The sequence below is a fragment of the Mytilus edulis genome, chromosome 11 (assembly GCF_963676685.1).
Source record: "Mytilus edulis chromosome 11, xbMytEdul2.2, whole genome shotgun sequence".
Classification (NCBI taxonomy): Eukaryota; Metazoa; Mollusca; class Bivalvia; order Mytilida; family Mytilidae; genus Mytilus; species Mytilus edulis.
The window spans coordinates 4023038-4095126 of record NC_092354.1 but is presented as its reverse complement, the minus strand read 5'-3'; the positions used below and the strand labels follow the sequence as shown (position 1 = coordinate 4095126).

The following is a 72089-nucleotide window of genomic DNA, read 5'->3' as shown; positions in this document are numbered from 1 at the left end:
GATAAGATGGTAGTTGTGTTGGTAGTGTATGGTTGGTGTAGGGTGTGTTGGTAGAATGTGATTAGATTGTAGTCTTGCTTATAGTGTATGATTGGTGTAGGGTGAGTTGGTGGATTGTGATTACATGGTAGTTGTGTTGGTAGTGTATGGTTGGTGTAGGGTGTGTTGGTAGAATGTGATTACATGGTAGTTTTGTTAATAGTGTATGATTGGTGTAGGGTGTGTTTGTGGAGTGTGATTACATAGTAGTTGTGTTGGTAGTGTATGGTTGGTGTAGGGTGTGTTGGTAGAATGTGATTAGATGGTACTTGTGTTGGTAGTGTATGATTGGTGTAGGGTGTGTTGGTAGAATGTGATTAGATGTTAGTTGTGTTGGTAGTATATGATTGGTGAAGGGTGTGTTGGTAGAATGTGATTAGATGGTACTTGTGTTGGTGGTGTATGATTGGTGTAGGGTGTGTTGGTGGAATGTGATTAGATGGTAGTTGTGTCAGTAGTGTAGGATTGGTGTAGGGTGTGTTGGTGGAATATGATTAGATGGTAGTTGTGTCAGTAGTGTATGATTGGTGTCATTAGATGGTAGTTTTGATAATAGTGTATGATTGGTGTATGGTGTGTTGGTAGAATGTGATTACATGGTAGTTGTATGGAAAGTGTATGGTTGGTGTAGGGTGTGTTGGTGGAATGTGATTAGATGGTAGTTGTGTCAGTAGTGTAGGATTGGTGTAGGGTGTGTTGGTGGAATGTGATTAGATGGTAGTTGTGTCAGTAGTGTATGATTGGTGTCGAATGTGTTGGTGGAATGTAATTAGATGGTAGTTTTGATAATAGTGTATGATTGGTGTAGGGTGTGTTGGTTGAATGTGATTAGATGGTAGTTGTGGCAGTAGTGTATGATTGGTGTAGGGTGTGTTGGTAGAATGTGATTAGATGGTAGTTATGTTGGTAGTGTAATGTTGGTGAAGGGTGTGTTTGTGGAATGTGATAAGATGATAGTTGTGTTGGTAGTGTATGGTTAGATTATGATGTGTTGGTAGAATGTGATTAGATGGTAGTTTTGTTGGTAGTGTATGATTTGTGTAAGGTGTGTTGATGAAATGTGATTAAATGGTAGTTGTGTCAGTAGTGTATGATTGATGTAGGGTGTGTTGGTAGGATGTGAGAATATGGTAGTTGTGTTGGTAGTGTATGATTGGTGTAGGGTGTGTTGGTGGAATGGGATAAGATGGTAGTTGTGTTGGTAGTGTATGATTTGTGTAGGGTGTGTTGGTGGAATGGGTTAAGATGGTAGTTGTGTTGGTAGTGTATGGTTGGTGTAGGGTGTGTTGGTAGAATGTAATTAGATGGTAGATGTGTTGGTAGTGTATGGTTGGTGTAGGGTGTGTTGGTTGAATGTGATTAGATGGTAGTTGTGGCAGTAGTGTATGATTGGTGTAGGGTGTGTTGGTAGAATGTGATTAAATGGTAGTTATGTTGGTAGTGTATGGTTAGATTATGATGTGTTGGTAGAATGTGATTAGATGGTAGTTGTGTTAGTAGTGTATGAATGTTATAAGGTGTGTTGGTGGAATGTAATTAGATGGAAGTTGTGTCAGTAGTATATGGTTGGTGTAGGGTGTGTTGGTAGAATGTGATTAGATCGTAATTTTGTTGGTAATGTTTAATTGTGTAGAGTGTGTAGGTGGAATGTGTTTAGATGGTAGTTGTGTCAGTAGTGTACGATTGGTGTAGGGTGTGTTGGTAGAATGTGATTAGATGATAGTTGTGTTGGTAGTGTATGGTTGGTGTAGAGTGTGTTTGTGGTATGTGATAAGATGGTAGTTGTGTCAGTAGTGTATGATTGGTGTACGGTGTGTTGGTAGAATGTGATTACATGGTAGTTGTGTTGGTAGTATATGGTTGGTGTAGGGTGTGTTGGTAGTGTATGATTGGTTTAGGTTGTGTTGGTAGAATGTGATAAGATGGTAGTTGTGTTGGTAGTATATGGTTGGTGTAGGGTGTGTTTGTAGAATGTGATTGGATGATAGTTGTGTTGGTAGTATATGATTGGTGTAGGGTGTGTTGGTAGTGTATGATTGGTTTAGGTTGTGTTGGTAGAATGTGATAAGATTGTAGTTGTGTTGGTAGTGTATGATTGGTGTAGGGTGTGTTGGTGGAATGTGATAACATGGTAGTTGTGTTGGTAGTATATGGTTGGTGTAGGGTGTGTTGGTAGTGTATGATTGGTGTAGGGTGTGTTGGTTGAATGTGATTAGATGGTAGTTGTGCCAGTAGTGTATGATTGGTATAATGTGTGTTGGTGGAATGTAATTAGATGTTAGTTGTGTCAGTAGTGTATGATTGGTGTAGGGTGTGTTGGTAGAATGTGATTAGATGGTAGTTGTGTTGGTTGTGTATAATTGGTGTAGGGTTTGTTGGTAGAATGTGATAAGGTGGTAGTTGTGTTGGTAGTGTATGGTTGGTTTTTGATGTGTTGGTAGAATATGATTAGATGGTAATTTTGTTGGTAATGTTTAATTGTATAGAGTGTGTTGGTGGAATGTGATTAGATGGTAGTTGTGTCAGTAGTGTACGATTGGTGTAGGGTGTGTTTGTGATATGTGATAAGATGGTAGTTGTGTCAGTAGTGTATGATTGGTGTACGTTGTGTTGGTAGAATGTGATTACATGGTAGTTGTGTTGGTAGTATATGGTTGATGTAGGGTTTGTTGGTAGAATGTAATTAAATGGATGTTGTTTTGGTAGTGTATGATTGGTGTAAGATGTGGGAGTAGAATGTGATTAGATGGTAATTGTGTCAGAAGTGTATGATTGGTGTAAGGTGTGTTGGTGGAATGTGATAATATGGTAGTTGTGTTGGTAGTGTATGGTTGGTGTAGGGTGTGTTGGTGAAATATGATACGATGGTAATTGTGTTGGTAGTGTAAGGTTGGTGTAGGTTATGTTGGTAGAATGTGATTAGATAGTAGTTGTTTTGGTAGTGTATAATTGGTGTAGGGTGTGTTGGTGGAATGTGATGAGATGGTAGTTGTGTCAGTAGTGTATGATTAGTGTAGGGTGTGTTGGTAGAATGTGATTAGATGGTAGTGGTGTTGGTAGTGTATGCTTGGTGTACGGTGTGTCGGTGGAATGTGATTAGATGGTAGTTGTGTCAGTAGTGTATGATTGGTATAATGTGTGTTAGTGGAATGTGATTAAATGGTAGTTGTGTTGGTAGTGTATGGTTGGTGTAGCGTGTGTTGGTAGAATGTAATTAGATGGTAGTTGTGTTGGTAGTGTATGATTGGTGTAGGGTGTGTTGGTGGAATGTGATTATATGGTTGTTGTGTTAGTAGTGTATGATTGGTGTCAGGTGTGTTGGTTAATGTGATTAGATGGTAGTTGTATCAGGAGTGTATAATTGGTGTAAGGTGTGTTGGTGGAATGTTATAAGATGGTAGTTGTGATAGTAGTGTATGATTGATGTAAGGTGTGTTGGTGGCATGTGATTAGATGGTAGTTGTGTAAGAAGTGTATGATTGGTGTAAGGTGTGTTGGTGGAATGTGATATTAGATGGCAGTTGTGTCAGTAGTGTAGGATTGGTGTAGGGAGCGTTGGTGGAATGTGATTAGATGATAGTTGTGTTAGTAGTGTATGATTGGTGTAGGGTGTGTTGGTGGAATGTGATTAGATGGTAGTTGTGTCAGTAGTGTAGAATTGGTGGAATGTGATTAGATGGTAGTTGTGTTAGTAGTTTCGAATTGGTGTAAGGTGTGTTGGTTGAATGTGATTAGATGGTAGTTTTGTCAGTAGTGTAGGATTGATGTAAGGTGTGTTGGTGGAATGTGATTTGATGGTGGTTGTGTTAGAAGTGTATGATTGGTGTAAGGTGTGTTGGTGGAATTTGATATTAGATGGTAGTTTTGTCAGTAGTGTAGGATTGGTGTAGGGTGTGTTGGTGGAATGTGATTAGATGGTAGTTGTGTTAGTGTATGATTGGTGTAGGGTGAGTTTGTGGAATGTTATTAGATGGGAGTTGTGTCAGTAGTGTAGGATTGGTGTAGGGTGTGTTGATGGAATGTAATTAGATGGTAGTTATGTTTGTATTGTATGATTGGTGTAAGGTGTGTTGGTAGAATGTGATTAGATGGTAGTTGTGTTAGTAGTGTGGTATTGGTATAAGGTGTGTTGGTGGAATGTGATTAGATGGTAGTTCTGTTTGAATTGTATGATTGGTGTAAGGTGTGTTGGTAGAATGTGATTAAATGGTAGTTGTGTTGGTAGTGTATGATTGGTGTAAGGTGTGTGGTGGTAGAATGTGATTAGATGGTAGTTGTGTTAGTAGTGTGGGATTGGTATAAGGTGTGTTGGTGGAATGTGATTAGATGGTAGTTATGTTTGAATTGTATGATTGGTGTAAGGTGTGTTGACGGAATGTGACTAAATGGTAGTTTTGTTGGTAGTGTATGATTGGTGTAAGGTCTGTTGGTGGATTGTGATTAGATGGTAGTTGTGTTAGTAGTGTAGGATTGGTGTAAGGTGTGTTGGTGAAATGTGATTAGATGGTAGTTGTTTCAGTAGTGTATGATTGGTGTAAGGTGTGATGTGATTAGATGGTAGTTGTGTCAGTAGTGCATGATTGGTGTAAGGTGTGTTGGTGGAATGTGATTAGATGTTAGTTGTGTTAGTAGTGTTTCATTGGTGTAAGGTGTGTTGGTGAAATGTGATTAGATGGTAGTTGTGTTAGTAGTGTATGATTGGTGTAAGGTGTGTTGGTGGAATGTGATTAGATGGTAGTTGTGTCAGTAGTGTATGATTGGTATAATGTGTGTTAGTGGAATGTGATTAAATGGTAGTTGTGTTGGTAGTGTATGGTTGGTGTAGCGTGTGTTGGTAGAATGTAATTAGATGGTAGTTGTGTTGGTAGTATATGATTGGTGTAGGGTGTGTTGGTGGAATGTGATTATATGGTTGTTGTGTTAGTAGTGTATGATTGGTGTCAGGTGTGTTGGTTAATGTGATTAGATGGTAGTTGTATCAGGAGTGTATGATTGGTGTAAGGTGTGTTGGTGGAATGTTATAAGATGGTAGTTGTGATAGTAGTGTATGATTGATGTAAGGTGTGTTGGTGGAATGTGATTAGATGGTAGTTGTGTAAGAAGTGTATGATTGGTGTAAGGTGTGTTGGTGGAATGTGATATTAGATGGCAGTTGTGTCAGTAGTGTAGGATTGGTGTAGTGAGCGTTGGTGGAATGTGATTAGATGATAGTTGTGTTAGTAGTGTATGATTGGTGTAGGGTGTGTTGGTGGAATGTGATTAGATGGTAGTTGTGTCAGTAGTGTAGAATTGGTGGAATGTGATTAGATGGTAGTTGTGTTAGTAGTTTAGGATTGGTGTAAGGTGTGTTGGTTGAATGTGATTAGATGGTAGTTTTGTCAGTAGTGTAGGATTGATGTAAGGTGTGTTGGTGGAATGTGATTAGATGGTAGTTGTGTTAGAAGTGTATGATTGGTGTAAGGTGTGTTGGTGGAATTTGATATTAGATGGTAGTTGTGTCAGTAGTGTAGGATTGGTGTAGGGTGTGTTGGTGGAATGTGATTAGATGGTAGTTGTGTTAGTGTATGATTGGTGTAGGGTGAGTTTGTGGAATGTTATTAGATGGGAGTTGTGTCAGTAGTGTAGGATTGGTGTAGGGTGTGTTGATGGAATGTAATTAGATAGTAGTTATGTTTGTATTGTATGATTTGTGTAAGGTGTGTTGGTAGAATGTGATTAGATGGTAGTTGTGTTAGTAGTGTGGTATTGGTATAAGGTGTGTTGGTGGAATGTGATTAGATGGTAGTTCTGTTTGAATTGTATGATTGGTGTAAGGTGTGTTGGTAGAATGTGATTAAATGGTAGTTGTGTTGGTAGTGTATGATTGGTGTAAGGTGTGTGGTGGTAGAATGTGATTAGATGGTAGTTGTGTTAGTAGTGTGGGATTGGTATAAGGTGTGTTGGTGGAATGTGATTAGATGGTAGTTATGTTTGAATTGTATGATTGGTGTAAGGTGTGTTGACGGAATGTGATTAAATGGTAGTTTTGTTGGTAGTGTATGATTGGTGTAAGGTCTGTTGGTGGATTGTGATTAGATGGTAGTTGTGTTAGTAGTGTAGGATTGGTGTAAGGTGTGTTGGTGAAATGTGATTAGATGGTAGTTGTTTCAGTAGTGTATGATTGGTGTAAGGAGTGATGTGATTAGATGGTAGTTGTGTCAGTAGTGCATGATTGGTGTAAGGTGTGTTGGTGGAATGTGATTAGATGTTAGTTGTGTTAGTAGTGTTTCATTGGTGTAAGGTGTGTTAGTGAAATGTGATTAGACGGTAGTTGTGTTAGTAGTGTATGATTGGTGTAAGGTGTGTTGGTGGAATGTGATTAGATGGTAGTTGTGTCAGTAATGTATGATTGGTGTAAGGTGTGTTGGTGGAATGTGATTAGATGGTAGTTGTGTTAGTAGTGTATGATTGGTGTAAGGTGTGTTGGTGGAATCTGATTAGATGGTAGTTGTGTTAGAAGTGTATGATTGATGTAAGGTGTGTTGGTGGAATTTGATATTAGATGGTAGTTGTGTCAGTAGTGTAGGATTGGTGTAGGGTGTGTTGGTGGAATGTGATTAGATGGTAGTTGTGTTAGTAGTGTATGATTGGTGTAGGGTGTGTTGGTGGAATGTGATTACATGGTAGTTGTGTCAGTAGTATATGGTTGGTGTAGGGTGTGTTGGTAGAATGTGATTAGATCGTAATTTTGTTGGTAATGTTTAATTGTGTAGAGTGTGTTGGTGGAATGTGATTAAATTGTAGTTGTGTCAGTAGTGTACGATTGGTGTAGGGTGTGTTGGTAGAATGTGATTAGATGATAGTTGTGTTGGTAGTGTATGGTTGGTGTAGGGTGTGTTTGTAGTATGTGATAAGATGGTAGTTGTGTCAGTAGTGTATGATTGGTGTACGGTGTGTTGGTAGAATGTGATTACATGGTAGTTGTGTTGGTAGTATATGGTTGGTGTAGGGTGTTTTGGTAGTGTATGATTGGTGTAGGGTTTGTTGGTTGAATGTGATTAGATGGTAGTTGTGGCAGTAGTGTATGATTGGTGTACGGTGTGTTGGTGGAATGTAAGTAGATGTTAGTTGTGTCAGTAGTGTATGATTGGTATAAAGTGTGTTGGTGGAATGAAATTAGGTGTTAGTTGTGTCAGTAGTGTACGATTGGTATAAGGTGTGTTGGTGGAATGTGATTAGATGGTAGTTGTGTTAGTAGTGTATGATTGGTGTAAGGTGTGTTGGTAGAATGTGATTGGATGATAGTTGTGTTGGTAGTGTATGATTGGTGTAAGGTGTGTTGGTTGAATGTGATTAGATGGTAGTTGTGGCAGTAGTGTATGATTGGTGTAGGGTGTGTTGGTGGAATGTAATTATATGTTAGTTGTGTCAGTAGTGTATGATTGCTATAAAGTGTGTTGGTGGAATGAAATTAGATGTTAGTTGTGTCAGTAGTGTACGATTGGTATAAGGTGTGTTGGTGGAATTTAATTAGATGTTAGTTGTGTCAGTAGTGTATGATTGGTGTAGGTTGTGTTGGTAGAATGTGATTAGATGGTAGTTGTGTTGGTAGTGTATAATTGATGTAGGGTTTGTTGGTAGAATGTGATAAGGTGGTAGTTGTGTTGGTAGTGTATGCTTGGTGTAGGGTGTGTTGGTAGAATGTGATTAGATGGTAATTTTGTTGGTAATGTTTAATTGTGTAGAGTGTGTTGGTGGAATGTGTTTAGATGGTAGTTGTGTCAGTAGTGCACGATTGGTGTAGGGTGTGTTGGTAGAATGTAATTAGATGATAGTTGTGTTGGTAGTGTATGGTAAGTGTAGGGTATGTTTGTGGTATGTGATAAGATGGTAGTTGTGTCAGTAGTGTATAATTGGTGTACGGTGTGTTGGTAGAATGTGATTACATGGTAGTTGTGTTGGTAGTATATGGTTGCTGTAGGGTTTGTTGGTAGAATGTAATTAGATGGTTGTTGTTTTGGTAGTGTATGATTGGTGTAAGATGTGGGAGTAGAATGTGATTAGATGGTAATTGTGTCAGAAGTGTATGATTGGTGTAAGGTGTGTTGGTGGAATGTGATAATATGGTAGTTGTGTTGGTAGTGTATGATTGGTGTAGGGTGTGTTGGTTGAATGTGATTAGATGGTAGTTGTGTTGGTAGTGTATGGTTGGTGTAGGGTGTGTTGGTGAAATATGATACGATGGTAGTTGTGTTGGTAGTGTAAGGTTGGTGTAGGTTGTGTTGGTAGAATGTGATAAGTTGGTAGTTGTTTTGGTAGTGTATAATTGGTGTAGGGTGTGTTGGTGGAATGTGATTAGATGGTAGTTGTGTCAGTAGTGTATGATTGGTGTAGGGTATGTTGGTAGAATGTGATTAGATGGTAGTGGTGTTGGTAATGTATGCTTGGTGTACGGTGTGTCGGTGGAATGTGATTAGATGGTAGTTGTGTCAGTAGTGTATGATTGGTATAATGTGTGTTAGTGGAATGTGATTAAATGGTAGTTGTGTTGGTAGTGTATGGCTGGTATAGCGTGTGTTGGTAGAATGTTATTAGATGGTAGTTGTGTTGGTAGTGTATGATTGGTGTAGGGTGTGTTGGTGGAATGTGATTAGATGGTTGTTGTGTTAGTAGTGTATGATTGGTGTAAGGTGTGTTGGTTGATTGTGATTAGATGGTAGCTGTGTCAGGAGTGTATGATTGGTGTAAGGTGTGTTGGTGGAATGTGATAAGATGGTAGTTGTGATAGTAGTGTATGATTGATGGAAGGTGTGTTGGTGGAATGTGATTAGATGGTAGTTGTGTAAGAAGTGTATGATTGGTGTAAGGTGTGTTGGTGGAATGTGATATAAGAACGCAGTTGTGTCAGTAGTGTAGGATTGGTGTATGGTGCGTTGGTGGAATGTGATTAGATGGTAGTTGTGTAAGTAGTGTATGATTGGTGTAGGGTGTGTTGGTGGAATGTGATTAGATGGTAGTTGTGTCAGTAGTGTAGGATTGGTGTAGGATGTGTTGATGGAATGTGATTAGATGGTAGTTGTGTTAGTACTGTATGATTGGTGTAAGTTGTGTTGGTGGAATGTGATTAGATGGTAGTTGTGTCAGTAGTGTATGATTGGTGTAAGGTGTGTTGGTGGAATGTGATTAGATGGTAGTTGTGTCAGTAGTGTAGGATGGGTGTAAGGTGTGTTGGTGGAATGTGATTAGATGGTAGTTGTGGTAGTAGTTTAGGATTGGTGTAAGGTGTGTTGGTTGAATGTGATTAGATTGTAGTTTTGTCAGTAGTGTAGGATTGATGTAAGGTGTGTTGTTTGAAAGTGATTAGATGGTAGTTGTGTTACTAGTGCATGATTGGTGTAAGGTGTGTTGGTGGAATGTAATTAGATGTTAGTTGTGTTACTAGTGTAGGATTGGTGTAAGGTGTGTTGGTGGAATGTGATTAGATGGTAGTTTTGTCAGTAGTGTAGGATTGGTGTAATGTGTATTGGTGGAATGTGATTAGATGGTAGTTGTGTTAGTTGTGTATGATTTGTGTAAGGTGTGTTGGTGGAATGTGCTTAGATGGTAGTTGTGTCAGTAGTGTATGATTGGTGTAGGGTGTGTTGGTGGAAAGTGATTAGATGGTAGTTGTGTTAGTAGTGCATGATTGGTGTAAGTTGTGTAGGTGGAATGTGATTAGATAGTAGTTTTGTGAGTAGTGTGTGATTGGTGTAAGGTGTGATGGTTGAATGTGATTAGATGGTAGTTATGTCAGTAGTGTAGGATTGATGTAGAGTGTTTTGGTGGAATTGGATTAGATTGTAGTTGTGTTAGTAGTGTATGATTGGTGTAGGGTGTGTTTGTGGATTGTGATTAGATGGTAGTTGTGTCAGTAGTGTATGATTGGTGTAGGATGTGTTTGTGGAATGTGATTACATGGTAGTTGTGTTAGTAGTGTATGATTGGTGTAGGGTGTGTTGTGGAATGTGATTAGATGGTAGTTTTGTCAGAAATGTATGATTGGTGTAGGGTGGGATGGTGGAATGGGATATTATCGTAGTTTTGTTAATAGTGTATGATTGGTGTAGGGTGTGTTTGTGGAATGGGATTAGATGGTAGTTGTGTCAGTAGTGTATGATTGGTGTTGGGTGTTTTGGTGGAATGTGATTAGATGGTAGTTGTGTTAGTAGTGTATGATTGGTGTAATGTGTGTTGGTGGAATGTGATTAGATGGTAGTTGTGTTAGTTGTGTATGATTTGTGCAAGGTGTGTTGGTGGAATGTGCTTAGATGGTAGTTGTGTCAGAAGTGTATGATTGGTGTAGGGTGTGTTGGTGGAAAGTGATTAGATGGTAGTTGTGTTAGTAGTGCATGATTGGTGTAAGTTGTGTTGGTGGAATGTGATTAGATGGTAGTTTTGTCAGTAGTGTATGATTGGTGTAAGGTGTGATGGTTGAATGTGATTAGATGGTAGTTGTGTCAGTAGTTTATAATTGATGTAGAGTGTTTTGGTTGAATTGGATTAGATTGTAGTTGTGTCAGTAGTGTATGATTGGTGTAGGGTGTGTTTGTGGAATGTGATTAGATGGTAGTTGTGTCAGTAGTGTATGATTGGTGTAGAATGTGTTTGTGGAATGTGATTACATGGTAGTTGTGTTAGTAGTGTATAATTGGTGTAGGGTGTGTTGTGGAATGTGATTAGATGGTAGTTTTGTCAGAAATGTATGATTGGTGTAGGGTGGGTTGGTGGAATGGGATTAGATCGTAGTTTTGTTAATAGTGTATGATTGGTGTAGGGTGTGTTTGTGGAATGGGATTAGATGGTAGTTGTGTCAGTAGTGTATGATTGGTGTTGGGTGTTTTGGTGGAATGTGATTAGATGGTAGTTGTGTCAGAAGTGTATGATTGGTGTAGGGTGTTTTGGTGGAATGTGATTAGATGGTAGTTGTGTCAGAAGTGTATATATACAGAAGGGCAAAATTTATTGAAAGATGGTACACTCCTACATACATGTACATATATTCTTGAATTACTATACAATGTTGTAACTGTTAAAGGATTGAATTAAAAGTAGGAGGTATCGTTTTAATACGACCGCAAAAGTTGAAAATGTTTTGGTCGTATTTTGGTATCACGTTGTCGTCGTCGTCGTTGTCGTCGTCGTCGTCGTCGTCATGCGAATACTTTTAGTTTTCGCACTCTACCTTTAGTAAAAGTCAATAGAAATCTATGAAATTTTAACACAAGGTTCATGACCACAAAAGGAAGGTTGGGATTGATTTTGGGAGTTTTGGTCTCAACATTTTAGAAATTAAGGGGCCAAAAAGGGGCTCAAATAAGCATTATTCTTGGTTTTCACACCATAACTTTAGTATAAGTAAATAGAAATCTATGAAATTTAGACGCAAGGTGTATGACCACAAAAGGAAAGTTTGGATTGATTTTTTGAGTCGAGGTCCCAACAGTTTAGAAATTAGGGGCCAAAAAGGGGCCCAAATAAGCATTATTCTTGGTTTTCACACCAATACTTTAGTATAAGTAAATAGAAATCTATGAAATTTAGACGCAAGGCTTTTGACCATAAAAGGAAGGTTGGAATTGATTTTTGAAGTTTTGGTCCCAACAGTTTAGGAATAAGGGGTTTAAAGGGTCCAAAATTAAACTTAGTTTGATTTTAACAAAAAATGAATCCTTTGGGTTCTTTGATATGCTGAATCTAAAAATTTACTTAGATTTTTTAATGTTGGCCCAGTTTTCAAGTTGGTCCAAATCGGGGTCCAAAATTAAACTTTGTTTGATTTCATCAAAAATTGAATAATTGGGGTTCTTTGATATGCCAAATCTAACTGTGTATGTAGATTCTTAATTTTTGGTCCGTTTTCAAATTGGTCTACATTAAAGTCCAAAGAGTCCAAAATAAAAATAAGTTTGATTTTAACAAAAATTTAATTATTGGGCTTTTTTGATATGCTGAATCTAAACATGTACTTAGATTTTTGATTATGGGCCCAGTTTTCAAGTTGGTTCAAATCAGGATCCAAAATTATTATATTAAGAATTGTGCAATAGCAAGACATTTTCAATTGCACAGTATTCAGCAATAGCAAGAAATCTTAAATTGCACAGTTTTGTGCAATAGCATGAAATTTTCAATTGCACAGTATTGTCCAGAATAGTAGTTGAATCAACTTAAATCATTGTTTTATACAATGTATATTCACTTTTGCTACCAACTGATAAATTAAAACTATCTTTACCATTCAGTGATAACAAGCACTTTATTTTACATTTTAATATTTAATGATGTATTTAAATGAGTAGTTATTGTTGCAAACTACATTAGAAATTTGAATTGTGATCAGTTTTGAAAAAAGGAAAAGGGGGATGTGATAAAAAAAAAGGGGGGGGGGGTAAACTTTATTATCATCAAAAACAATTGTGTGCATTTTAACCAAAAACTGAATAATTCGCGTCAGAAACACAAATTAAAAAAAAGCTATCACATAAAATTGGAATTATGGGTAATATGAGAACACAACAGGTTCCACATGTGGAACAGGATATGCTTACCCTTCCTGAACACTTGAGATCACCCAAGTTTTTGGTGGGGTTTGTGTTGCTCAGTCCTTGTTTCCTATGTTGTGTTCTGTAAACTATTTTATGTCTGTTTATCTATTTCTTTTTTATCCATGGCGATGTTAGTTTATTTTCGATTTGTGGGTTTGAATGTCCCTCTGATATCTGCTATCTTTTGCCCCTCTTTTTAAGCGCAATATTTCCACGATGAATAATTTGGGGTTCTTATGATGTACTGGTTAGTTGTTTGTTTTTGTTCTTTTCTCGAGGGGGGGGTATATATCTTATATGCAGTATAGTGATGTTTGGCAGTAATTACTGAAAAGCTGTATGTTTAGTAAAACGGCGAAGACGGAATCATGTACTTTTCAAGTAAGTTAGTCACGTGCATGCGATAACTTAACAAAGGTTAAGGGACTTTTATTCTGAAAATGATCCTAGTAAGATCAGTTTTACATTTAACGGCGCAGATCTCATCTAAAAATCCGAACTATTAAATCAAGCGATAATTCCCAAAAGTTTATCAAAATTGTTGAGGTTTACGATTGATAAGCAGTGACCATGCAGACATGGACTCACCCGATTAAGTGTTTGCGTTCACATGTACAAGCAATATGAGAATCATTTAAATAAAAAAAATAAAAATTTATATTGACAAGACAACGCTATTTACAATGACACATTTAAAGATTTTAAAACGGACTACGGCTGTGTTTTGGGTTGCAGTAATTGATTTACAATCTCAAATACTCCGGGTTTTAATTGTACCATTACAGCTAATTTTCTAATGCTTGTAGAGTAAAACTTTAGTTGGATTGCTTGCTTTGTTTGTATAAACCTTAGCTCAAGCACTATTATAAAGATCGACTTGTATATGTATATTAAAATTTGATTGAAAGTTATCCCAATTGTCAATATACAAACAAAGCAATCAAACTTATCAAAGTCTTACCCTGCATGAATACATAAATTAGCTGTAATTGTCACGAAGAAGTACTTGTATTCACTCTAAGGTTGTCCACTTAACTGGAAGAATAGATTAGATAGATAAGCGGGTTCTCAACTCGTGTACAAAATATAATACTATTAAGTCATTAATTAAGAAGTCAATTAACACCTTAGCCATGTGGAATACATGTTTTCATTTTACATGTGCAATATTACTAACCATGCAGATGCAAGTTGAATCCGGCCGCTAAAATTGTTTACCTCATGTTGACATAATTAAATCGTTAATAAAATGCGATCATAGTCAGCATTCTTATCCGGATTTTACTACGTTTTGACGACAAACTATGAGAAATTATAGTTGCAGTAATCGGTGACGGAAACTTTTTCGGAAATGCCAATTTTTGTTTTATTTTCCTGAAGTGGGAATTTATATTTACAAAAACATTTTTTTGGGCCACTGCCCGATTTAAGCGGCCCTAAACTAAATAGTGGAATCATCCCTGAAAACTACTGTCTAATCACATTCCACCAACACACCTTACAACAATCATACTATATTTAACAAAACTACCATCTAATCATATTCCACCAATACACCTTACACCAATCATAGATTACTCTATTTAACAAAACTACCATATAATCACATTTCAACAACACACCCTACACCAATCATACACTACTATTAAAACTACCATCTAATCATACTCCAGCAACACATCTTACTACCATCTAATCACATTCCACCAACACATCTTACACTAATCATACACTATTAGCAAAACTACCATTTAATAATACTCCAGCAACATATCTTACACTACCATCACAACTACTATGACTACCATCTTATCACATTTTACCAACACACCCTACACCTTGTAATCATTCAATAATTTCTTTAACAGCAAAATCGCAAATATTATTCAATGATCTCCTTATAATGTTACTTCATATTTGACATTGTTGTTAGTTTAGGTTCACTGGTTTTATTTCAAGTATATATAAATAAGACAACATTCTGCATTGCATAGGTAAAATAAATGCAACAGTTACCTATTACTTAATGTTTTACAGTTTTTTGAAATAAAAGATATATATGTGTATAATTAATGAAAGATTATTTGATTGTATTTCAGGGTAAAACTCCTTATGATCTGGTAAAAATAAAAAGCTGTGATAATGAAGAGAAAAAAAGGGAGAAGGAAGAAGTGATGAATTTCCTTAAGGTAAATAATCTTGTCTTACTTTAAAAGATATATACAGATTATAAGAGACAAAACAGACTTGGTACAAAAAAATTACAATAAAACAGTTGCCTGTAGTCTTCAATGTCATTGTAGTATTTGTTATCAGTTAACAATGCAAGTTGACAATTCCAAGCTTGTTGTCTAATATACATGTTGGCATATGTTAAAGACAAATGTTTGAAATCTGTGTTCTCATCAGCTTGCTGTCTCCTAGGTATATACATTACATGATCTCCTTGTATGTGTCATCAGCTTGCTATCTCCTAGGTATATACATCACATCATGTCCTGTTATGTGTCATCAGCTTGCTATCTCTTAGGTATATACATCACATCATGTCATTGTATGTGTCATCAGCTTGCTGTCTCCTTGGTATATACATCACATTATCTCCTTTTATGTGTCATCAGCTTGCTGTCTCCTAGGCATATACATCACATCCTCTCCTTGTATGTGTCATCAGCTTGCTATCTCCTAGGTATATACATCTCATCAACTCCTGTTATGTGTCATCAGCTTGGTATCTCCTAGGTATATACATCTCATCATCTCCTGTTATGTGTCATCAGTGTGGTATCTCCTAGGTATATACATCACAGCATGTCCTTGTATGTGTCATCAGCTTGCTGTCTCCTAGGTATATACATCACATGATCTCCTTGTTTGTGTCATCAGCTTGGTATCTCCTAGGTATATACATCACAGTATGTCCTTGTATGTGTCATCAGTTTGCTGTCTTCTAGGTATATACATCACATCATGTCCTTGTATGTGTCATCAGTTTGCTGTCTCCTAGGTATATACATCACATCATCTCCTTGTATGTGTCATCAGTTTGCTGTCTCCTAGGTATATACATCACATCATCTCCTTGTATGTGTCATCAGCTTGGTATCTCCTAGGTATATACATCACATCATGTCCTTGTATGTGTCATCAGCTTGCTGTCTCCTAGGTATATACATCACATCATCTCCTTGTATGTGTCATCAGCTTGCTGTCTCCTAGGTATATACATCCCATCATCTCCTTGTATGTGTCATCAGCTTGGTATCTCCTAAGTATATACATCATATCATCTCCTTTTATGTGTCATCAGTTTGCTGTCTCCTAGGTATATACATTACATCATCTCCTTGTATGTGTCATCAGCTTGCTGTCTCCGAGGTATATACATCACATCATCTCCTTGTATGTGTCATCAGCTCGCTATCTCCTATGTATATACATCATATCATCTCCTTTTATGTGTCATCAGCTCGCTATCTCCTATGTATATACAACATAATATCAATGATTTGTAAAGAATGCGAGACATTTTAGCGGGTACACTCTTGTCAGACATAATTTACTTGCTCATGAGTTCGCATTAAAATTTTAGGATTAATGCTCTCCATACTATATTTATTTAAGATTTCCAGAAAAATCAGGGGCTATGTTTAGTAGTTACCTTCGGACCGTTGGTATTTTACTACAAGTGAAAACATTATACATTGATTAAAAATTGGCAGATAGAAAGGTGATACATTTACCTTTTATGATATACCTGCTTTGTTTGAAGTTATACTTAGGTAAAAAATTAAGAAAGCTGTGACAATTGAAAAATGAAAAATTTTTGGAATAGGTAGGGATTTTGAATTGGTGGTCTGACACCTTTAAAGCAAAAAACGGCGAATTAAAATCAAATAAAGGTAGCCACATTACATGCATTACAACACATATTGTCAGATTGGAGCCTAAAACCTGAAAACCTGAATATGTGCTATTTTTTTTGCAATCAAACAATGGGACAAAAATGGGCCAATATCTCCATCTCCCATATCATTTATATGCTTTTTAATATGCCAATGTTGGGAACGGCCTAAATTGACAACCTGTTTTTTTAAGCATGACATTGCTAAAGACCATTTTATCCACATGTGTTATGCTATTTGAAACTTATATTTCCATTAAAAGTACATTTATAACATGTTTAAGTTTTTTTGATAACTTAACAACTTCAGAAAATTGTGGTAAGTGAAAAATATTACATTTGATATAAGGCCTCACTTTATTTGAAAACCTCTATTTTTGGCACAGGCTCATATAAAATTAACTTCTTGCCATTTTTCATAAGTCTGATACATGAAGTATGCTTTCTGTTGCTTTAAATAGATGTTAACTTATACATAGAGACATTAAAAAGTGTTAGTTTTGGTATCTTTTGGTTTTTAGAAGCTCAAATTTGATAGTTGAAATTGTTCTAATTCAATGCCACAATTCAGCACCCAAAGTTCAGATATAAAAAATGCGATTTTTTTATTTGGTGTCATATGGCTTTGAAACTTTGTAAACTGTTTGTTAATATACTAAGCTTGAATCATGCCAAGTTTTATTAGAATTGGTCAAGTTTTAGGCCCCTTATAGGCCCAAGACAAAAATTAATGACCCCGCTTTTCGTTGTCCACGAATATAGTTCCTTTTAATTAGAGTGTATTTTTCCTTAATTTTTTTTCTTTCCCTTCCTCACTCATTTCTTATATTTTTGAGGGTGGAAATGAAAGAAGAGAGGTGAATTATATTTTTGGATGTTGTATTTTAACTGATTTTGATATGGAATGAGTGATTAGACCAAGTGCAAAAAGGTAATATTTACAGTTTTCGGAACATCTCTTGACTTGTCAATAGGGATATGGATGTGGATTGGCTAAAGGACAAGGTTCACTAATGGCACAAAATGGCCTAAAATATCAACTTTATCATAAAACACCAAAAAGGTCTCAATTTGGTTCGTAAATGGGTCTATTTCAAAAGTATAAATGCTAAATATATCAGTTCTTTTCATAAGACTACAAGATATTCGCCAAAGTAAGCCCATTGTGGACATTTTGTCAAAATATGATGATTTTGTGCATTTTTCAGACCTAAAAGCTTTGAAACACACTGGCCGCCTACTACGATCCAGAATGTGTTGTAACCAAAAGATTCCAATTTTGATATAGATTTCATCAATATCAACACTTTTTGGATCGTAGATGGAGGCCAAGGTTAATCATGCCAAAAACAATTAAAATTATGGACAAAAAGTACCAAAATTGACCTTTTAATACAAACTGTACTCATTGAAGGGGTCATTGCTCCATAAATAGTAAAGGAAAGTGCCAGAAAAAATATTTTTGTCTTTGTAGTCTTATCACAAGTATTTCTATCATGTGTATGTGACATTTGTATTTTTTTGCCCCAATTTAAAAAACATAAAAAAATCAGGGCCAATTTTAACCCTTCGTGAACCTTCTCCTTTGTAAAAGTGATTGGTTCAATCTTTCTTAATTTTGGATATATATTTGGACTAGGACTATACATTACACACACACAAAATTTGACAAAAGTACATGGTGCAATTTTTTTAATGATGCAAAAGGTTATAAAGAACTGATAGATGAATTATCTGTGGTCTGTGGCCTCATGTCTAAGCATTTGAAAACCAATACGTTAAAGGAAAATTTGCATTAATTGAAATGATGTTGTTCAATACAATGACTGTACCTATTATAACAAATAGATGCAAACAACAGAATCAAAGTTGGAAATAAGTAAAGAATTACGGTCCATTCAAGATAATTGTCTGTGTCTAGTCAAAATAAGTTTTGATTGAATTGCGTATTTCAACTTCCTGTAAAATATAGAGTTGTTGTCCTTTAAACCTAGTGGCAGATAGAAAGGCTATTTAAATATATGTGTATTAAAAATTTGACAAGTTTTCACATGGGGCATGATAGTTTATAGCATATTTTTCTTTTGTAGACTGTCATGTCAAAGACATCCCCAGAAGTAACTCCTGACACCCATTTACAGGAACCTGCAGCACCAATAGTTGAAGGTAATCATCTAATGTTAATTATTCAGATACCGGCTGAAATGATTTATAGTTACTTTTTCTAACATACGGAAACCTTGATATTTGCTTATAATGTTATAATGAAAAATGATGAAAAAAACCAACAAATTGATTGGAAAAGTGAAGTAGGCTAATGATGAAGATTGATTGATTACAGATCAAATTAACTTTAAAATCATTCTCATGTCATTTATACTTTCCTCAACGTGTTGTCGAACGAAGTTGTCGGTGCCATATAGTTTTACCCTTGTCCGAAATTTTGTCTTTCTGTCTTTCCGTAATTCCGTCATTTCGCAACAAACCATTATACAGAGTTATTTTCTAAACGCTTTCAGATATTGGGCTGATTTTTGGTATTTGAGTTAACCATGATGAGATACAGATCAAGTTCAAGTTTCGTTCTGCTCCACTAATTATTGCCGAAATTACGGGCTTTGGACTTTGAGTAATTGTTGAAAGTCACAGTTATATGGAGTTTTTTTCTAAACGCCTTCAGATATAGGGCTGATTTTTGGTATGTGAGTTAACCATGATGAGTTAGTTATAGGTTAAGCTTAAGTTTCGTTCAGCTCCGCTTATTTCCCTGAAATTACGGGCTTTGGACTTTGATAAATTATTGAAAATCATAGTTATATTGATTTTTAGCTCACCTGGCCCGAAGGGCCAAGTGAGTTTTTCTCATCACTTTGCGTCCGTTGTCCGTCGTCGTCGTCGTCATCGTCCAGCGTGTAGTTGAAAAAACGTGTCCGGTGATTAGGCCAACCAACCAAGATGGCCCCCATGGCTAAAAATAGAACATAGGGGTAAAATGTAGATTTTGGCTTATAACTCTGAAACCAAAGCATTTAGAGCAAATCTGAGAAAGGGTTAATTGTTTATTTAGTCAATATGTATCAATTGGACAATGGGTTGTTGGGTTGCTGCCCCACAATTGGTAATTTTTAAGAAATTTTGCTGTTTTTGGTTATTATCTTGAGTATTAGTATAGATAGAGAATAACTGTCAACAGCAATAATGTTCAGCAAATGTTCAGCAAAGTAAGATCTCCAAATAAGTCAACATGACCTAAATAGTCAGTTGACCCCCTCAAAGAGTTATTGCCCTTTATAGTCAATTTTTAACAATTTTCATTAATTTTATAAATTTTTGTAAATTTTAAAAAATATTTTCCTCTGTGTAACTAAAAGGCCAAGTTTATTAGAGATAGAGAAATTGTAAGTAGCATGAATGTTCAGTAAAGTAAGATCTACAAACACATCACCATCATCAAATCACAATTTTGTTATGAATCCATCTGCGTCCTTTGTTTAATACATGTATGCCCATAGGACAAGGTGAGCAACACAGGCTCTTAAGAGCCTCTTGTTTCGCTATTCCCCACCAGATTTGAGCTGATTTTTGATATGTGAGATTACCATCATATTTGTGTCCACATGTGTTTATATTGAAATTGCAGATTTTTCAACTTTTTGGAACGGGGCCATTGGTGTCGCTTTGACACATCTAGTTGATAACCCGTCCCTAGAATTTTAATTGCATTCCATGGAATTTTCATGGCAAACTTTTCACTTTTTGCCATGAAAACGATGGAGTATTGAAACGAGCTTTTTCATGGATTCCATGGCATCGAAAAAAGGAGTTTCAAGGATTGTATACTCAGTATTTCCATCGTTGCCATGAAATTCATGACAACCATTAAAGGATGGAAAGCATGGCAGCGATGGCAAATTACCATTGAAAGTATGGCATTAATGGAAGGTTGACATGAAAACATGGCATTTCCCTGTATTCACTCACAAATGGACATGCATATAATATTACCTTGTATGATGTAGTTCTGTATAGTTGAATAATATATTCTATTCAAAATAGGACACCTGGAAAGTAATTATCTGCAGGAGTTCTCAGCAGTTTAAATTAACGTGATTACTTTCAAAATAAAGCTACACCTTTTAAATTTCCTTGCCATATATTGCTGGCAAAATAGATTACATTAATAAAAACTATTAAAATTAACTATGTTTTAATGTAAAGTTTTAAAACATTGAAAGGTTCAAAGTTCATTATTGCTATCTGTCGTTTATCTTGTCTTGTGTTCCTTACTTGGCTTCGGCAGATGGCTGATGACTCTGTGGAAAACTTTCCATTTCGTTTGTACGATGCCTAAAAAACAAGTTATCCTATTAACTTTTATTCTGAAAAATATCATATATATACATGTACTAGTGTATTAAAATTAACCAAAAATGTGTTTGATATTTTGAACCACTGGTCTTTGAAACTTTTATCAAGAGATAATGTGTGATAATTAATTAAAAAATTGGAAATCTTTGTAAGACACACATGTAGATGCTCAGTAACAGTGACAGTTTTATTTTCCCCGATTTAGTTCATGTTCATCGACGTTTTGATTTTGTCTAACTGTTCTAACATACAAAAAAACGTCCGTCACAGTAGATGAACACATATTTACCCTTAATGTAAAAGCAAGTGACATTGACCTATAATATGTTTTCATTGTGATGATACGTACATATTGCTGTCATTTTTGTCGAGCCTGCAACTTTTGTTGCAGAAAGCTCGACAAAGGGATAGTGATCCGGCGGAGGCGGCGGTAGCTACGGCGGCGGCGGCGTTAGCTAACTTCTTAAAAGCTTTATATTTTAGAAGGTGGAAGACCTGAATGCTTCATACTTTGTATATAGATACCTCATGTTACGAAGTTTCCGTCAGTCACATGTCCAATGTCCTTGACCTCATTTTCATGGTTCAGTGACCACTTGAAAAAAAAGTTCAATTTTTTTATAATGTTGAATTCTCTCTTATTATAAGTAATAGGATAACTATATTTGATATGTGCGTACCTTGCAAGGTCCTCGTGTCTGTCAGACAGTTTTCACTTGACCTCAACCTCATTTCATGGATCAGTAAACAAATTTAAGTTAAGTTTTGGTGGTCAAGTCCATATCTCAGATACTATAAGAAATAGGGCTAGTATATTCGGTGTATGAAAGGACTGTAAGGTGTACATGTCCAACTGGCAGGAGTCATCTGAACTCATGTTCATGGTTCAGTGGTTATAGTTAAATTTTTGTGTTTTGGTCTGTTTTTCTCATACTATATGCAATAGGTCTACTATATTTGTTGTATGGAATAATTGTAAGGTGTATATGTCTAGCGGGCAGATGTCATGTGACCTTGACCTCATTTTCATGGTTCAGTGGTCAAAGTTAAGTTTTTGAGTTTTGGTCTTTTTATATAAGGGAGCCTTAGTTCCCAAAGTTTTCAAATGGACAAAAATGATGGAATCAGTATTATGATAAATTTGTTAAGGATTCAATGAAACCTTCTGTTGTATGAGATAGCTGATGTCAGATTGTAAGGTTGACTATAGAAGTCAATTTTTCTGTAACATTCAAGATTTAAAAATAGTTTTTTTTTTCTGTGGGTGATATATTTTGATCTATTAGATCAAAGCATCTAAAAAAACAACATTTTTAAAAATCTTGTACGATCTAAAATATTAACTCTTTTAACAATTCATGGAGATTTACAAAACAGTTTTACTTACTGTCCTCTTCCCTAGTATCTATGTCGAATCGCAGTGAATTATATGGAAGGAGGCGCACTGGGAAGGATCCGCTAGCTAAATAAAAATCAGAAGATCAGCAAAACCTTTACAGCATAGTAAGCTATGAAAGCATCCGAAATGACATGTAAAACTACACAGGCGGGGAACTTATCAATCTGTATGACAAAGAAGCTGATGCCACTACTCAATAAAGTTGTGAGATGTGGTGTGATTGCCAATGAGACAACTAGCTACCAGAGTTTCAATAAGATTTATTGACATATTGACATATCGACACACTGACAGATTAACACTTTAACACACATATATCATCACATTGACATATTGACACACTTACATATCAACATATAACCAGATTCATACATCAACACATTGACCTATTGACACACTTACATATCAACATATAACCAGACTCAAACATCAACACATTGACATATTGATACACCGAGAGATTCAACACATTGACATATTGACACACTTACATATCAACATATAACCAGACTCAAACATCAACACATTGACATATTGACACACTTACATATCAACATATAACCAGACTCAAACATCAACACATTGACATATTGACACACTTACATATAAACATATAACCAGATTCATACATCAACACATTGACATATTGACACACTAACATATCAACATATAACCAGACTCAAACATCAGCACATTGAATATTGACACACTGACATATCAACATATAAGCAGACTCATACATCAACACATTGACATATTGACACACTTACATATCAACATATAACCAGACTCATACATCAACACATTGACATATTGTCACACTGACATATCAACACATTCCCTGACTCAAACATCAACACATTGACATATTGACACACTGACATATCAACACGTTCCCTGAATCAAACATCAACACATTGACATATTGACACACTGAATATCAACATCTTACCAGACTCAAACATAAACACATTGACAGATGAACACATTAAGAGACCATACATTGACACATTGACAGATCTACACATTAACAGACTGAAGCATTTGCATATTGACAAATTGACACACTGACAAATCAACACATTAACAGACTAAAATATTCAAACGTCGACATATTGACACATTGACAGGATCATACCTCAATACATAGACATATAGACACTCTTGACATATTAAACCACAAACATATCGAACAACTCATACATTAACACATTAACATATTAACACACTGACAAATCAACACATTAACAGTCTCTAACATCCACAAGTTGACATTACGACACATTAACAGACTCACACAGCAACACATTTGCATATTGATACACTGATAGATGAACACTTTAACAGATTAATAAATCTACACATGACATATCAACACATCAACATATCAACACATTAACATACTAAAACATCTACACCTTAATACATCGACATACTGACAAATCAACCCATTAACAGATTCAAACATCAACGCATTAACACACTGATATATCAATACATTAACACTCATACATCGACACATAAACATATTGACACACTGACATATTTACTAAAATTTTAGACTTATACATACACCTTGACATATTGGCACACTAACAGATCAACAAATTAACATACTCGTACATCAACATGTAGACATATCAACACACTTATAAATTAACACATTAACAGATAAATTCATCTAATCAGAGATATCGACAAACTGACTTTTTAACACATTATCATGCAGATTCATACATCGACACATAGACATATTGACACACTGAAATTTCAACACATTAAAATATTCATATATCAACACATTAACATATTAAAACACTAACAATTTAACACATTAACAGACTTCTACATCATTACACCAATAATTTAATACATAAACAGGCTAATACATCAACACATAGACATAAAGACATTCTGACATATTTAAGGTATTCGGCCCATAATTAGCCAATAAACAACAAGCAAAATAATTTATATTTTTATCAAGGATTGTGAGTAGGGGTATCTAAGAGTTCTTAATATGAAATAAAAATCCGCAAAATATTTCAGGTTAACAACAGAGCTGGGTTACAGTGACCCCCCTTTTTTGTCCTCATATTCCAAATAAGGGGTTTAAGTAGTATGTAATTTCAAAAAACCTATATAGTATAATTTACTAATCTTTCTTTCAAAAGGGACTTTACATGTAACCTTGTAACCTTAAACAAAAAAATTTAAAAAAAAAATTGCTTTTCTATTTTTAGAACAGTGTTATTGTTACTAATAATAGAAAAAGGGGGAAATTCTAAAATTTGTCAATCTTCTATCTTCACCAGTTCAAAAGTAAATATTTAAGCAGAGCATTCAAAATTGACATTTAAATTAACTTTACATATTGTTGCATCCTAAAAAAAAAAATTAGAAACTTTTACCGTACCGATTTCGAGAATTTTCATTTATAATGTCAAGGTCGCAGATCCTAAATGGAGAATTGGTATCACTGTTCTGATGTTATTTGGTATAATTTATGTAAATCTTTAGAAAAACTCAATATACTTTATATAAACTTATAATAATAATTAACTTTGATAATTATGACATGTAAAGGTCAAAAGGTCAAAGGTCAAGGTCATTTTAGGAGCTAAAATAGGACAATAATCTTCCTTTTTGCTAAATTTTCAAAAGTGTATCTTCCTATTGGTCCCATAATTTTCATGACCTTTGTTAATAAAGACCATTTAATGATATCCAAAGGATCAAGGCTTGGTTTCGACCTTTAGGGGTCAACAGGTCAAAGGTCAAGTAATTTTAGGAGCATAAATTATACCATGATCCCTTTTTTGGTCATTTTTTTTAAGTAATCTTTATTAAAAGAATTGCTTCATCTGCAATTCATCTGTTGTGGGAAATAAATTTATGACATGTGGGTTTTTGTTAACTTTATGATCTGCAGTACATAAAGAAATAACTTCAACATTGAGATCAAACGGTCAAAGGTCAAGGTTATTTTGGGACCTGAAATTAGACAATTCTCTTGTTTTGTTGAAAAATAAGTAATTGAAACATGTTAAAAGTTGGATGAATTAAAAGTATAGTACTTAGTATACATATTTATTTACTTTCATTTCTGTATGCCCTTGAAATTTGACCCTTTGACCTAAATATTGAACCCTATCCTTTATCTAGTGAATATCAACTAATGGGATCTATTGGTTGAAACATTTATTTTAGCAACATAGTAAAATACATGTATGGATGTATGTCCTGTTTGTATATGTATGTGAAAAAATGAATAATGTGTTATATAGTGGCAAAGATATTTGTTTGAAGTTTTTGAAGAATGTAAACATAGACAATATTTATAGTTATGCCAAATATTTCCAATTTTGTCAATGTGTAACACCAGACATCACAAAAACAGCATCAGGCTTTATTGAGTCCAGAGGATAACTATTATTTGATTTCATACCAGCATTAACTACAGCTCACTAAAGAATACCCTATTATTCCTGTTTCACATTGAACTCAGGTCAATTATCTCCCTTGAAATATGTTTGATCAGGTTTATACTCCTTCATGCACATAGTAAAACATAAAGTCAATAAAATTTCAATATTTATTTGCAAATTATACTGATATTTTTTAAATAAAGTATAATCATGGTCATGATGGTAAAAAGGATACAAATAAATAAGATCATATTTATATAATAAAAAAAGACTTTTTCTATAAAATATGTCAGTAAAGCAAATTCTAATTGAATTACAAATACATGTTCAGTTTAAAAAAAAAGAGAAAGCTTGCAAGAGTGGACAACCAGAAATGTCATACCTGTTTCAATGTTTATTATCGACTTAAATTGAATTTAAAAAAATAATGTTACACTATATATAAATGTAATACATTAAATTAGCAAATTTATGTATTTGAGATAAAGGTGACATAAAATGTTGATACATGAAGGCTGAATAATCATTTCATACAACAAATTACAAGAAAACTGAACTTTGACTAATAAATCACACAATGTGGTCAATTTGAGAGAAAACAAGTAAGCACAATTCATTTTTATTCTAAATGGTAGCTACTTTTAGAAAAAATGTTTATGAAGTCATTTATGAGTTCACAGAAAAATAATGCATGATAGAATATTTTGAATACACAAATATACCAAAAAAATTACACATACATACAAATTTAGAATAACTGCTCAAACATAGTACTAAAGTATAGATTATAATACAAGTCATGACATAAAAGATCACTTCTTCAAGCAATCTCACAATTCTGAGAACATATTGCCTATTTTTTGTACCACAGAACACATTATTTTTTTATCATTAGAAACTCTTGGCTTACCAAAAGCAGTTTTAGACATAAGAACATCAATAAGTCCATCTTCTCCTTTACGAGTATAAATAAGTTTTAAATGAGCACAGTTCAAACCTGATCCAGCAATATTCTCTGCTGTTGTCATTTTCATTACACCGCTAGCAATCAGGGGATGAAAGCTTGGCAAGTTTTTAGCTTTTGCTTTGATGAAGTTTTCTTGCAGTAAATGAGAATTAGAATTGTAACAAAGTTTAAGCATTAGTTCTTTAGAAACATTAGCAGCAATGAGTATTTTATCAAGCATATTTACATCATCCACAGCATTGTGGGCATTATATTCCTCCTTACAAAAATGTTGTGCTAAAAATGGCTGATTATATTTTTCTATTTTGGGAAAGTTTGATCTAAAAAGGGCCAATGAGTCTATAAATCCCATAACAATCTGAGTAAAATTATCATACATATTACAGTTATAAACAGCTGTTGACAAAACCCGAAAATCAAAATTTTTCCCATTATGTGCTACAAGTACAGCATTACTGAATTGATTTAACCACATAAAAAAATCAGATATGGCAACCTTTATATTAACAAAGTCTAGTTCAACACCTTTGTAAAAAAGCTTTCGTCCATCCCAAACAATACCAGTCACCTTTTCAGCTTCATTAGACATTGGTAGCTGTGGTGGTATGTAACGGTTGAAACTGGTTTGAGTTCTGTGTTCTTTGGCAGCTATCTGTACTATGTGAGGAATGATGTTTCTTCTGACTGAAAATATACAGAAAATCAATATCAAAATTTCAGTTTTTTCAAATGTTTGTTCAAGTTTGTTGACCATTTTGAAGGTGTTTTGTTTTCATATTGTCTACAGTATCCCTTTGTAACATAATTATAATGAAACTGGACTAAGTGCAATTATAAAGATATATCCTCTATTGTAACGATTATGAAGCCATGATAAACAATGAAAGATATATTACAAAAGTTATTACTAGTTCTATATAGATTATTGTTGGTCATCTTCACGTAATTGATTTTCTCACTATAGGCGTTAACATGGAGAGTGAGAGATTGAGTGACGAGGACCTATCATAATCTGTGTATTGCTGTTTTGCCCATGACTAAAGTGACGCTTGCATTGACAATGCTTAGAGATCAGCAATAATTTGAATCAATATCAATGTTTTTGTTCAATGAAACTTTTTTGCTTTTGACCTTCAAAGGAAAAATTAACAAAACAGCAATAATTTGAAATATTGATCTCAATGTGCAAGTAATTATCTTTAAAATTTATCTTTTTTCAATTTTTGTTTCAGAAAAATACTTACTCAAATCTGTAGTTTCTAAATCAATGATGACAAAAGTTGGGTTGTCTAAAGAGGACACTGCCGTAAATAAAGGCTTCGGGATAGCATCTGGAATCCTCTCAATGTCCTCAGCTTGTTCACTAAAACTTATTTCTATAAAAGACAACAAAACACATGCATTATGGTATTAAACAAAGGACCCTTTCCATCAATTTCTAAACATTATTTATACCAGGGATTATGTAACTTTTGATATTGTCTTACATTTGTATGTATGTGATACTACTCAAACCGCAGTTAGGAGCTGTCTTGAAACTAGCATTGAGGTGAGAATGAGTTCTCTTTGTTGAAAATATCACTTATTTTACAGATGAAGAACAGCAATAAAAACATGGTTCCTTTGCGGGAACTTACGTTCCTTTTTTTTCTTTTTTTTTTTTTTTAACTTTTCAGGATATTTTTAACCATATCCATTTTAATCCATTATAATATATTCACGTTTTTGGAATTCCTAGTAAATCCTAATAAAACATACTTGACTCATATTGCACTCACCAGATTCATAGCTAGCTCCTTCTGTTGCCTCACAGGCTCCTTTGGATGTAATTCTTTCTTCTTTAAGTTTAAATCGTCTTAATTTTTGTTCTGGTAATTTTGATTTCTTTTGCCTTTTTTCTCTTTCATGGTCTTTCTTGGAATTGTAAGGGACTGTGAAACTTCCAGGAGAAAGTCCATGTCTTTTGAATGTCTGTAATTACAAAAAAAGATGTTTATTTATCAAATATTTTGGTATTATATAATTACATCTTTAAAGACTTTAGACTTTCTTTGGGGAGGCTCAATCTTCAATAATCAAATTTAATTCAATAATTTGTTTACTCTATTAGTCAAAATACAAAAAAACAGGATAAACATTGAAGCAGAAGAATGCAGATACCATAATTTATAATTTTCAACACATATTTTGTTTTGCTAAATAGTAATGCATTTTAATGATAAATTAAGTTTGTCATTTATATTTACACCCGTATTTAAAAAAAAAGGTGACTTAAATTTACAGATAAATTCTATTGTCCAATTGGAGAAATATGTTACCTAAATAATGAATTGTAATTGGATTTCCAATGGAAATAGTCACTACATTCAAAAACAATTCTTGAAATCAACCTTTGAAATGACACCATGCACAGAAATGACATGCAAGACAGAAAAACAGAAAAAAATAACATAAAAATTTCATTTTGATTAACCTCGGACAAGTAGTTTCTTCCTTCATTAATACAGGCAGCAGAGGCTTTTACTCGAAAGTCCAAGCTTTCACTCTCTCCATAGTGCAGATGTTTTGGAGCACGCAAGGAAGCTGCTCTATTTGCATGCTCACATGCCTGGCTAGACCCTAAATCTGCATAAGAAGCTGCCTTCAAAATGACTGGCTCAAAAAGATTTTGCAGTTTTTCTCGTAAAACAGGATCTGATAGTGGAGTCTTGTATGGTAAGCTTCTATGAAGGTATTTCACACTAGGTTTCCTTTTGTAGCCACAGAACCTGGGTTGACAGAGGCTATGATCCCCAAATTGGTGTGGAATTAATGCTTCCAGGTTATTTTTCATGTCATCTGGTTGACCTTGATTTTTGGCAAAAACATATTTGATGGATTTTGTCAAATGTCTTATGACTAAGCTGCTAATTTTCAAATTCTTGTTATTTTTTTGTAGATCATATAATCTGGCAACAATGTTTTTGATGGTATGATTTTTGTCAAATTTTTTAGTAACTGTTAAATTAAGTTCAGATTTTAGCCTTGCTATCAATGTGTTATCCCCATCTCCCTCGATAGTCTTTACAGGGGTTCCTTGTTCCAGTAACTCTTTGACAGCCTGCATTCCTGCTTGGCTTTCCATCAATCTAGCTGACCCTCTGTGATTCCACACACATCTGTGTGGTCTTGGTTTTCTACCTGGCCTATTTCTCTTCCACCATTTGCATGTTCCACACGTACGATGCTTAACAATTGTTTTGATAACTTTATTACCATACTCACGCTTGCTCATCAAAAATGTATGACCTACAGACATATAAATTTTCGCTATTTTATATCAAAAAATAGAAATTAGATGTGAAGGAATTGATTAAAATTGGCCTAATAGTTTCATATAAAAAGATCTCTATTAGATGATTTAACAGATAATTCATGGTAGCCAATATTTATATTGATTACCACATTTATGCTCTTTAAGACCTTGACAATCAATAGACTTCAAGATTTTGTAAGAGCTAAGTAGTAAGTATGTACAAAATGGAATGATGGACGGTAGCATGACTAAATCTCTCTCTGTCAATGTCTGGCAAAATTATATAATTTTAAGATAATTAAATATGCATTACCAGTTAAACTATCAAATCCCCTTTTCTGCCATCCATGGTCAGCACAAACAGTCATTCCAGAAAAATTAACAGCTGGCACAGATTCATTTCTGTTGAAAAAAAGCAAACAAATTCAAAGATACACACTAAAGAACAGTAATCAACATGTCAATATTTCAGTGGAATAAATCACAGTTGGTGTGCTGGGTCACCAGACACATTTTTTAAAACTAGATACCCTAAGGCAGCAACCATTTCATTTTTTTGGGGGGGGGGGGGCTATGTTTTTTTTTGGAAAAAAAAGTTTGTTTCTAGTTTTTGTTTGTTTCACCCTCAGCGGCCACTATATGTTATGCTAAAATTGAAAGAAAAAATTGTCATTTTGGGGAATTTTATAGCTGACTATGCGTTAGGGGCTTTCCTCATTGTTGAAGGCTGTACGGTGACCTAACGTTGTTAATTTTTTTGTCAATTGGTCTCTTGTGGAGAGTTGTCTCATTGGCAACCCTACCTGCTACATTATTTTTTATTTTTTCCTATGCTTAAATAAATACTAATTTTATGTAAATTATAGATTTTGTGTCAATCTACAATGTAATTTTACCATATCCTTTCTTATATAAACATTGTGTAATTAAAAAATCAGTGTAACTAATACCTATTATTTGAATTAGTATCTGTCATGTCAGTATGACTATCAGTATTAGTATCTGTCATGTCAGTATGACTATCAGTATTAGTCTCCAGCATATTCTCAGTTCCATTTTCATCCTCTGCAGCATTGCTGTAAAATATATTCAATACACAATTTCTATTAATGAAATTCACATCAATTGAACCAAGATCAAACAGCAATAAATTTATATCAATTTCTTAACCAATTTTTAAGCTTACACAACTTTTTGCAAATATTGCGATTAAAAAAAACCCAATGATTTAGATATGTTATGAAAATCTATTTAAACCATAAAATATATTCTATATATGAGGGGGGTATAGGAGGGGTCCTCATCCCAAAATCCCGGGCTTAGAAACACAAAATTAAGAGTTCCCGATTTTAAATAAATTGAAATCCAGACATCCCTAAATTCAAATAAAGAATTTATAGATCCCAACAATTAGGTCAATCCTGAAATCACGAGCTTAAAAACACCAGATCCTGGATTCCAGATAAATGTCCTACCCCCTTCCCCATATATGGCTATGAAGTATTCTATGATACAATTTTGATGATTCCTAATAACAATCACACACAAAAATCACCCCCCCCCCCCCCAAAAAAAAAAAAAACAACAAAAAAACTGTTAATAATTTTATTGAAAATGTCTGTTTATGAGGAATAGTACTATGACTCATCACTTTAGAACTTCAATAAAAAGGTGTTTAACATGTTCTTAATTTGTGTTAAATAGGTCATGCATTTGTACAAGTTTTTTACTTCCTTCTTTAAAATAAAAAAAAACTCCTTTTTTTGTATGCTTTCTGCATACATGATACTAAGTCTTAAAAAACATGTAAACATGAAAACTAACCTCTTTTCAGCTTCAAATGCCTCTCTGCATCTTTGATCCATACTTAAATTGGCAAAACCTTCTATCATTTCCCCTGCTCTTCTTTCCATAACTTTTAAATTCTTATGTGAAATAGGTGGCAGGTTCAAAGTGGACAGTACATTGTTTACCCTCTGAGGACCACCTAAGGCATCAATCATTGCTGAAAAAAAGTAAAACATTATATATACATCATTGTACATTATAACAACACTTGTACATGCATGTATGTTTAATTTAAGTGCAGACATTTTTGACAAAAGCTTTTCTCAGCAAAATCAATTTGAGTTAATATATATGCTGATCATATTCCTCTGTAAATGTTTTATAAATGAAATGTATTTTCACAGATTAAAATAAAAATATTGTCCGTTCATCTTGCTTTTTTTTATATATAAAAAAAGCTGTGGAGTCTAACATCTTTTATTTCCCAAAATATCATGCAAGATTTCCTACATGTAAGCAAATATTACCATTTGTAAGAAAATAATAAAAAATGGTGTCTCAAGAATAATGCTTTTAAAAAATGATAAATATCTCTCATATATTTCTTACTAAGTACATGTACATGTAACTGACATTGAAAAAGTTTCTATTGTAGGAGTACAACAACTTTTCATATAAAAAATTAAGGTAAAAGAGATCTTGAAAATGATTTTGGCTTATAAACATGATAAATACTATAATTCAGTCCTATTTTTGGCAATCTGCTCATGAATAAAACATTCTCTGATTTCTCATCCAATGTCTTGATGAAAAGAGGGAGGCTTTTATCAGGTGTTTTTAAGCTCAAAATTGGTATCATGTAGAATGTTTTTATTTTGGGATTATAGACTAGATTGATTTTTTTTTTACCTCAAGACCTCATGATTTCTCTTACTTGTGTTTAAAAGCCCAGGATTTTTGGATCAGGACCCACTTAATCCCTCTTAAAATACATGTATGGGGTACCCGTGTGTGAGCAGGTGAGTGGACTAAAACTTACATGTATTTATTTATCCTGTCTTGATATTATTACAATGAAATTGAAGGAAAACCAACCATTTTTCTGTTTCATGAAAATCAAACCGGAAATTGATAGATACAAATCTAGGTCTGTTCGCCCTGTTACACATTCGCCCTAGATCCATTCGCCTATTTTTTTTTGGCATTGGTCAGGTTCAAAGTTTGTTGAAAAATCGCAGAATATTTGCATCATATAACTAATAACTATATAAAAAAGAACTCAGGGTGGAAAAAACTAGGACGTACCAACCTACGGCAAGTGTGTAATCAGGGTGAACATACCAGATACCAATACATGTAGTACAGTACATGTACAATGTTAAATGATGAATCGGAATGAAGGATAGATCATAGGATACAAATAATAATTAATAATAAATAAATACTGAAAGGCATACTAAATTGTTTCTTACCTGCCCCAAGCTTAGTATTCACACATAAACTTGGCATGCCCTTGGACATGTTGGAACTTGGGTTTTCTTTGTGCGTTGATCCATATGGAACCCTGTTCAATTCCTGGCACGATGTGCACTGGATATAAAGATAGCCACCCAGTCCACACTTCATCTCTCCTTTTATAGTCTCGTGGCTTAATATAAGAGGGCCGTTATAACACCTCGAACAAAATTTAAGATGGTCCAGCAGTGTTCCCCATTCCACCAATCTTCTCCCAGAATGCCAGGAGGTACTGGTATTTATCTTTGTACTCCCCAAAAGTTTGTCAATGCCGGGGCAGCAAACGGCACAGCCTGTTGCTCCGGCTATACATAAGTGTCCCACACCATAATTGTGGTCAATTTCAATGTTTTCTGCAACTTCAGGTTCACTTGTTTCTTGTAGTGTCTTTGAAAACCTCCCCCGTTTGTCGCGACAGACGACCGAGTCGGCCATTTTGTGTTATTGTTTACATTGGATATGATTATTACGTTACTTCCAAAACACATATTCGGACTTAAAATTAGATATTTCAACTAAATTAATCAATTTAAAATGGAAACTGAAAGAATATTTGTATTTGTCAAATTTTTTAAATGTGAAAAATAAAATTATGGAAATCGCCGGAAAATACCGAGGTGAAAAGATAAGATCAACCTCGGTAGACTTCGATTAATTTTAGTCACGTGGTCTATTATGGGTCGGATACCTTAACACATTGACATATCGAAAAGATGACATATCAACATATTAACCAACAAATGAGGAAAAATTTTCTATGAGTGTGTGTAGGGATACATTTTTTTTTCACAACATGAACACATCAAAACTTTACATTTTTTTTTTTTTAGATTCCATCGGAAAAGGTCAACAGTCTGCCATGTTAAATCGTTTATATGGGAAGGGCAGCTATGAATCATTTGATATGAGATGCATGGTAACTGGTCAATTTTCTGTTGGGAAATCGACTCTTGTGAAGCTGTTAGCTGGAGAAATTATACCTGATGGTCGACGACCGACTGATGGGATTTCTCTGGTAGAAGGTCGCTGTGGCCTAGACATTCAGTCAAAAGAGTGGATTCTTGTTGATCCAGGTGAGAAAGAGCACAAGTAGAATATCTGACCACATTAAAAAACTCTATTGCATGGACTGCCCTATCAGCAGACATGTTATAGCACTGATTTAAATAGTTTCACATTGTAGCCATTTTTTTGTGCCTTCTATTCACGCACCATATTAATTCAATATCAAATCTGATTTGTGTATGAAAATCTTAACATTTTACTAATCTTATTAGAAAGATGTTAAGGTTTTATATTTTGAAATTGAATTTAAATGTTAAAATTATTCAATGAATTAACATTATTTTCCATATTCAATAATGTCATCAATCAATCAGTTAAAATATGACTCTTTAAAATGTGTTAATAGCATTATAAAATGTGAATGTAACACCTGATAAGATATCATTCTAATCTTAATTACTGATTTTTCTTACATTCTTCACTTCGTTTTAACAGCCTGCAGCTTAGTTTGATTTGATTTGCCTGATGTATTAAATATAATTTCAGACTCTTACAATGCCCTGGATGTTGTGTACAGTAAGGTTTTAATGACCTCTCTGGAAGAAGAGGAGGAGAGTGAACTGACCAAAAAGTTCATCAAAGCTTCAGATACAAGCCCAACTGGTTATGCCAAAGCTACACTTTCCTCTTTGCCCTCAGAACAGTCTGCAACAGCACAATCTCTACCATCTACGAAATCCTCCAATATGCCTCACACGATAAAACAGATGGAAAATAGAATGAGAACAAGAATGACTAAAGAAGAAATAAGAAAGAAAATGGAAAAGGTCCTCAAAAGTGGGAAGTATAAAATGAAAGTTGGACGTCTTATCTTCTGGGATTTTGGTGGACAATATGTTTATCTAACAACACATCAGACCTTCATGACATTCCGGGCATTGTTTCTTGTAGTATTTGATGGGAGCAAAGATTTGCATGAACAGGTCCCTGATGTGATGTGTTTTCCAGGGCAGCACATGACACCAACTCCAGCAGGTAATGTGCATGTTATTTACACTCAGATAATGAAAACAGGATACATTTCTATAACAGCAAGGGGATATTCAAAAAACAATTAAATTTGTCTTAATATTTAAGCCTAAATATAAATGTTTACCAACTATTTTTGTACGTCGGAAAGTGCTTTATATTTTGAATGAGTAAATTCTTACAAAAAAGGAGCTGATGATTTTATCAAAAGCATGAACAGAGTGTTGCATTGATTGACAGACAACATTATATTTTTGCGGTCATATATTGGTTTGAAGTTGGCGTCGTTGTCGTCGTCCGAAGACATATTGGTTTTTGCACAAAAAATTAAGTTTAAGAAATGGATCTCTATGAAATATTACCATAAGGTTCAATACCACAAAAGGAAGGTTGGGTTTGAATTTGGGGACTATGGTACCAACATTTAAGGAAAAAGGGGCCAAAAATAAGCATTTTTGTAACTTCCAGACAATAACTTGTGTGTTAGTGTATGGATCTCTCTGACATTCTACCACAAGGTTCCATATCACAAAGGAAATGCTGGGATTGGTGTTGGGGGTAATTGCCTCAAAATTTTTGGAATTAGCGGCCAAAAAGGGTAAAAAAACATGCATTTTTCTAGTTTCAGGACAATAACTTTTGTGTAAGTGTATGGATCTTTCTGAAATTATACTACAAGGTTCCATATCACAAAGGGAAGGCTGGGTTTGAGTTTTTGGGCAATTGCCCTAAATGTTTAGGAATTTGGGACCAAAAAGGACACAAACAACCTTTGTTTTCTAGTTTCCAGACAATAACTTGTGTTCAAGTGTATGGATCTCTCTAAAATTGTACTGCAAGGTATTATACCACAAAGGGAAGGCTGGGATTGAGTTTGGGGTGATGAATCATAAGGGGTTCAAAAAATTTGGGGGGGATTTTTTTTTTTTTTTTTTTTTCTTTAATTTTTTTTTATTTTAATTTGTTTATTTCTGATATATATATATAAAAGCAAATAATAATGATATGGCAGGAGATACACACCAAACAGGATATGTGAATTATTATATTAAGTATTGTGCAATAGCAAGAAATTTTCAATTGCACAGTATTGCGCTATAGCAAGACATTTTCAATTGCACAGTATTGCGCTATAGCAAGAAATCTTCAATTGCACAGTATTGTAGGTGTGATCTGACCTTAACCTCATTTTCATTTCATTGAGGTTTAGTATTTTTTCTAATACTATATGTAATAGGTCAACTATATTTGGTGTATGGAAATATTTTATGATGTACATGTCAGTCTCCATGTATCATCTGACCTTGACCTTATTTTCATGGATCATTGATCAATGTTAAGTTTTCATGGTTAAGTTTGTTTCTTAGATACTACAAGCAATAGTTCGACTATATTTAAAGCATAGATTGATTGTACGGTGTACATGTCTGCCTGGTATGGTTTATCTTACCTTGACCTCCTTTTCATGGTTCATTGGTCAATGTTAAGTTTTCTTGGTCATATCTATAAATTAACTGTTTACAAAACTTTTGAATTTTTGAAATACTAAGGCTTTTCTACCTGAGGAATAGATTACCTTGGGTCTATTTGGAAAAACTTTCAGGAATTTTGGTCCTCAATGCTCTTCAACCTCGTACTTTATTTGGCCTTTTTAACATTTTTGGATTCGAGCGTCACTGATGAGTCCTTTGTAGACGGACCAGTCAACTACATTAAGTGAATTGAATGATTGTTAGATGTACATGTATTTCTGTTTAGTTTATCTGACCTTGACCTCATTTTCTTCGATCATGCTAAGTTTATGTGATACATGTAGTTGTAGTAAAACTTTATATCTAGGACTATCAACATAATATAAATGGTTAGTAAAGAAGGTGAGAAATTTCAGTGTGTGCACTGTTGTTGTTATTCCTTAATTCTATTTTTGTTAAAACTTTGTATTAAATAGCAGCAAAACAAATGTTATCATTACTTGTGTCAAAATATGTTTATTTGTTGTAAAAGTAAGTTAAGCAATGTATTGTCAAATTCACAATTAATGGCCTAGTCATTAAGCAATGTGAAAAAAAATGTTTTCCTATCAGGGATGGGCACGATTACTGACAAATGTAATATTATATAATAATTGATTACATGAAGGATTTTTGTGCAATCGATTATTAATTGATTACACTTATTTTTGTATGTAATCGATTACAATCAATTACTTTATCAAAAGTAATTACATTACTTTTCGATTACTGTCAATTACACGCTTTAAAATAATGAACAAAGTTTAAACACAACTATGTTGCTAACTTATTTAGAGTGGAAATTTGGAACATTACAAAAACAGCTTTAAAAGCATGGTTAATAAAATGTTATTTTGACAGTTGTTTTCTAGACGGAAGCCCTTTCAGAGGGTTTAACCTATTTAAAAAATCTTAAGTGATGATCAACATGAGAACATGCATATGCAACCATTGCTTCAATTGCTTCTTAATATTGCAGTTAATTTTCTCAATGGTTTGCAACGTTTTTCTGTTATACTGACTTCAGTTTGATATAATACTAAATTATTATTATCAGATATATCTGAATAAAATTCAATCTTGGCAATGAGAGAGGTTTCCTTCCTCTGAAAAAAATTTATATATAAAAAAATGTTTAAAAAAAAATAAAAGATGGAAATTTATAATGTATAATACCATGAATGAATTCATCATCCCTTTGTTTGGATAATACCCCTAATTACACCTAATAAAACTGTCAAGGGAGAATAATTTATAACCTAGGGGCATATATAGTGAATAAATCTCTCACTTATAATTAATTAGACTTAATTGATATCAAAACAAAGTCTGTGTCTCCTTGATAAGAAGTCTTTGATCCTCTGATTAGTAAAAACAAGAAGATTGTTGAGATTTCAAAATCATAAACTATATACATTTTAGTGGCAAAATTTGAATACATGTATCTATTATTACTAAATAAAAATTTCAATGCATTGGTTGATTATCAAAATGATTTTGTAATCTTTTTTTAAGATCCACACTGATTTGTACAACAATCGACTGTTTTAGAAAAATTGTCTATACTTTAAAAGTTTACAAATATCTCGAAGATTCATACTAATTCAAGTATAAACACTAATATATAACTTTTTTTTATGTCATATTATTATGACGAATCAATGGTTATCTTTTCTTACATAAATTGATTGATTAACTCTTGGTTGCTTTTAGCCGCCTTAGCACAAAAAGGCTATATCATGGCAATAACATAAATTGTAATTCTTATTGAAAATTAAGCTTTAAGGAATTTTATAACAATAACACTTACTACTTAAGTGCAGTACATAACTAAACTCAAGACTACATGTATTCTCCTATTTTGAATTTATTTTTCTTATTTTTAACTTTTTTGTTTATTATATAAAAGGTCTAGAGGTATTGACAAACATTAAAAGTCTTTTATTTCAAATGCTGGAAATATGGAAATATAGTAAATTTTGTAAGAAGATCTGGTTAATCTTATAAACACTCAAGTAATATTAATACACTCTATTTTATCAGTATTATAAACTGATGAATACATGCAGTTGTCTTTTTTTATTTCAATTATAGGTTTTATTTTATCAAACTATTTTACTGAAGTAATCGAAATGTAATCGAAAGTAATCGATGATTACATCATAATTTTTGCTGTAATCGATTAAATTACGATTACATGCAATCGAAAATATGGTCGATTACAGATTACTGTCGATTACTTGAAAAAATGTAATCAATTACAATCGATTACGATTACAGATTACGATCACCCCATCCCTGTTTCCTATAGAAAATCAGATTGTTTTATATTGACTAAACCAGAAAACATATTTAATGTTAGAATGTTTACATACTGATTTCTCAAAATATCTACCCAAAGACTAAAAATTGTAGTTTTGAGGAATTTTTTCTTCATACACCATCGAGATTTATTTCCTTATATTTTATGCCTAAAAAAGTAAGTAGGGGAATGGAATTACTTGTTAAATTTAGTCATGAATTTGTATTCCATCTGCTTCCTTTGTTTAATATTCACATAGACAAAGATGAGAGACACAGGCTCTTTAGAGCCTCTAGTTTTTACTTTTTTCATGACAGATTTTGATTTTATTTTGTAGTATTCTTGCAATATTGGGTCAATTCCATCCTGACCTATTGTAAGGTTGTATATGCAGGCATTCCAAAGATCTTGTTTGTTGCCACTCACAAAGACAAAGTACCATTGGTGAGTGATCTTATGTTAGAAATATAGTAGTTATAATTGCCATTTGAAACACTTGAATAATGTGTAAAAACTGCTTACATAATGATAATATGCCGATATGTCTTAACTTGACCAAACTTCGTGTAAAGCTACACTTTTGAAAGAACAAGATCCTAATTGATTGGTGGGTAATAGACTTAAGATCAGATTAAAGGGCCTATAACTAGAGTAGAATATATGAAGAACCACTTATAGATAAGAAAATGATATTTAGTTTGTATTAATATTCAATTTGATACATCTCATTGTCATAGAGATTCTTTGTCGTGTCACTCTCGGCCATGGTCTATTGACTATAGAAGAAAGAAAAACAACACGTTTAATAATTTATTGCGTCTGAAGTGCTTTTCGGCATTTACCTTCCTCAGGAACGCTCAAAGCCCAACATTTGAAATCCAAAGATGGATTTGTACCAAAAATTGTTGAAGAGCTATACGTCCAAAATAACTAAAATAAATATAACAATTGCTCAGTTTAAATGTTAAAGTTTGTATAATTTTCTTTGCCGTGTCACTCTCGGTCATGGTCTATTGACTATAACAATTGCTCAGTTTAAATGATAAAGTTGTATTTAAGTCAGTTTTATTTCAACAAATATGTTGACAATATGAAAGTTTAGCATTTAGTGGTACTGCACCAGATGAAGGTCTTAACAATAAATGTATCTTCAGTGATGTCAGAGGCCAAGCTATTTGAAATTCCAAAATGTAAAACAAATGTTGATGGGTTGGTGAAATCAAAAATTAGGACAATTCATGCTTTGTTTTAAAATAAGTTCAATCATTTATCAACAAAAAATTTAACTTAAACAATATCCATATGTTAATGCAAATGAGACAATATCTGAAAAAGTCTAATTTCCATGTCCATCAATTTCATTTTTTTCAACCATCTTTTTTGAATATTTTAAGTTTCAGTATAAACTAAATTATATAATGCACCAACTCCTGCCAATTAAACACTCATTCTTGTATTTCTTCCAATAAAATATTGTAATTTAAATGTTCAACCCCCCCCCCCCCCTAAAATCATGTTGTCCCCTGTGTTATTTTAAAAACTAAATCATTCAAATAATATCCAAATTAATTCAACAGGCGTCCGATTCTCACATATATGATATATTATATAATAAACTTGCCCCTAATTTGTCTTTTTATATTATAACTAGAGCATGTAATAAAATTTTGCAAATTTTGAGAGAAAAAAAAAAGGTCCCCAGGGGTGATTTCCTTCCTGTTACCACTAAGTTTTTTTTACCTGAGGAAACGTTTACAAGACCAAGAGTTATATCCCATTAAGTATTTTGAAGAGCATCATTTTCTGAATGCATTTGTACAAAGAAATAGATGGAAAGGCGGCCAGGTTTGAAAATTCAAGCCCATCCAAGGTACGAATTTATAGAAAAATACTTATTGGTGTTCTATCCTGTTATAGCCTTTTCTTACACTTTCTGAGAATAATTTTAAGTGTGCACCACACATTAAGTGTGTGTTTATATCATCTTTTTAAAAAATATATGTCACAGGAAATACACTTACATTTAATGTGATAAAAAGGACAAAAACTATCGCGTAATTCCTTTCTGTTATGTTCTGTCATGTTACCTGATAAAAAGTAACAGCATAACCATCATCAGTAACAGGAAGGATGTTCAAGACAATTTCACTTAAGAATCGAAAAGATAATCTACTATATGCCAACCATTTTATTTAATATTTAAGTTATCACCACCTTATCAAATAAATTTCAAAAAAATATACAGTATATTGAATAAAAAAATAGGTTTTTTCCCTTTGATATCAGCAGAGAACATTGTGCAATTCTAGTATAGTAGATAGTAACAGCAAGGAATTTATTTTAGAATTTTTCATTACCTAGGCAGATATTTCATCTTGCAAATACAGTTTCAAAGGATAAATGACATTGTTTGCTGTTATCTTGCAATTGTGACCAATCTAAAATGATGTATTTTTCTTAAACTTTAAAATAAAGCAGAAAAATCCTTTCTGTTACCAACTCTGTCCTGTTACCGTTGTCCTGTTACTCAAGATTTTTTCATGTTACCGACATGTCTGACTATATTTAAGTATATTTCTAAACCTTTTGTATTGCAAATGCTAAAATCAATAATTGGCATTTGATAAACTATTGCAGGATATACTAGTAAACCACAAATAGTGTCTTAAACTAATTCCTTATTCCCATTAGAAACATTTTAAAATTGATTCACTTTGGTAACAGGAAAGAACTGGAATTTTTTTTTACCATTTTTATACGCCCGTCGTCTTTTAGACGGGACGTATTATGGTATACCGTTGTCCGTCCGTCCGTCGTCAACACTTCGGACAATAACTCAAAAACACTTTCACCAATTTCCATGAAACTTAAGTGAATTGTTTATATCTATTGACGTAAGCTCCCTTTCGTTTTTTTTTAATTTCAGATTTTAAGTTTTGGATTTATGGGGCTTTATTCATAAAAAAGGGGGGATTTTCAACACTTTGGACAATAACCCACAAAGGCTTTCACCAATGTCCATGAAACTTTGGTGAATTGTTTATATCTATTGATGTAAGCTCCCTTTTAATTTTTATCAATTTCAGATGTTAAGTTTTGGATTTATGGGGCTTTATTCATAAATTCTATTTTATCTCATCTATAACTTTTATATAATGTATATGCCTTAATAAATATAAAAGGTACTTCGTACTCAGATAGTGTGTTGTGAACAAGATAGAATGGATGGATGAAAAATTAAGACAACAAACTTAGTTAAATTTGAGGTAGCCTTAATAGTGCCAATTTTTTTTTGCATTTTTATTTATTTTTTTTTTTTTTTGGGGGGGGGGTATTTGACAGGGCTCACACTATTTCTAGTTGATCATATAAATTCATTTAAAGCATAAAAGACAAGTTAAAAGAGCAACGGGCGTATCATGCGCTAAAGCGCAGCCCTTTATTTAAAATTGCCATTGTTTGCTTATTAAACAATTGTTTGAATTACAGACAACAGTTTATAGATCCCCAATGTGTGTTCTTCGATTCGTGCTATTAAAATACCGAGTCTAAAGATTTTGTTTTTGTTTTTTCTTATTGCCAAAAATTAGACTTTTTCAGATATTGTCTCAAATACACTTTTGACCTATTTTAGATTTATTGCCAACTTATTAAATGTGACTTGTTTTGTTAACTTATGTTTCTTTACTAGGTAGGTAAAGTGAATTACCGAACAAAAGTATCAATAACAAGTTTTTCTTTCAAAAGACCCTTTTTATTGTATTCCCCTTGGAATGCAATATTTAACAACTGATAACAGTTTCATTCTGTTATCTGTGAAAGTATAAGAAATAGGTTAAAAGTGTAAAATTGACCTGTAAGAGAAGGTGTATGTCATTCAAAAATTTGAGATAAATCTTAATGTAGTACGCAGTGGAATATTCCACCATTGAAGATGCATATAAATCACCAGGTGTGTGATACAGTATCTTTACAGTGTATTATTCTAACAACTTTTTATGTTTAACAGGAGAATATTGAGATCACACGTGAAGAGCTTAACAGAGGAATTGAGGAGTTGTTTAAAGACCACGAGGGAATACATCATCTGGTCCTACGACCTCTAATATTTGTCAATGCCAAAGATCAAGCCGACCCAGAAATAGAAGTTCTAAAGAAAACAATAACAGAACTTACATTCGACCACCCATGCTGGGGTGAAAGAATGCCCAATGCTTGTGTTCCATTAGAGCTAGAGATCGCTGAACTAGTGGCAGAAGGAAAACAAATAATGTCATTGGCTGAAGTTAAAGAATTAAATGACATCAGCGAGGTGTCTGTCCTGTCTTCTGAGCAGTTGACTGATTTTCTACATTTTCATCATTCTCTGGGGAAGATTGTTTATTTTGATACCCCCCAGCTGAGAGATAATGTAATGATCAACCCCCTTCTTATGGTGGAAGTTATGAGATCTTTTATCACAGGTGTGTATGTATTTTCATTGTGTAGTGAATATATTTAGGACTCAAATCTATGGCGGGTTCCAAATCTATGACAGATTCCTAATCTATGGCAAATGTGACGTTACAAACGTCAAAGAACTCAAATTTATGCCAGATTTTTGTTTTCTCCAAATCTATGGCACATCTGGGGGAAATAGTAACATATAACGTCACAATTGAATAACGCCATAATTCACCCATATAGTTTTGAACCCCATTCAAGATGAAGATATTTCCCTGACAACAATTTGCAGGTAGTTTAAAGGAAGATGTGACATATTAACCCTGTAAATGGACAAAATGTGCTGTACTGGCCGAATGCCTCGATGAATTATGGCACCACTATTTTTAGTACCGCATATTTTAGAAAAAAGAGTTTTTGGGGCCCTTTATAGCTTGCTGTTCGGTGTAAGTCAAGGCTTTTGTGGAAGGCGTTGACCTATAATGGTTTAACGCATCATGTAAATATAACGGAATTTGATGAGACTGTTATTAAAGAGAGAGGGTTAGCGCTATAGAACCAGGTTTAATCCACCATTTTCTACATTTGAAAATGCCTGTACCAAGTCAGGAATATGACAGTTCTTGTGTATTCGTTTTTGATGCGTTTTGTTATTTGATTTTGCCATGTGATTATGGACTTTCCGTATTGATTTTCCTCTGAGTTCAGTATTTTTGTGATTTTACTTTTTACTATTAGAAATTGCAATGGCACTCATACCACATCTTCCTATATCTTTTTGGTAGTAGTTTACTGTCTACGGCTCGCAAAGTTTATAAAGTGAAATAAAAAATTACCGGATACAAATTTGATTTAAATCGTCATTAAATAAAAAAAGATTAATTAACGATATCGCTAAAATAAATATTATTTGAAAATTCAAACTGTTTATTTTTATTTGTTACTTTTTTTTTCTTTCTTTTTTTTTATAAAAAAGCCGCCTTCTTGTTTTTCAAAGGTCTTATTAGTTGATTAAATGAATTTGTTAAACAGTTACCATGCACAGATTAAAAATGTTTATTTTTTACAGAGCACATCATTTTAATCTTGAAATCTGTATCAAGGCATATACATTTTTTCTTTATGATTTTTTTTTGGGGGTTGACCATTATGGAATGTATATTTCAAAATGTTTATAGACACGCTCCCATTGTCGTACCTTTACACTTGCTTAAGACAAGTAATTGGTCGAAAATGTACTGCATTGTTTTCAATTTGCACAAAACTTGCCATAGATTTGGAAATAACATAAATCCGCCATAGATTAGGAAATTACAAAACTTGCCATAGATTTGGGATGGCATGACGTCACATATACAATAGATTAGGAACCTGCCATAGATTTTAAACCTGCCATAGATTTGAGTCCTACATATATACATAATGCAGGTAAAAATGTTCCAATATCCAAAAAGTGTTTACCTTTTATTAGAGCGTGACAGACTGTTTGATAATATCCTTTACTTATAGTTGTGTTGGTATTTGAGAATTTTTATGTAATATGATTACTAAAAAAACAATCTTTTTTTATCCACAGTGTTAATAATTGTGAAATGCATGCACTTGTTTAACTAATTTCTGAATGAAAATATTTTTTTTAATTGGTGATGTACGGCAGCAGGCAACCGAGCAGTTTACTCAGATACTTAGATCAAATTTGAATTGTGTGGCGTCACTTTTACTATACTAGAGTTATGTCCCTTTATAAATGGGTAAATTGCTGCATTTTTTGTTTCCATTTTCTTACTTAAGTTTGCCTCAACCAGGGACTTTCTATACTAACGGGGATCGTCTCTATTGATTTTAACTGATAACTAATTAAGCCACCTGTTTAAAGCTACCACCCAACAATAAACTTAGTTTTGTATCTCTGATATACGATGCTAGTAGTTATTTGAGTACTTCACATTACATTGTAATTGTATAATTATTATTTGTTGTATATATAAAATCTGATTAATAGCGATTTAAGGTGACAAAAAATATAAGATTTTGAAAGAATGATGAATTATTAAACTTAGACGTATCGTTTTGAAGAACAACCCAGTTGTGTAAAATGGTCTATATCACACAAGATGGCGGCCACTGAAAATTCAACGAACAAATTCCTCAAAGTTCAAAGATCAATATTTAAAAAACAATCCAAGAAATCTTTTGAAAAACAGCATTTTGCAATGACAAAATGTATAAAATTTCATAAAATCGATTTTTTGTTAAACATGATAACATATAGTTTATTTGTATACATTGTTATGAAGAATACTTCGTAAATGTGAAATGATTTGCTATAAAGTCACGTGACATCAGCTACGGCCGAGATCAGTCTGATAATTTGTATAGATATCGTTATAAGTGACCAGTCCCGTTAGTATAGAAAGTCCCTGCTTCAACCAAACTTTATGAATTCTATACAAATCATGAAAATGCTTATAACCACAAAACAAAGATCAAGTTTGAATTTTGGTGCCTTCCCTTTTACAGTTCTAGAGTTATGCCTTTTACAAATGGAAAAAATGCGGAATTTTTTCGTTTCTGTTGTCCAACTTAAGTTTACTTCAACGAAATTTTATGAAATTTAAACATAATGCTTGGTTGCGAGATTTACTTTAATGTACCACTGCAACAGTTTGTCATCGCAACTCCTCTCAAACCACACAACAGAATTTCCCCAAACCTTTTCAGATAATGAGGACATACTATGTAGTTGTGCATATCGACGGGAAATTGCGATTCAATTTTTTTTCTAGGAGTTAGCCCCTTTGAACTTATTTGCTTCAATGTACTTCTGCAACAGTTTGTCATCTCAACTCCTCTGAAACCACACAACAGAATTTCATGAAATTTTGTAGATAATAAGGACATACTATTTAGATGTGCATATTGGCAGGAAATTAATTTTTCTTATACAATTTGTTTTTCTTACACTTATTTATTTCCTCCAATGAAAATGTGGGGACGTGGGGTATGTGAGGGTGCTCACTAAGGTTCTTTAATTTGTCCACATTATATTCTATCATGATAAGGCATGGTTTTAATTTTTTTAATACATTTTGCTCAAATCGCTGTAGATGTAGTCTTACATTAGGATGAAATTCTGTAAATTTATTGATGTCTGAACGGGGAATCTTCAAATAACCAGTATTTCAAAGAAAAAAAATCACATCTAGTGTATTTAACATTGACGTCTACCTTATACCGAAAAATTGTGCTTAAAACTGGAAAATAAAAATATGATAGACAGTAATTGACTGACAAGATGTCATCATGGATGACTGCCATACATCATTCTTAGTGTTTCCCTTACAGAAAACATGTACAAGCCATGCAGACATTAGAAATCTAGCAGTTTTCTCACAGCACATGCAAGCCTTGTTTCAGATAATTTTCTTCCAAATGGAAATGATTCAACTTTGATCACCAAATCCTGTTATAACAGACTAGACAAAAACAAATGTGTTCTGATATAAAAGACTTTTAATTGAAATATTAAGATAAATTGTGTTTTCCAGTGATGATCTAAATGAGTGATACCAATTGTTTTATCATGCAGCTTTTATAGATCGCTACAATCTCATAATATAAATAATATTTCATATTTTATTCAATTTTTATAGATGTTGCATTTTGGCCCAAAGAAAATAAAATAAGGAAAACCTTCAAAAAGATGTCTGAAAATGGAATGATTCAAAAATTAGACCTCTACCAGATTTGGGAACAAGAAGAATTCCGTCAGATTTTACCATTTAAAGAGTACATATTTGATATGCTGATACATCTAGATATCGTATCCGAACAACGGAGATATGATACAAAAACAGGAAGTCGTCTACCAGTAGAAAACTTCTTTGTACCCTGTATGCTTACACAAAGAAATGATACAGATTACTTGACACAAGAATGTACACCAGAGAGGACTGTAAGTTTGGCCTTTGTTTTCAAAGGAACCATCATACCTCCAGCTTTACCAAACCGTCTAATATGTGCATGTCTGAGTATGTGGACATTAAAAGAATACCAAGGACGGAAACTTATGTTTTCGGGGTTTGTTGGGTTATCATTTGATAAAGAGCATGATATTGTTGTTTGTGTAGAAGGAAATAAGATCTTATTGCACCTAGTCCACAAGCGCTCCAAGGGTTTGATAATACCTGATATAGCCACCAGTGTCCGGGATTGTTTGTTTGTTACTTTGGAGAGAATATCCGAATTTTATCAGTCAACTATCCATTGTAAAGCCAACAACAAGTTACCATTCCACACTGAGTATTCCTGCTCAAAATTAAACTGTTTTACTCCAGAAGAAAATATGGTTGTAGATACAGAGGAATGTCTTTGCGAACATGGTGAAAACATTAAACACAACTGGAGAGTTTGGAATCAGAAACTGGTATGTACTTTACTTTAATTATTTTCATATTGAATAATTTCTTATGATGCATAAAAGACAGATATTTATGAACATGATATAGTTGGTTTGTTTCTTTATAAAGAAATAAATAAAAAAAACAAATACAAAAATACGGAACTCTAAGGAAAATTCGGAATGGAAAGTCCCCTATCAAATCGCAAAATTTAAAGCTGAAACATAAAAGAAAAAAAATACAAGGACAATTTTATTCATCAGTATGATAAAAATCATTTGTTTTCAACTCTAGCTTTCCATCTAATATTTTTTCGTAACTTTTTCGAGTATAATTAACAGCAATGCCAGTGTAGCAATTATTTGATAAAACCCCTTATCAATGTGCTGCAATTCACAGACACAGTGTAATGAATAGTATACATTAGGCGCAGACATTTTTTTGAGCAGAATGATGTTGAAATCTCGAAAATTCATTTACAACTTACAAACTGAAGTAAAAAACACAAAACTGAGAGAATCTTTCGAACTACAAAAAGAGACCAGTTGCTATACATGATGATGTTCTTTTCTTATGCCTGCTTCAACCACCATGCAAATTTACACTTACTCAAAATGTCATAATAGGTAGGACAACACGATCAGTGTATTAAAAGGTCGCACAACAAACCATATAATCCCTCCAAAAAAGTCAGATAAAGGTATATGTGGTAGCCTCATTGGTGTAACTTTGTAATTCCAAATATTATGATTAATATGAAAACAAGACGATGTTGTATGTTTGCCAATGAGAAAGCTCTCCACCAGAGATCAATTGACAAAGTCGCAATGCTAGGTCGTGGTATGGCTTTCACTAATCAGAAAAAACATACCATATATTCAACTATAAAGGGCCCTGAAAAGACAGATGTAAATCATTTCTAGTCTAACATTATAATAACATATAACTTAGAAGCAGATTTCTTGGTTTCTTGGTATGTTAGCCGGATAACGTTAGCTACGAATACTTGTAGAATAATAAAAAGTTTTTTTTTTTTCCTTATAGGAACAAATGCAGTGTGATCCTAGTTGTCCAGGTAAATGTATCGACTATTCCTTTTTCTGTTAAAAGATCTCAAAAATATCATAATTCCTTCTCAAGTAAAATATGTTTCTTAGAAGTATGGCGTAAATCCCAAAATAATCCTGGTATTTATGATGAGTTTATATGCATGATATATATAAGAGTAGACTAGCATATAAACCTTTACTGTTTTTGTCATAATTTCACTACTCCATGTTGGTTCAAAGTTGGTTGGCTTGCTTACCAATATTGTAAGGATGTTTACTAAAAAGTAAAATCACAAAAATGCTAAACTCCAAGGAAAATTCAAAATGGAGAGTCTCTTATCAAATGGCAAAATCAAATGATAAAACCCATCAAACAAATGGACAACAACTGTCATATTCCTGACTTAGTACAGACGTTTTCAAATGTAGAAAATGGTGGATTAAATCTGGTTTAATAGTGCAAAAAAGCATCGTTATGTTATTGTATATAACTTGATATGATAAGACAAGGCATATTTATTAATAAGGGAGTTAACTCATGTACAGTTTGGATGTGATTTTTTTTTTTAATTTTGATTATATTGTCCCTATAATAAACTCATCATAGATACTAAGATTACATTTTGTTTTTACGCCAGACGCGCGTTTCCTCTACAAAAGACTCATCAGTGACGCTCGATTCTAAAAAAGTTTATCAGGCCAAATAAAGTTCGACCTTGGAGAGCATTGTTGTAGAAATTGGTGTTTTATAAGCGTATAATTTGAAACATTGAACTGCATGTATGTCTTAAGATCAAGTTAACTGAAAATTGCTTAGTTATAGAGTGTTTAGATTTTATGGGTAGATATAAAAAATGGTTTGCAATGTTGTCAACATCAATACTTTAGTAGGTATAAAGGTAACACATAAGTCGTATTATAGAAGCTGATTGACAAACACAAGTAATAATATTTACATAATTCTAACATGCCTTACTCGTGTTTTCATAATGATCGTAATAATATGAAATACCGACTCAGTTCATAGTTCTCATTGAAACATAGATTATGAACTAACTAGTTTGATAATAAATGAAATACAAATTTAAATGTATCCATTTGAGTATCATCATTTTAAACTCTAAATCAGCACTTCTTGATAAAACCTTCACATTTATTTGAGAGCAAATTATATTTTTTATACGACTGCAAAAAAAAAAAGATGGGATTGTAAAATGATATCATGTCCTCATCGGCGTCATCACCTTTGTCGTCATCATCCGACGGCATTTCGTTTCTCAATAACTTAAGTTTAAGTGTATGGATCTCTTTGAAATTCAATTCAAGTGGTTTAATACCACAACAGAAAAGTTGGGATTGTTTTTGGGGGTGATGGTCCCGTCCGTTTAGGAATTAGGGTTGAAAATTGTCCCAAACAAACATTTTTCTAGTTTCAGAACAATAACTTGTGTATAAGCATGATAAGTATTTTGATTGCTCTGAAATTGTACCCCAAGGTTCCATACCACAAGTTGAAGATTGGGATTCATGTTGGGGGTAATTGCCCTATCTGTTCAGGAATTTAGGGTCAAAAGGGTCTAAAGCAAGCATTTTTCTAGTTTTCAGACAATAATGCTTGTTTTAGTACATTGATGTCTCTTAAATTGTACCACCTTTTATAAAAAGTAAATTTTTTTTTCAAATATTATTTTTCTGGAATAAGGGGGGAAGTTAATAAAAGGGGGGACAATTTGTATGCTCCCACCGTAGCGGAAAGGACATTAAGTTTTACCCTTGTCCGTCTGTACGAACGTCTACTTCCCAAAATTGGTTTTTCGTTCTCTTACTTTAGTTTGCCTCTGTGAAATGTTATGTAACTTATACACAATTTTCGTTACCACAAAACACAGATCAAGTTTGAATTGTGGTGGCATCACTTTTTCTGTTCTAAAGTTATGCCCTTTACAAATAGAAAAATTGCTGAATTTTTCGTTTTTGTTCTCCAACTTTACTTTACCTCAACCAAATGTTATGAAACTTATACATATTGCTTATTAGTGCAAACTACAGATCAAGTTTCAATTTTGGTGGCGTCACTTTTACTGTTCTAGAGTTGTGCCCTTTTACAAATAGAAAAATTGCTGAATTTTTCGTTTCCGTTCTCCAACTTTAGTTTGCCGCAACCAAATTATATGAAACTTTTACATAATGCTTATTACTACAAACAACAGATCAATTACAAATTTGGTGGTGTCACTTTTACTGTTCTAGAGATATGCCTCCTTACAAATGGAAAAGTTGCTGAATTGTTCGTTTCCGATCCTTCACTTCAGTTTGCCTCAACCAAATGTTATGAAACTTATACACAATGCTTATTACTACAAAACACAGTTCAAGTTTGAAATTTGGTGGCATCGCTTTTACCTTTCTAGAGTTATGCCCCTTTACAAATGGAAAAATTCTTGAAATATTTGTGTCTTTTCTCTAACTTTAGTTTTTGTCATCCAAATGTTACAAAACGTATGCAAAAAGCTTAGATCAAGAACAAATTTTGGGAGCGTCACTTTTACAGTTCTTGAGTTATATAAAAAAATATTGGGGGTCACAATTGCTAATTCTTTATTTATAGTCTGAAAACAGATTTACTAAGTAATGCACAACAGCAAGAAATCCCATTTGTCTGTTAACTTCAAAATACTGCTCATTTACAAGCCCCCAAGGAGCAATTTTTGAAGGCCTTGCGCAATTACTTAAGATCTTGGCGCAATCAGTTTCTTTGTTGAATTAATGAGATGAAACATTGAACTGTAATAAAAAATTACGAGCTAACCTGGGAAAAATCATTAAAGGCATGTTTTCACATCTCAAAATTTGAGAATTTTTGTAGGATTGTAAAAATAATTCACTTAGAGAATTTTTTGAGAGAATATTCAAACATTAGAATTAACTTGAAAAAGTATATTTTTGTGACTTCTTCAAGTAAAGAAAGATAACTTGTAAAAGTAGTACCCTTTACTGCATGGTTATACAGATAAAAATGATAATTGTTCCTGATGGTAGAATATCCTAAAAACAGCCAAACACAGTCATAAATATATATCTTATATTAGAACAGCCAGACAAGGCCATATAGATATTATTCATAGAATAGCCAGACATGACCATAGAAATATAGATAATTATTCTTGGTGGTAGACAGTTCTGAAATATAATTACTATCCATATTTGTTGCCAATATTGACTAATAGTGTTCTAGTAATGTATCGTCACATTTACATATTTATTACTATCTTTTCACAATGTTTACGTTTTATACAACTTGTAGGTTTGAGTGAATATTCTTTAGATCAAACTCCAAGTAACCCCGAGTTGCTTCGTTTGTCTGGTAATTGTGAGGAAGACTTGATACATGAATTAGCACTTCGTCTTGGAATGGAAGAGATAGATTGGAGAGATATTGGCAAGAATTACACAGGAAATACACAGATGGTCAAGTTTTTGACACTTATTCACTTGAAAGAGAATTATTCAATATGTTTTGGAGATCTAGATAAAAGTTTGCAAGAAATGAAAATAACAACACACACATTATGCATGGTAAGCTATATAGAGATAAAGTGTATTTTTTTGCAATTATTATCTCCCTTTCAATTATGGCCACTTCAAAGTATATTAGCTACGATTTTGACCACATCAAATCCAAGTTTTAGAGCTGCTTACATCAAACATATGTACTTAAATTTCACAATTAGATCGCTGGAATGTTAAAATAAACTACAGAAGTGTCAATAATTGATATTTAATATCGTGTTACATAACTATTTATGATATTTCATTTAATATGCATCCGGTTTATTTCCCAAGCTTTGCCGACACAGCAGGAGAAATGACCCAGATATATATAGATATGAACATGTGCTTTTTGTTTTTTTAATCATTGGATAATTTTGTTTAAATAAACGTATATACTTGACGCCATTTATCAAATTATGTAAACATAACAAAATACAACAAATGACTCCATATTATTGGAAAATGATCCTAAAATAATCTGTATGACAAAACAATGCTGATGATACGTATTCGTGAATTAAATTGGGGCAATCATTAAAGATACACCGGAAGAATAATATTAAATAGTAAGAATTTGATTTTTTAACTACTCCTAAATTTGCAGATCTTATCATAAATGCTTATACAGTTTTATATGACTTCATTTTCAGGTCAGAAGAAGAAAACAAGTGAAATCTAGTAAGTAAACTGTTAAGATAGTCATGTACTTAAAACAAAATCTAGTATTTTTGTTTTACTGTACTGTCAACAGAAATTATACTTAACAGTGACTTTTTTAACCCATGGTCAACCGTAGTGTGGGCTTAGCTATAGTGCTGTGTCTGTCTATTAATTCTCCTAATTAACTAATGTCTTACAGTAACATCAGTTTAAAATCATAGAAACTGCATATGTTATCAAGTAATGCACATATTCTCAAATTAAATTGACAGAAGCATAAACATGAATTGTGTTTGTTAATTTTTATGTTTAGGAAAAACACAAACAGGATCTAATATTGAACGTGATGTTTTGTCAATTGATGGGCAGTTTTTTCTTATAATCACTTTGTCATTATTTTTTAGAAGGGAAGCAGTATGACTAAAAAGGACTTAGAAAAATCTTTGAAAGGTTCATAAAGAGGGGCTACAGATACCAGAGGGATATTCAAACTCATAAGTCGAAAATAAACTGACAATGTCGGGGCTAAAAAAGACAAGGACAAACAGAAACACAATAGTATACAAAACAAAACACAGAAAACTAAAGACTAAGCAACATGAACACCACTTACCATTGTGTGTGATCTAAGGTGTGCCAGAAGGGTACGCAGAACCTGCTCCTCACGAGGCACCCATCATGTTGTTCATGTCATCTAAAACCAGTCCTAGATAATATAATGATTGTTTAAAACATCACTTGAAGGAAAAGATTTTTTCTGGATTTCTGGCAGTGTAACGGCCTGATTGAATAGTGATTAATGTATAATTTGCAAAAAGTTTGGATGCGAATACAAGAAAACACATGTTCAGAATCGAGTCAGTAAACATGGTGAATAACATTTGACAATAAAAGTTGATCGATATTCAGAAAATCTTGTTGTTTGAATAAAGCAAGGACAAGGTGTTTAAAAAGTTCCTTTTAGACTAATGTCCATGAGTCCATGTGAATTTATGAACTTACATGTATTATTTAAATCTAAATTCTCTTATAGGAATTCCAGACGATATATTAGATTGTATCCCTACAGATGAAATTTTAGACAAGCTAGCACCAAAGATTGGAAAAATGGTTTTTCAACTTGGAACAGAACTCGGATTGTCCATAGCGGATTTAGAAAATATCGACAAATGTAGTCCCAATTTGACAGCCCAAAATAAGGAAGTGTTATTTACTTGGAGAAAAGACAGATCAGTAAAACCTACAATACGGGTCATTAAACAAGCTTTAGTTAATATAAGAAAAGGTGTACGTTGTTTAGAGGAGGTTGTGGAGAACATTGATGCAAAAACATTAAGAGCTGTGGAAATTGTTACAGGTAATAATATGCTGCGACAGAAAACATGCATGGAAGCTTTTCACTAGCTTTTTATTTACGGAATAGGTAGCATTCGTGAATGAATCTTAATCTGAAATTTGCTTATTCTGTCATGTTCAGTCTCCCAGTCAATTTTCAGCCATATCCACTGCGGTTCATTCAGTTATGTTAAAACCACTTGCAGTCAACTAAGTAGCTTTTCAGACAATTTAGTATACAGGTGGCATCTGGAATCATCTAGGAATCTCTTTCAAACTATTTGTATATGTTTGCTTCTAGTTGTTCAGGTTTTTTTTTTTTAATTTAATTTCTTTGAAAAGTTATAGTAGTATTGGTATATTACTTTTGTGAAGTAATGCACTCCAAATTTTTTTTTCATTTGTTATGACCTGCGTTTCCTTTGTTAAGCATGTTAAGTTTTAGTTTATGTCAATTCAATGCATATACATGTGTCAGAAAAGTTTTGGATATTTTAAGTTCTATATTTAGAAATAATCTTGAAAACTAACCTTTCTTTAAACTATGACAGTTGTGTAAATGGAACATATATAATCCAAATATAAAAGGCACTTTTATGGAAAGCCAACGGGGTCAAAATTCTTAATTCGTCCACCCATTCGTTGCCCGTTCCAGCGACACATCTATATACCTTAATAAAGGAAGTGACACACCTCATTGCAGGTTTGGTGACCGGTACAGTAAACAAACATGTTTATACGAGGTTACCTCAATATAAAACCGCGGTCGGAATCCCTTTTATACATGCCATATAAAAAACAAACAATGTTTTTATCTATTTGTTATCTTTTATATGTATGCGCTGTACATAATTGATTTATTATCCTTTGGTATGTATTTCATATGGCGGTGCTCCTACTTACAGGAGGCTTATACACAGAAGAAGAAGCTGAGCGCCATCTGTCGTCATAATGATCGTTAGCATAATACAACGATGACATTTAACACTTCGACATTTCACACATCGACAATTCACGAATCGACAAGTCACATGTTACAAGTTACAAAACATCAATAAACAAAAAGACAATTTACCAATAAAGAATTTTGAAATCTACAAGTTACAAATTGACAATTGAAAAATGAAGAATGTTGAATTTTGATACAAAGATACAAGTTACAAATCGACAATTTACGAATGAAGCATTATGAAATTGCACAGTTACAAGTAACAAACTGACATTTTACCGATTAAGAATGTTGAAACTACAAATGTGCAAGTTACAAATTGACAATTTACGAATTAAGCATTATGAATTTCACAGTAACAAGTTACAAATTAACAATTTACGAATTAACAAATTAGAAATTGCACAGTTACAAGTTACGAATTGACAAATTACGAATTAAGAATTTTGACCCCGTTGGCTTTCCATACACTTTGGGCTTAACTCGTCAGATTGATACCAAAAAGACGGTTTCTATGTATGCAGGCATTTGTTTTTTTTAGCATTTCAGTATTTCTGTTGTTCCATTGTTTTCCTCATATAGTTGATGTGTTTCCCTCGGTTTTGGTTTGTGACCTTGATTTGTTTTCACTTAATCTATTTATGACTATTGAACAGCGGTTTATTACTGTTGCCTTTATGAGACAAAGCAAACAAACAATTAACAGAAACACATAAGCATAAAGTACTGATAAGTTAGTTAAAAAACATTAACAACTAATTAAAGAAAAATGTACCCGAGACAAAATATCAATCAATACACATCAAATGAATTTAGTTTGATTACGGCATAAACACTTAGGAAAACTTGACATAACATATCTATTTAACTGTTAATATCACTTATATATATCTATGTACATTTTTGGGAGTTTGGGCTTAACTCGTCAGATTGATTCCAAATAGTCCGTTTCTATGTATGCAGGCATTTGTTTTTTTTAGCATTTCAGTGTTTCTGTTGTTCCATTGTTTTCCTCATATAGTTGATGTGTTTCCCTCGGTTTTGGTTTGTGACCTGGATTTGTTTTCGCTTAATTGATTTATGACTATTGAACTGCAGTTTACTACTGTTGCCTTTATGACACAAAACAAACAAACAATTAACAGAAACACTGAAGCATAAAGTACTGATAAGCTAGTTAAAAAAACATTAACAACTAATTAAAGAATAATGTACCCGAGACAAAATATCAATACACATCAAATAAATTTAGTTTGATTACGGCATAAACACTTTTGGAAAACTTGACATAACATTTCTATTTTACTGTAAATATCACTTTATATATGTACATTTTCAGGAGTCTTATACAGAAATATCCTATCTGTGGGCTAAAATGAAAGGTTCTTCCATAGAAATAGATAGTGTCTTGAGAGTTTGAGCTGTGCTAAACTTTTATATTCCATATTTTGTATGTGTGCAATTTCAAAACTTGAACTAAAGTTTAGACTTTTCGTTTGCTTGACAATACATATTTTGAAAAGCAATCAGTACATGCAGTATGCTAACTGAATACAAAATATAATCATTTTGATACTTTAAGTCAACTTACATGCTAAACGAAATTTTGTATTTCTACAATTACAGATAAAATCAGAGACAATGCAGACAGAATCATACAGGACATACAAATCAGTCAAATTTTAGATCATATGATGACACATCTGGTGATTTCAGTAGATGACAGACGCCGTATTGAACAACATGCTGGACAAGATGATCAAAATAGAGCGTTGCTGGATATTGTGATTAAAAGAAGAGAACCTGCGTACAGTGTATTTGTTGATGGATTACTTAATTATGGATACGAAGATATCGCTAATGATTTGAAATGTGATACACAGGAAACGAGTCCAAGTACAACATTAGTATCTGCTGAAAATGAAGGTATGGCTGAAGGGTTTATTATAAGCACAAACAAATTTGTTTATACTGAAATTATAATACTTTGGTATAACTGGATGCTCTTTTAACTTAGTCATTTAAAATAGAGGTGTGCAACAGTTCCCTAGCTGGTTTGGGATTATTTTTTTGTTTTTATATTGTTTGAAGCATATGTATTTCAAATATCACCACTGATGACTGCATGATAAGAATTGTTTTCACATTAAGATAAACACATCTTCACGACATTTAGTTCAAAAAGCATATTTGGTGGTGTCAGTAAAATTTACGACGGGACCATGATTTCAACTTCACAATTTGGAGCTCTTGATTTAATAGCTTCTTTATGAGCAACAACCCTCTTTTAAGGAAATCATGATAGGAAACAGAAGCTCTGGAATATCATATCAACTGGGAGATATATACTCCTTATATATACAGACACTGCTGGAATGTTGTTACATAGAAATGGAAAGTTCCCAATTGGGAAGCTGAAATCATCTCTATTGTCGTAAAGCCTTGCAACAACTTAGCCATAGTATTCAACTTAAATACAACTTGTTAACCTTTTAAGACATCTGGTCTCTGGTTGAGAGTTGTCTAATTGGCAATCAAATCGCGTCTCTACTGTTATAAATGTTTAAGATGTTTTATTCTTGATTCATATAGTTTACTGAGAGATATTTTTAGTCATTATTTTAATTTGGTTGTTTTCAATGAAGTATCAGTAACCAAAAATTTGTTCCGACTGGTGTAAGCTTCAATTCCGTTTCATTCCTCTTTTACAATATCACAGATACATTTGACTTGACAAGTGGGTGAGAACATATTCCTTATCTTACAATTTTTGATGTAGCTAGTGCTAAGGGTGGAGTATTGTTGACTGTCTTTTTCTCTTTCTTTTTTTAGCTCACCTGGCCTAAAAGTTTTCGTCGTCGTCCGTCGTCGTTAACTTTTACAAAAATCTTCTCCTCTGAAACTACAGGTCCAAATCAAACCAAACTTGGCAACAATCATCATTGGGGTATCTAGTTTAAAAAATGTGTCCGGTGACGCGGCCAACCAACCAAGATGGCCGCTATGGCTAAAAATAGAACATAGGGGTAAAATGCAGTTTTTGGCTTATAACTCAAAAACCAAGCATTTAGAGCAAATCTGACATGGGGTAAAATTGTTTATCAGGTCAAGATCTATCTGCCCTGAAATTTTCAGATGAATCGGACATACCATTGTTGGGTTGCTGCCCCTAAATTGACAATTTTAAGGAATTTTTTTTTTAATTTATCATATTTTATTGATATCTGTACATTTGTTAGTTTTCAAACATCAAGTACCGGTATCTTATCCCGGCCTCGTTAACATTAGTAAATAACATATATATACAACTGTTAGTTTTTGTTAGTATTATACATACAATTTTCCATATTTGAAAATATTATATACCATATCAGTAATATCAAAAAATGAAGTTTACCATTAAGATAATCAACCATAATTATCTAATATAACAAATGCACAGGTTATGAAAAAAATATATAATGTGAGTAGTTGAAGTAATAAAAATAAATATATATAAGCTATATATTTTTAGGTATGTCTGTAGATTATTTTCAAAATTATGAAGAAAAAAAAAAAAAAAAAAAGAAGTTTAAAGAAAAAAAAAAAAAAAAAAAAAAGAAAAAAAAAAAAAAAAGAAAAAAAAATAAATAAATTAGTAAATAGATAATTGAAAGATAATTATATTCAATTTCAAGGAAATTAAAAGTTTTTTGTTTGTTTTCAGTTATTTGCAGAGATGAATAATGTAGTTCTTTCTCATGTTAGAAACAATATATCATATGACAATTCTATTTCTACTAATTTATGTACACATATACAATGTAAAACAAAATATCTGATCATTCATCAAAAAGAATGGCAAAAGCATTCCAACTTTTGTCAAAAATTTCTACTCTTTTATTTTTAACAGCAATTAATTTTTCAGTGTTGTATAAAGATTTTATTTTACTTTGCACTGCCTGCATTGATAGAGATTTCTTAAAATATTTGCAGTTGAAAATATATTGTTTTATCTGCATATAAATCAAATTTGCAGCATTCCCCTTAAATGATTTTGTAGTATCCCCAAATAGAAAATATTTTAAGGTAAATGGAACGCTTATACCATTTGACAATAACCATGAGTCAATTTCATCAATGAATGTTTGAACAATCTCACAATTCCAAAATAAATGTACAATAGTTTCTACTTCTTCTTGGCAAAAAGTACAATTTGGGTTGTCAGTGACCTTAATTTTATTCAAAAATTTATTTGTACCTAAAATATGTTGATTTATTCTGTATTGTAACCACTGCAGTTTGGTATTTTTTGTTACTTTAAAAGGTAACTTGAAAATTAATTTCCATTCCTCTTCATCTACCTTCACAATTTGATCCCATTTTTTCTGGCCTGTTGAAACTATATTATTTTTAATTAACAGTGAATACATGTCTTTAGTTCCCCTTGAGCTTTTAAAAAAAATCTTGGCAAATGAAGGAATAAAAGGTGTGACTAGTTTATAATTATCAAAAACATATCCTTTTCTTGCATTCTTTACAGCAGAAATTATGCTGTTATATTTCATAACATTTCTATCAACTTTAAATGTTTCTACTAAATGTTCTAAACTGAAAAATTTTCCAGCATCTGATACAATGTCATTAATGAAAAATATACCTTTATTAAACCAGTTTTTATAAAATACAGGTTTATTTTCTATTTTTATACAATTATTCATCCACATATTCTTTTCTTCTTTATCAACAATACTGTCCCATGAATGGAATACATCCTGCCAAAATTTATTTTTCATCTTTACTTTAATGTTTGACAGATAACCATTTCCAAACTTAAATAATTTTTCTTGATTTATTATGGAAAATAAAATATTTTTCCATTTATTGTTAGATTGAAAAAGTTTTCTAACCCATGTGGATTTGAGTGCTATGATGAAGGAATTAAGATTGATCATTTTCAATCCACCTTCACTGTAATCCTTTTGTAACAGATCTTTCTTGACTCTATGAACAGGTGAATTCCAAATAAATGTAAAAATAAGCTCGTTAATCTTTTTCACAAGTTCTTGATTTGGGTTTGGCAATGTAATTATAAGGTGATTAAGGACAGGTAAAATCAGAGTTTTCACAACTGTAATTTTACCAATTACTGTAAGATTTCTTTTAGACCATATTTTGATTAGATTTTTTATCTGCAAAACTCTCTCACTATAATTGATGTTAATAATTTTATCAAGATCTACGTCAAAATTAATACCCAATAACTTAAAAGATGTTGCACCCCAGGATAAATTTCTGTTTGGACAAAGTTTGTCACTACAGTATCTTTTACTCCCAATCCAAACTACCTGTGTTTTAGAAAAGTTTATATTTAGCCCTGAGAGGTTTGCATACCAATCTAATTCATTTAAAGTTTGATTTAAGGAGTGTTCACTTCCATCTAAAATAAGTGAAGTATCATCTGCAAACTGTGATAACTTATGTTCTATCCTAGCCACAGTTATGCCAGTAATATTTTTATTCCCTCGTATTCTAATTGCCAAAATTTCTGCACAAAGTATAAAAAGGTAGGGTGATAAGGGATCCCCTTGTCTACAGCCACGTCCTATTTGAAAAAAGTCTGAAAGATTTCCTCCCTGAATGACTGCAGATGAGATATTATTATAAAATACTTTAACCCAGTTAATAATAGATTCACCAAAATTAAATAATTGCAACACTGACAACAAAAAGTCCCAAGATAGAGAATCAAATGCTTTTTCAAAATCAATTAAAAGCAATAAACCTGGAATATCATGTTCTTCTGTATATTGTAAAAGATCATAAATCAATCTGATGTTATCCCCAATAAAACGCCCACTTATAAAGCCAGTTTGATCTAAATCAATCAGTTTGTCTAAAACTATTTTAAATCTACTAGCAATAACCCCTGAACCAATTTTGTATACAGTATTAAGTAAGGAGATTGGTCTCCAATTTTTGAGTAAATGCCTTGGTTTATTGTCTTTTGGTAAGCATGTAATGATTCCCTGCCTTTGAGTCACTGATAAATGTCCCAAGTTTGACCCATAATTTAAAGATTTCACAACAAAAGCTTTCAAATCCTTCCAGAAAAACTTAAAAAAATCTTAAGGAAATTTTACTGTTTTTGGTTATTATCTTGAATATTATTAAAGATAGAGATAAACTGTAAACAGCAATAATGTTCAACAAAGTAAGATTCACAAAAAGGTCAACATGACCGAAGTGGTCAGTTGTCACCTTTAGGAGTTATTGCCCTTTATAGTCAATTTTTAACCATTTTTCGTAAATCTTAGTTATCTTTTACAAAAATCTTCTTCTCTGAAACTACTGGGCCAAATTAATCCAAACTTGACCAAAATCATCATTGGGGTATCTAGTTTAAAAAATGTGTGGCGTGACCCTGTCAACCAACCAAAATGGCCGCCATGGCTAAAAATAGAACATACAGGTAAAATGTAGATTTTGGCTTATATAGTATTTAGAGCAAATCTGACAAGGATAAATTGTTTTTCAGGTCAAGATCTATTTGCCCTGAAATTTTCAGACAAAACAGACACCCTGTTGTTGGGTTGCTGCCCCAGAATTAGTAATTTTAAGGAAATTTTGCAGTTTTTGGTTATTATCTTGTATATTTTAATAGATAGAGATAAACTGTAAACAGCAATAATGTTCAGCAATGTAAGATCTACAAATAAGTCAACATGAACAAAATTGTCATTAAGTTACCCCTTAAGGAGTTATTGCCCTTTATAGTCATTTTTTTTAACAATTTTCATAAATTTTTGTAAATTTGTAGAATATATTTTCCACTGTAATTACTACGCCAAGTTCATTATAGATAGAGATAACTATAGCAAGAAGAATGTCCAGTAAAGTAAGATCTACAAACACATCATGATCACCAAAACACAATTTTGTCATGAATTTATTTGTGTCCATTGTTTAATATGCACATAGACCAAGGTGAGCGACACAGGCTCTTGAGAGCCTCTAGTTTTATCTTGTGCTTCAAAGAAGCTCATTTTTATCAAGAATCAGCTACTCAATGGGATTGAAATTAAACGTGGATACATTATTTCGTGTAATTAAAGAAGGACTCCCATTAATTTTTGTGTAAAATAATTAGACTTAAAAATATAAAAAGTGGTTTCTGGCTGAACTTATATGGATGTGGGGTTATAACGAGGGATAAATTTCCATTGATTTTGAGGTCACGATGGCTGCGATGATAGTTACCTAACAATGGCTGAGATCATAGTTACCTAACAATGGTTGAGATGATTGTTACCTAACAATGGCTGAGATCATAGTTACCTAACAATTGCTGAGATGATAGTTACCTAACAATGGCTGAGATCATAGTTACCTAACAATGGCTGAGATGATAGTTACCTAACAATGGCTGAGATCATAGTTACCTAACAATGGCTGAGATCATAGTTACCTAACAATGGCTGAGATCATAGTTACCTAACAATGGCTGAGATCATAGTTACCTAACAATTGCTGAGATGATAGTTACCTAACAATGGCTGAGATCATAGTTACCTAACAATGGCTGAGATGATTGTTACCTAACAATGGCTGAGATGATAGTTACCTAACAATGGCTGAGATGATAGTTACCTAACAATGGCTGAGATCATAGTTACCTAACAATGGCTGAGATCATAGTTACCTAACAATGGCTGAGATGATATTTACCTAACAATGGCTGAGATCATAGTTACCTAACAATGGCTGAGATCATAGTTACCTAACAATGGCTGAGATGATAGTTACCTAACAATTGCTGAGATGATAGTTACCTAACAATGGCTGAGATCATAGTTAACTAACAATGGCTGAGATCATAGTTACCTAACAATGGCTGAGATGATTGTTACCTAACAATGGCTGAGATGATAGTTACCTAACAATGGCTGAGATCATAGTTACCTAACAATGGCTGAGATCATAGTTACCTAACAATGGCTGAGATCATAGTTACCTAACATTGGCTGAGATGATAGTTACCTAACAATGGCTGAGATCATAGTTACCTAACGATGGCTGAGATCATAGTTACCTAACGATGGCTGAGATCATAGTTACCTAACAATGGCTGAGATCATAGTTACCTAACAATGGCTGAGATGATAGTTACCTAACAATGGCTGAGATGATAGTTACCTAACAATGGCTGAGATCATAGTTACCTAACAATGGCTGAGATCATAGTTACCTAACAATGGCTGAGATCATAGTTACCTAACAATGGCTGAGATCATAGTTACCTAACAATGGCTGAGATCATAGTTACCTAACAATGGCTGAGATCATAGTTACCTAACAAGGTCTGAGATCATAGTTACCTAACAATGACTGAGATCATAGTTACCTAAATATGGCTGAGATCATAGTTACCTAACAATGGCTGAGATCATAGTTACCTAACAATGGCTGAGATGATAGTTACCTAACAAGGTCTGAGATCATAGTTACCTAACAAGGGCTGAGATCATAGTTACCTAACAATGGCTGAGATCATAGTTACCTAAATATGGCTGAGATCATAGTTACCTAACAAGGTCTGAGATCATAGTTACCTAACAATGGCTGAGATCATAGTTACCTAAATATGGCTGAGATCATAGTTACCTAACAATGGCTGAGATCATAGTTACCTAACAATGGCTGAGATCATAGTTACCAAACAATGGCTGAGATCATAGTTACCTAACAATGGCTGAGATCATAGTTACCTAACAATGGCTGAGATCATAGTTACCTAACAATGGCTGAGATCATAGTTACCAAACAATGGCTGAGATCATAGTTACCTAACAATGGCTGAGATCATAGTTATCTAACAATGGCTGAGATCATAGTTACCTAACAATGGCTGAGATCATAGTTACCTAACAATGGCTGAGATCATAGTTACCAAACAATGGCTGAGATCATAGTTACCTAACAATGGCTGAGATCATAGTTACCTAACAATGGCTGAGATCATAGTTACCTAACAATGGCTGAGATCATAGTTACCTAACAATGGCTGAGATCATAGTTACCTAACAATGGCTGAGATCATATTTTCCAAACAATGGCTGAGATCATAGTTACCTAACATTGGCTGGTATTTGTCTGGTACTGTAATGCTCATCAAAGATACCACGCTTGGCAAGTCACAAAACTAGTATACCAATTAAGGAATGACTGTAATATTTTTTTCTGTCTATGAAGAAATAACATAAAAATTTTGATGCACACTGAATAACTGGCGTAGCGGGTTATTTAACAGTGTACACCACATGTTTTTATGTTATTTCGAATAGACAGAAAACATATTACAGTCATTTCTTATAATTTCATTCTAAATTTCATTTAAACCATAGAAAACCATGGAAAAACGTTGATGATGTCACGGTCACATGACTAAATTATGTCTATGGGCTGATAACAAAATAACGTCAGCCAATCAGAAGACGCTTTACATCCAAAATTAAATTATTGATATCACAAAAGAATGTGTAACCCTGCCTCATTTATGCACATGTGCTAAGTCATGAACCTTCAGTCGTGTGTATTTTCTAATTTTGGTTTATTCATGTTTCGAATTTTAGTGTGGCTTTGATTTTGCTGAACTAGTTTATTTTCTTCTTGTTGAAAACCCATTGGTAGCATAAGGCTGTTTTCTGTTTTTTGTCGGGTTGTTGTCTCTTTCACACATTTTCCATTTCCAATCTTCTGTCTATGTATGATTACAATCTCTCTTAAAAATGTTATGTGTGTGATAATTTCAAAGCAGACTTATAATGTTGTTGTCTTTTTGACACATTCCCCATTTCCATTCTTAATTTTATTATAAATCTAAATTATGCAATATGTACAATTTTCTTGAAGAAACATAAGATCTATTGACCTAACATTCCATGTGAACATTTAGATTATTCGTTAGACATTATATTGAATATATTAAAGACATTGCACATGACTATAAAATTTTTACTTGTGAAAACTCCTGAACTCCAGAGAAAATCCAAAACATCAAGTCCCTTAACAATTGTCAAAATCATAAGCTCAAACAAATCAAGCGATTGGAAAACAACTGTGTTATTCCTGACTTGATACAGACATTTCCTTATAACGAAAATGGTGGATTAAACCTTGTTCTAAAGCTAGCTAAATCTCTCACTTGTATGCCAGTCACATAAAAGAGCCGTGGTGTAGTGGTTAGTGCATCGGACTACTAACACAAAGGTTCTTTGTTCGATTCCCGTTTGGGATGAAAATTTCAGGGACTGAATTTTCGGCTCTCCCTTGACACCATTTGCGAGTATGGTCTTGAGGAAACGATGACAGTCCATCGGAAGGGGACGATAAATGGCTGACCTGTGTTAAGAGAGAGCCATATCTCTTGTATGTTAAAGACACCCTTGTAGATTTAAAACAGAGCAGGCTAATGCCTCTACAAGGCAGCACTCGCGCCCGCAAAGTGGAAAGGGATTAATATAAGTTGCAAAACTTATTTCACAATCCACTATAAATAAATATGTTTAAACTAAAAACAATGTGTGAACAAAACGAACAAGACATAATAGATACAAATGTAGAAAATTGGGAAACAGCAGTCAACTTTGTCATATAATTTCAATCAATATAAAAACAAACAAAGATGTCAAGAAAGATATTACCAAACAAAGCACAACACCACAATGCCTGGATGTACAAATACAGTCACGTCTAAAGATATTACCAAATAATGGACCAAACAGTAAACATTAATAATTTACTAAGACAATGCCTGGATGTACAAGCACAGTCACACCTAAAGATATTACCAAATAATGGACCAAACAGTAAAGTTAATAATTTACTAAGACAAAAAAAAAACTATAACACGTAATTAAGATGATAAACAACTTCAGTACCTAGATTATCATGTATTATTTGTGAAGTTGATACGGAATATTTATCAACAAGGTCTTAATATCTTCCGATGAACTTTTTTAGAAAAAGGACGAGATATTTGACATTATGTAATATATTCCAAAAACTTAATATTTTTTATGTTTTTTATCATGAAAGGTCAATAACACTTAAGAAAAACAAGTTCCTCATATTTTGTAGGCTTATCAGACTGGAAAGTTCGTATACAGAAGAATTATCTCAACATCATCACTGATATACAACATGAAAGCATAGTAGATCATCTAATATCAAAACAAGTGATGTCAAATGACGATGGGAAAAAGATAGAATCTGGTAAAACACCACAGGAGAAGAATAGGACGTTAATTGACATGCTTTTACGTAAAAAGGAACAGGGATTTATTGAATTTCTAAAAGCTCTACGTAAAGACCAAGTTTATACAGATCTAGCAGATCAAATAGAAAAGACATTAGTTACAAGCACAGATATCTCAATCCTTCGTAAATGCTTGGAATAAAATAAATGTAAAAAAAATTTCAGAAAAAAACTGTACACGACAGGGTAAAAACAGCTAGGACAACACCAGTAAACAATGAATACAAGGAGGTATTGTCAATCCAATGTTCAATGATTTGGTCACTTAAACCTTCAAAGTGAATGAATCACAATGTACTAGTGATAACAATCTTTAATATTAAACGTATTTCATGTGTGAGTGTCATGCATGGCAAGGAAAAAGCTAAAATATGTACCCATTTTACGAGTATTCATTTCTTAACACAAATCCCCCTACGAGTGTTTGTTCCATAACAGATATAATAATTATGAAGCAGTCATGACATATTCTATATTCCTATAAAATAATTTTAATGTATCTTAATATAATTATTGTGAACCAGGATTTGGAAAGTTCATTTGCACTACTGTTTTTTCAAAGGTAAAAACAGATGGCTGTGCGGCATATTTTCAACATTTATATGCCTCAAACTTCCAAGAATTTAAACCTATACTAAAATTATGTACTTCCTCTCACTTAATATTTGGTCCTTCTCAGAATTTAAATTTGGCCGATATCCATGTGAATTCATACTGTTAAAGTTCCCAAGATGTGTCTCTTTGAGATGCAAAATAGTATCATATCTAGCAACCAGTAGGTAAACAAAACATCTATCACTAGTAGATGTCACAAAAGAGGCGTGGTTTGTTAAACAGCTGTATTTACAAAATGCAACCTAAAGGAAATGTCATAACTTGATACAATATTCTATATGTACTATTTTGATAAATTTTAAAGAACCTACATAGCTGTAATTAGCTTATTATCAATTTCATTTCAGTCATAATTGTGTATGTTAATCTCTTAAAGCTGTTAAATGATACCTTAATAGTCAATTTAGGTCTATATTTTAAGCCTAATGAATAATAAAGTATGTACATATGAAATAACTAATTCAGTGATCTAATCTTGTCCTAAGGATGTTTTTGTATTTTTTGACATTAACTTGTTGTACATTGTGTTTATTAAACAGCTACTTTTATATGTACATTTGTAAATAAAAATGCCTCTTCATAAATATAGTTTTGAACAAAAATGCAATGATATGCTCTTTATGTAAATATAGTTATTGCTAACATAATATGGTATTTCACATCGAATGTTTTTGACATGATGCATCTATTCTGTCAAATGAACTTATCTTTAATCCATCAGAAACAAGGATTTTAAATCCAAACAGATCAGTGATAATTGTTTGGTTATATTATATTTTCAAATAGTTGAGAACATATCAAATGTCAAAAAACATTTGATAACCTACTACCAAGCAAATGTTTGGCCTCTTTCAAGTCAGGCTATCTGGTGGTGTTTTAGCGCAGTGCTATACAACTTCCTGCTTGCCTTTTTAACATTTTTTTTTTTCGATCGTCACTGATGAGTCTTTTGCTAAAGTTCTTCAGAAGATACCAAGACCTTGTTGATACATATTCAACTGCACAAATAATACATGATGGTCTTGAAGTATAAATTTTAGTCACTGACGTTTTGTTTGTCGTCCTAATTACGTGTTGCAGTGTTCTTTTATTTGTCATTGTAAATTACTTTTATTGTTTAGCCCTTTTTGCTAATACCCTTTTGGGATCTTTTTGTGTGGCTCAGTACTTAAACATCCCACTATTGTGTTATTTTGCTATGATCATTTTTGTATTCTTGTATATTTTTGCCTATGTGCTTTGGTCTATATGCCATTTTGTTTTTCTTTGTTGACATATTTCTCTTTTTTGTTTATAGTGATTAAGATTATAACACAATGTGACTGCTGTACCCCTATTTTTGACATTTAAATATTATCTATCATATCTGTTTGTTTTATTCACACATTGTTGTCAATATAATGGAATTTTATGCGACTGTCATACAAGTTAGAGGTTTAGCTAGCTATAAAACCAGGTTTATTTCACCATTTTCTATATAAGGAAATGCCTGAACCAAGTCAGGAATATGACTTCCCATTCGTTTGATGTGTTTGAGATTTTGATTTTGCCATTTGATAGGGGAATTTTTCGTTTTTAATTATTTCTTGTATTTCTGATATTTAACTTTTTTGTAAACGAAAAATACAATGACGCTCAAAATGATAAGCCTGGAATCTTTTATGATTTTTTTTAGTTGTACGTCTGTTTAATTTGAAGGAGTCGAGTGTTTCAATACACATTGTCAGTTTTACAAAATTTAACCCCCTTTTCCTTTCATCGCCAATATCAAAATTTGTTTATAAAAATAAGGAGATTTGATATGATTGTCAATTAAACAACTATCCACCAAAGTTCAAATAAAGTGGAGGTTAGCAATTATAGGCAACTGTACGGGCTTCAACAATGAGAAAAACCCATACCGTAAAGTCGGCTATAAAAGGCTCCAACATGACAAATATGAAACAGTTCAATTGAGAAAACGAACGGCATAATTTATAACAAAACAAATATGACAGACGTGAACCAACGACAACCACTGAACTACAGGCTCCTGACTTGGGACAGGCACATACAGAATGTGGCGGGGTTAAATTATTTGTGAGCCCTCAACCCTCCCCTAACCTGGGACATTGTTTCATAGTTATTTCATTTTCTTCCACTTATTCATTTATTCCATTACTAACTATTCCTATTGATTTTATGTGAACATGTTTATATATTCTATAATATTTATTAGTGATTAGATTTTGTTAGAAATTATTTTGTAACAATAATAATAGTCTGATTTCATGCCTGATAATTTTCTCCTTGTAATCAATCACTCCAAACTTGTATACAAAATCCTAAGCCAGATTTGTCATAAATTTGTCAACTTTTTTCAATGTTTATACATTTTGCCTTCAAATTGTTTGTATTACCACAACTGTTTTATTTTAGACACCTAGTGACTTTGTAATTTACCAATTTATTATGTTATGATACCGTTGTGTTTGTTGTTGATGTGATTACTGTAGCGCTATTTGTGTTTTAGTTGTATCTTCTACTTGTATATATGTATAAAAAAAAATCTACTACGTATACACTTAAAGGTAAAAACAAAATTACACACATGTTCTTGTTCTTATTCATTGTGCAATAAAATCAAAGCAGCATCAACACGGTGAGTCTGACAGTCCAACCATTCACAAAATCTGAACAGAGGTGAAAGATACCAAAGGCATATTCAAACTCATAAGCTGACAACTATCATAGACTATGGCAAAAAAATTATGCGACCAAGAAACAAACAACAGTTTACAAAATGCAACATAAAAAACTAGACTGAGCAGCACAAATTTTTTACAGCCCACTTAAAACCGGTAGCTGGAAGATCTTTTTCAAACAATGGAAGGAATATACTTTGGCTACCCGAAGTTTATCAGTACAAACATTCATCAAAGATGAAGACCTGATGAAAATAAAGGTTCTTTTGCGGCAACAAAATATCATTGTACTTTTTACAAGTCCCTGATCAAACAATTGCCCAGATAGCAGATGTTTTAAATCATCGAACAAAACATAAGCAAACGTACAAAATGCTTTCCAGATTATTTCAGCAATTTTGAGATTTGAAAAGGGGCATAACTTTCAAAACGGTGAAAGTGACACCACCAAAATTCAAACTTGATCTGTGTTTTGTGGTAATAAACATTGTGGATAAGTTTCGTAACATTTGGTCAAAGCAAACTACAGTTAGAGAACGGAAACGAAAAATTCAGCAATTTTTCCTTTTGAAAAGGTACATAGCTCTCGAACAATAAAAATGATGCCACTTAAATTCAAACTTTATCTGTGTTTTGTGGTAATAGGCATTGTGTATAAGTTTCATAACATTTGTTTGAGGCAAACTAAAGTAAAAGAACGGAAACGAAAACTTCAGCATTTTTTCCATTTGTAAAGGAGCATAACTGTAGAACGGTAAAAGTGACGCCACCAAAATTCAATCTCGATCTGTGTTTTGTGGTTATAAGCATTGTGTATAAGTGTCATAACATTTGGTAGAGTCAAACTGAAGTTGAACAGCGGAAACCAATTTTAGGACGTACGTACGGACGGACGTACAGTCGGACAAGGGTAAAACTTAATGCCCCCTCCGCAATGACGGGGGCATACAAAAGTGAGTTGCCCCGCATTCATTGAAATTTGGGTTATTGAGTGACAGAATATCATCTTTATATCTTAAAGTGAAATTTAAGAACTGTTTTATCTTTAAGATGGTTATGTATAGATCTGCTAGTACAAGTTTGCTAGTAGTGGTGCACATTTAGTAACCATTGGAATACCAACGGTATGCTAAACTATCAATCCACCAAAAATTCAATAAATATGATGTCGATAAAAAACTCAAGTATTTTAATATTATCTTCGGTATTTTTGTTGTGGGAATCAGTGTGGTTCTTTAAATTATGAATGTGAATAGTAGTGTAAAGCATAGAAAAAAAGATTAAAGGTTTTGATTTTAATTCAAAATTTTCAAGTCGTTGCCTTTTATAGCTTGTTATTCATTATGGACTTTTCTCATTGTTGAAGTATGAACGGTGACCTGTTGTTGCTACTTCTTCATCATTTGGACTTTGCTGGAAAATTGTCTCATTGGCAATCATACTATATTTTATTTTTATACTGACATCTGACAACTATTTTGGGACTTGCTAATGCTGCGGTACCACAGGCATGCCCAAGAGCCCTCCAGTCCTCAGAGCAATTTCAGACAAAGACGGAATGATAACGTCTCCTGATATGCATCTCATATCATGGCACTTGAATCACTTGTACTAGGCGATCACAGTAATGGAAAAACAGTATTGTAGACAATCGTATAATTATATAGCAATTACATTTAGTGATAAACTATCTCCTTCATTAGGATTTGATATCTGGAGCTATGAATTCTTTAATACATATACAATTGGGATTAAAGCGTCTATGAAAGGCAGACTGGATGTGATGTGTTATTAATACATCCCTCACAACAAAAACAAAAACACAGACTGGATGTGGTGTGTTATTAATACATCCCTCACAACAACAACAAAAACACAGACTGGATGTGGTGTGTTATTAATACATCCCTCACAACAACAACAAAAACACAGACTGGATGTGATGTGTTATTAATACATCCCTCACAACAAAAACAAAAACACAGACTGGATG

The 72089-nt window shown here is 33.0% G+C and overlaps 2 protein-coding genes across 2 annotated transcripts; one reads left to right on the top strand and one right to left on the bottom strand.

Moving 5' to 3' along the window:
• Positions 1-25854: 25854 nt before the first annotated feature.
• LOC139495050 (uncharacterized) lies at positions 25855-33953 on the bottom strand. The gene is made up of 8 exons (XM_071283204.1): positions 33224-33953; positions 31788-31968; positions 30914-31039; positions 30277-30365; positions 29142-29956; positions 28447-28639; positions 27913-28044; positions 25855-27352 (listed from the first exon to the last, which is right to left on the bottom strand). Exons 1-8 carry the CDS (start codon positions 33699-33701, stop codon positions 26532-26534), a joined length of 2835 nt encoding a protein of 944 aa, XP_071139305.1. The 5' UTR covers positions 33702-33953; the 3' UTR covers positions 25855-26531.
• A 147-nt stretch (positions 33954-34100) lies between these two features.
• Positions 34101-69999, top strand: LOC139493906 (uncharacterized). The gene is made up of 11 exons (XM_071282067.1): positions 34101-34339; positions 34818-35306; positions 39451-39557; positions 43123-43576; positions 47210-47982; positions 49001-49031; positions 52310-52581; positions 53208-53235; positions 54251-54574; positions 57128-57427; positions 66620-69999. The coding sequence occupies exons 1-11, from the start codon at positions 34126-34128 to the stop codon at positions 66937-66939; spliced, it is 3312 nt and encodes a 1103-aa protein (XP_071138168.1). The 5' UTR covers positions 34101-34125; the 3' UTR covers positions 66940-69999.
• Positions 70000-72089: the final 2090 nt, after the last annotated feature.

Bases quoted from the DNA above. Each gene is read 5' to 3' on its own strand.
- LOC139495050 (XM_071283204.1), bottom strand. From the start codon at position 33,701: ATGGCCGACTCGGTCGTCTGTCGCGACAAACGGGGGAGGTTTTCAAAG. The intron at 31,040-31,787 runs GTTAGTTTTCAT...TATATTTTACAG, and splicing joins GCATTTGAAGCTGAAAAGAG to CAATGCTGCAGAGGATGAAA. The intron at 27,353-27,912 runs GTAAGTATTTTT...GTATATTTTCAG, and splicing joins TTTAGAAACTACAGATTTGA to TCAGAAGAAACATCATTCCT.
- LOC139493906 (XM_071282067.1), top strand. From the start codon at position 34,126: ATGTTAAATCGTTTATATGGGAAGGGCAGCTATGAATCATTTGATATG. The intron at 34,340-34,817 runs GTGAGAAAGAGC...ATATAATTTCAG, and splicing joins GTGGATTCTTGTTGATCCAG to ACTCTTACAATGCCCTGGAT. The intron at 39,558-43,122 runs GTGAGTGATCTT...TATGTTTAACAG, and splicing joins ACAAAGACAAAGTACCATTG to GAGAATATTGAGATCACACG.